Source organism: Haliotis asinina, chromosome 1, assembly GCF_037392515.1.
Source record: "Haliotis asinina isolate JCU_RB_2024 chromosome 1, JCU_Hal_asi_v2, whole genome shotgun sequence".
NCBI classification, from domain to species: Eukaryota; Metazoa; Mollusca; class Gastropoda; order Lepetellida; family Haliotidae; genus Haliotis; species Haliotis asinina.
This window is the reverse complement of record NC_090280.1, coordinates 61,114,330-61,186,418: the sequence shown is the minus strand read 5'-3', so window position 1 is coordinate 61,186,418 and position 72,089 is coordinate 61,114,330. Positions and strand designations below refer to the sequence as shown.

General features: G+C 40.5%; 2 protein-coding genes across 4 annotated transcripts; both read left to right on the top strand.

The window, feature by feature from the left end:
• The first annotated feature begins 24,341 nt into the window (after positions 1-24,341).
• LOC137281648 (uncharacterized) lies at positions 24,342-38,173 on the top strand. Its single transcript, XM_067813031.1, has 8 exons — positions 24,342-24,958; positions 30,283-30,356; positions 32,422-32,664; positions 33,180-33,413; positions 34,422-34,661; positions 35,848-36,057; positions 37,291-37,401; positions 37,823-38,173. Exons 2-8 carry the CDS (start codon positions 30,311-30,313, stop codon positions 38,038-38,040), a joined length of 1,302 nt encoding a protein of 433 aa, XP_067669132.1. The 5' UTR covers positions 24,342-24,958; positions 30,283-30,310; the 3' UTR covers positions 38,041-38,173.
• Positions 38,174-44,438: 6,265 nt separating this feature from the next.
• Positions 44,439-59,131, top strand: LOC137295554 (uncharacterized). Of its 3 annotated transcripts, none has more exons than XM_067826957.1 (6): positions 44,439-44,636; positions 50,359-52,996; positions 53,837-54,021; positions 55,811-55,932; positions 57,128-57,206; positions 58,642-59,131. In XM_067826957.1, exon 2 carries the CDS (start codon positions 50,441-50,443, stop codon positions 51,731-51,733), a length of 1,293 nt encoding a protein of 430 aa, XP_067683058.1. In that variant the 5' UTR covers positions 44,439-44,636; positions 50,359-50,440; the 3' UTR covers positions 51,734-52,996; positions 53,837-54,021; positions 55,811-55,932; positions 57,128-57,206; positions 58,642-59,131. The 3 variants fall into 3 exon arrangements, with proteins under 3 accessions (XP_067683058.1, XP_067683049.1, XP_067683067.1); XM_067826948.1 differs by having other exon boundaries at positions 58,617-59,131; XM_067826966.1 differs by lacking the exon at positions 55,811-55,932 and having other exon boundaries at positions 58,617-59,131.
• Positions 59,132-72,089: the final 12,958 nt, after the last annotated feature.

The following is a 72,089-nucleotide window of genomic DNA, read 5'->3' as shown; positions in this document are numbered from 1 at the left end:
AATCATGGCTTATGAAATACCCCCCAAAAAAACCAAACGTCCACTTGAAATTGATCCCGTTGATACTTCTCATAGACCGTCTCTATCGATTGAGTATTGGCCACGTTTCCTCGTTATTGAGACTCCGGACAAGACACCATTGAAGTTGAACCCTTTCGCAGTATCTAAGGGCATTCAAGGTATTGCTGGGGATGTCAAGAACATTAGACGCTTGCGTTCGGGTGCATTACTAATAGAGTGTGGCAAGAAACAGCAGACAACCAATCTGATGAACATTGAATCTTTTGTGGGCATTCCGGTCACGGTCTCTGCTCACAAGACCTTGAACACAAGTAAAGGTATCGTCAGAGATCGTGATCGGTTGTTTGCTGACATGTCCGAGCTTGATATAGCATGCGAAATGAAGGATCAAGGTGTGCTGTATGTGAAGCGCTTTTCCACCCGAAAAAACAATGAAACAATCCAAACAAATACCTATCTGTTTTCTTTTTCATTGCCAAATGCTCCCAAATCAGTAAAGGCGGGTTACTGCAATATCCAAGTTGAAACCTACATCCCCAACCCGCTCAGGTGTTTTAAATGTCAGAAATATGGACACGGTGTATCTACCTGCACATTGTCTGTTGTGTGTGCTCACTGTGGTGAGAAGACACACACAACAGAAGATTGTGACAGTGACTTTAAAAAATGCACTAACTGCTCTGGCGACCATTCATCTTCGTCAAAACAGTGTCCAATATGGAAAGAGCAAATGGCGATTAACAAAATAAAGTTCACCCAAAATATCTCTTTTTCTGAGGCAAAGAAACTGGTGAAGAGATCTGACCTTCTAGAAAGTTATGCTACAGTAGCAAAATCATCATCTGAATCCAACTCTAAAATAACAAAATCATCCACAGGATGCCAAACTACCTTGACTTGGGTCAGTTCCGACTCCCCACAGGTTTTATACCCTGCTATATCATCCCAGACTGAGGACTCACTTCCTACTACATCAAAGTCCTCTGATCATAAGTCATCTTCACAGTCACGCTCTGAGTCTCATTCAACAGCTGATAGACAACAAATTGTTAAAACTAAACCCAAACCTAAGTCTGATGCTTCAAAACAACAAAGTGGCAGAGCTCCTAAGGGGTCACAAAATAAAATTCAATTGTTTAATAAATATGGGTCTCTTGAAGATATGGACGTTTCTGAAAACGTCCATTCTAGGGCACATAGCTTGTCGCCCTCCAAAAGAGGGAGGGGTAGATCCCCAAAAAATCCCCCCAAAAGATAGTTTATTCCAACAATATTGTACAATGGAACTGCAGAGGTTTGAGGACTAATTTACATGAATTACAGCTATTAGTCCAAGATTTCACACCTTCAGCGTTATGTCTCCAAGAGACATATTTAAAACAAACAGATGCATTTGACCTTCGCCATTTTAATGCATATCACTCTTTTTCACCTCCGGGTGATAGAGCCACTGGCGGGTCATCCGTTCTAGTCAGACAAAACGTTATTCAAAGCCCTGTATCACTTAATACTAATATGCAGGCTGTTGCTGTGAGAATTACTTTACATGTAGCGTTTACGCTATGCTCGCTGTATATTTCGCCGTCTTCGACGTTTGCCAAAACTGATCTGCAAGCTCTCTATGACCAACTCCCGAAGCCCTGTATTATAATGGGAGATTTAAATGGGCACAACCCTCTCTGGGGTAGTGTAAATATAAACGCTAAAGGTAAGTTGTTGGAGGACTTCTGTTCTGACAACGATTTATGTATTTATAATGATGGTTCCAATACGTATTTACACCCTGGGACAGGGACCTATTCTGCTCTTGACCTGTCACTCACAAATTCAGAACTACTTAATGAATTCGAATGGTCAGTCCATGATGACCTCTGTGGAAGTGACCATTTTCCTACTACATTAAAAGCTGTAACTCCATCCGATGTTCCTCCATCATCAAGACGGAATTTTAAAGAGGCTAACTGGACTTTATATGAAACACTGTGTGCTGAAAAGCTTAAACCTGAACGTTTTACTGACGTTCCTGATGCTATTAAATGTTTTTCTGATGAATTGAACTCCATAGCTGATGAGTGTATACCAAAGTCCTCTGCAGTTCCACACATAAGAAAACCATGGTTCAACGATGAATGCAAACAAGCTAGGAAGGCAAGGAAAAAAGCAGAACATTATTTCCGTCGCCATCCTATGGTGCATAATTTGAATAAATTTAAAATTTTAAATGCTAAAGCACGGCGTACTTTTAAACAGAACAAACGCCAATCTTGGCAAAATTATGTATCTAAAATAAATTCTCGGACACCCATGTCCAAGGTATGGAATATGGTCCAGAAAATTAAAGGTAAAGGTACTAAATCTACTGTCAATCATCTTAAACATGGAGATCAAGTACTTACCGATAAATCAGATATCGCAAATAAACTGGGTGAAACCCTTGCTAAACACTCTTCCTCTTCTAATTATTTACCTAAATTCCAGCAGTATCAAAAACAACAAGAAAAGAAAACTATTAATTTCAACTCAGATAATGGGGAAGATTATAATGAAACGTTTTCTATTCATGAGCTCCATACTGCTCTTGATCAAGCTCATGATACTGCTACAGGAGCTGATAACATACATTATCAACTCCTGAAGCACTTACCAGAATCCTGCCTAGAAACTCTCCTAAATATTTTTGATGATATTTGGACATCGGGTAACTTTCCTTCATCATGGCGTGACGCCATAGTAGTACCCATACCTAAACCTGGACGTGATCATACCGATCCATCCAATTATCGTCCAATTTCGTTAACTAGCTGTGTTTGCAAGACCATGGAACGCATGATAAATAATCGACTTGTTTGGTACTTGGAAACAAATAACCTTATAACTGATATACAGTGTGGTTTCCGTAAAAACAAAAGTACTGTCGATCACTTAGTGCGACTGGAATCATTTGTTAAAAATGCACTGATTAATAATCAACATGCTGTGTCTATCTTTTTTGATCTTGAGAAGGCATATGACACAACCTGGAAATATGGTATTTTAAGAGATTTACATGACTTCGGCTTGCGAGGTCGTTTGCCTCAATTTATTGCCAACTTTTTAAATAACAGACAGTTTCAAGTTCGAGTGGGTTCTACCCTGTCTGATCATTACAAACAGGATCAGGGTTTTCCACAAGGCAGTATTCTGTCTGTCACACTTTTTAGCATCAAGATAAATAGTTTATCAAAAGTTTTAAACGATTCAATTGATGGATCGTTATTTGTGGATGATTTTAATATTTCTTGTGGGAAAAATATGCATACCATTGAACGGCAACTGCAGCTTTGTTTAAACAAAATAAATAAATGCTGTCTTGAAAACGGCTTCAAATTTTCTAAATCGAAAACTAACTGCATACATTTTTGTCGTAGATATAAACCCCATAAAGATCCTGAACTGTCTCTACATGGGACGCCCATTAAAGTTGTGAAGGAAGCCAAGTTCTTGGGTCTAATCTTTGATTCACATTTAACTTTTTTACCACATATTAAATCACTTAAAACTAAATGCCTGAAAGCACTTGACTTGTTGAAAGTTGTTTCAAATTCAAAATGGGGAGGGGATCAAGCTACCCTTCTCCATCTCTATCGATGACTAGTTCGTTCTAAACTTGATTATGGCTCAATCGTTTACGGGGGAGCCTGCAAAAGCAATCTTAAACTTCTTGATCCTGTCCATCATCAAGGTCTGAGACTTTGTCTTGGATCTTTTAGAACTTCACCTATTGACAGTCTCTATGTTGAAGCTGATGAACCTTCTCTTGAGCAGCGCCGTATAAAGTTAGCTTTACAATACATTACTAAATTATACTCTAATCATTCTAACCCTGCATATAACTGTGTTTTCAATCCCCTTTATGAGGATTTATACAACAAAAAGTCTTCTCTTGTCCCGCCTCTGGGACATAGAATTTCACCTTTTCTTTCTGCTGCTGGGATTCAGCTGGAAAACATAGCTCCCTCCCGTCTTCTTTCTTCTACTCCCTGGCAGTTGGTCAGGCCTCAAGTAGACCTAACATTGACCACATTTAAAAAATCAGAGACTAATGAATTACAATATAAGCAAAAATATAATCAATTAAAACATAAATATAGCAATTATAAATCCTTATTTACAGATGGGTCCAAGGATGGTGGCTCTGTGGCTTGTGCCACTGTCATTGGATCCAGAACAATATCTTCTAGATTACCAGTTAGTAGTTCTATTTTTACAGCTGAAGCTAACGCCATATTAACAGCTCTCAAATATATTCAAAGACACCCTAAACGTAAACAATATATAATCTATTCAGACTCTCTTTCTTGTCTCCAGGCGATTAAAAATTTATCATGTAAACATCCACTTTTAATTGACATTATTGAATTGTATCATAATCTTGCTACTGGCCAATACGACATCGTCTTCTGTTGGTTACCCAGCCATGTAGGCATTTCAGGGAACACAATGGCCGATCTTGCTGCCAAGGCAGCACTCAACAAATCTGTGACACCGCTTCTTATTCCCTACAGTGATTACAAAGCCACCATTAGATCTTACATCCGTGATCTGATGCAAAAGAAGTGGGACACCCAAGTGGGTATAAATAAATTACATGAGATAAAACCTTACATTGGTTATACCCACTTGGGCTGTCAATCCAGATTTGAAGAGGTCATACTACGACGATGTCGTGTTGGCCACACTAGATATACTCATGCATACCTGTTGAAAGGTGAGGATCCTCGATTTTGCATCCCTTGTGATGAGAGAGTCACGGTCAAGCATATTCTGCTTGACTGTGTTGAATTCTCCATCACAAGGGATAAATATTTTACAGTTAAAACAATGAAGGATCTTTTTACCAACGTTAATTCTCATTTTATTATAGGTTTTTTAAAAGAAATTGATTTTTTGGGTGAATTTTGAATAGTATGTTTCTGTAAATAGATGTATTTTAATGATTGGTAGTTTGAATTAGTAACTTGAATTGTTGGTGGCTGTACCCTCAAAGGGGGTTGAAGTATTGTAAAATTATTGTCCTCCTGAGAGGGTACGTAAGTCCACAAACATTCACAGTAAATTTAAGTCTGCCAGGTTTTTAATCGTAGTATTCGTGTTGTTTTAATTTTGGCTAACCTTTCGTACAATCGCCAGCAGCTGAGGGGATGATGTAAATCCAACTAGGGTCCATGCAGGTAGCAAAGGTACTGTAAGTCCCCATGGTCCCTAGTGTGGTGATCTACCTTCAGTTGTTGGCGATCTATAGTCTGTTTTTATTATGTATTGTCTAAATAGTGCTATTAGTTTTAACTTTCCATACCAGTTTTACTTAAAACTGTGATATGCTAGTTGTTTTACTGTCCTCCGTTGACAGATTTTTCCATATGCATATATTTAATTTAAATGTTCTCGTCACGATATGGCTGAGATATTGCCGATGTGACGTTAAACATTAACTCACTCACTCACTCACTCTTGTTTCTGTTAGCTTTACGTGAAACCGGTTGTTCTTTGGTTTATTATTCCTAGTATTGGGCGATTTTTCTTTGGAAACTCTGTGAAGTTTCTCCAAGGTTCGAGCGGCTGCATAGACACAACAATGAACTTCATATAATGAACAGTCAGCAGGAAGTTTCATATAAATAATGTCATTTAATAAATCAGTATTATTATTAGCATTTATCACAGATAATTCAGGATGATTACTGTTAAACAATCCGAACAACTCTTAGTTGTTCCTCTCATGATGTTTTCAGGAAAACGGCACTTTATATAAACATTAGTTGAGGCCAATGAATTTCGTGGATGTTTGTAATTTCAAATCAGCTGAACATAAATATCATTATATGGTGAAATGATGCAAGACATTTTTATTTGTATTTAGCATGCCTCCATGTACAGATTAGACATAAATGGAAAAGAGACTGTAATTTAGCTGGGTGAGCTTTACAATTCTACATATATGTTTTACTATGTCCGTGTGTTTATGTTGTACGGTACCATGGGCCTGTGGCCGTAGTTCTGAAATAAAGAATGCGTGGATACTGTAGTACCAGCTTCATATGATTGTCTGTCAACTAAAATTCTGCATCATTGTCCATCCAAGCGTATATTTTTCCGAGCTTGGGGATCAAACCTTTTCAGACAGCGGGAAAGTTATAATTAGTACCAGAGTACTACTTTATAGAAAAAGTCATTATTTAATATTACCATTCAAAGTGATATATTAGCATTCAGGTAATAGAAACATATAAATATAGAATTTCAGTTAGCTTATTTATGATCAGCTATAACTATGAGAACGATAGACATGGATACTGTAGTACCATAATCAACATCGGGGAAAGGACCTCTACACTAGAAAGGAAGAATTGTTGTAATAAGTTATCTCTCCCTTGGTTATACTTCGCTTTATAGTTTGAAATGGCCTATATGCTTAAAATTGAAGCTGTAGAGTAGCTTCATACAAGTCTAAATGACCGGTATATTATGTTGTAAAGGTAATCTAATAACCAGAAAGAAATAGCAAGCCAAGCCTGGTATACTAGAGTAGAGGTAAAGGTATGCTTAAGTAAGGCCACACCAATTTTATTTTTTAATTTGTGGATCCCGCCGGTGGTATTTTTTCAAGAATAGACCACCATCCCCCAAATGAAACACATAAGTGAAAAGTAAATGAAAACCAAGTGAAGAAAATGTTCATTGTTGTTTTTTTTGTTGCTGTTGTTGTTTGTTTTTGCCCCATATACACTTCATAGATTGCGAAACGAATAGTACTTTTAGTATTTAGAAAGAGTATTGACCCCCCTCCCCCCCCCCCCCCCCCCCCCCCCCCGGTCATTTCATTTCATTATTGTTGGGTATTATTGGGCACCCCCAATTTTGTATCAAGAAATTATAATCTGTTAATTGTTTCTGTTTTAGATATATATTTATGAAATCGAAAATCTTAACCAGTTACCAGCTTGTGTTAACGCAACTTACAACTTGGTCTCTTTGTTGAGCTGATTCCCCACAACGACCATTTGGGAGAGACACTCAGTGTAATCATAATAATACTGCATTTGGAGCTACTCTGGAAACTACGAGTGTCTCTGAATCTGAACTTTGGACTGCTTTTGTAGAAATAGAGGCTGCCTTTGACCGACAAGTCAACATCTTGAGGATTATACATCGAAAACACCATCTGTAACTAGTATGTGATAGTCTGTCATATTCTAGTATTGATCCTTTTACCGTTGCATAGCCCAGTCATGTTCTGGTGCCCATCCCTTCACAGTTCCACAGCCCTGTCATGTTCTGCTGCCCGGTATGTACCGTCATTATACACCTCTGAATGACTTTGATTAACCAATCACAATCCAATAATTACTAAGTCATGGTATGATTCATAATTATTCATGAGGACATGCATATGATCATGATATAGAATCGCACAGTGGATGGATGAACGAACACATTCTGTTGTGGAAACTGATGTGTCGCTGCCTTTACGTCATTGTAGTCTCGGATGTGAAATCAATATGAAACCCGTATAAAGGATGCAGATGTAGGCGTACCTCCTAGTGTATGACATTGACATCAGCGGTAGTATGAAAACTATATACCAGACATGAATGCATAACAAGTTAAGAACTGATTCGATGTCATGCATAAGAAATGCTATGCCAGAATAGCTATTCTTCATGGCGTATTCGAAATCCACATGGCGATTACACAAACATACATGTCCGTCTAGGTATTTTGCTGTCAATGACAACAGTGCTGAGAGGGTTTTGTCTTTAAATGCACACGGAGTCGGGATTCAGACCTATAGGGAAGTTGACGGTCGCTTACATCATTTCAAAAGGAAAATAATCGCCCTCTAGAACAAAAGGATCGTTTATTCATTTATCATACTTATTTTACTCTCAAAGTCCACAACGTTTACTTGTACTATGGGCCCTTGGCCAGCTCTGGATAAAGTGTGGTCCATTACAGTGTACAGACACATTTTATAACTGCAATGTTGCTAAATATTTACGAACACTAGCTCATTCTAAAAGACGTCTTATGGTAATATAAACCTGAAGTAATGCTTACAGAGAAATCTTTCGTCATGTGCGGATACATAAGTGCCAAAACCTTCACAGTAAATTTAAGCTTATCATATTTAATAAGTACCCGGATTTCTGATTTTATGAAAGCCAATTTTACAGATGGAAGCGTGTTTGAAATTATGGTTCAGTGTTATTCTTCTTGCTTGTTCTATTATTTATTATGAATTTAATGCTTGTTTTGGTCACGCTATGGCTGAAACACTGCCAATGAGAGATTAAAATTTTAACTCACTCGCTCTAAGACGGTAGTATGCTTAACATGGACTCCATTTCTAACACCTTCAGCAGAACACAGTGGGTCTGTAGATGCATTATGTAGTCTTAACGTCAGTGACACTGAGGGGGTCGATGCTGACGTTGCATGGGTCATAGAAAGTCGGAGACGAATGAATGAGCGAGTATAGGTTAACGCCGCACTCAGCAGTATTCCGTCTTCGGCGACTCTGTAAATAATCAAGTTTGAACCAGAGCATCCGGTGATCAACAGCAAAAACATCGATTTACGCAATTAGCGACAATCGTGAGTTACTGAAGATAAAAATGTACCCGGATCTTTTCAGGTTCGGAGACGAATCACATTTTTGCCAATGCTAGATATTGACAGAACCCTGTCTATCCTAGGAACCCTGATTGGCAGGAACGTTGTTTCTATTTTAGAATAAAGATATATGTACATACGCTAATGCGTATACCTTAATAGGTCTATATGGTCTCCACTCCATACACTTATGTCTTTACATGTGTGGCAGAAGACTGGAACATTGAAACGTCAAAGTCAAGTAAGATTCGTTTCTGGAGCCCAGCTTGAAAATCATTCAGTATCGTTTCATCAAAACAGCAGATAGATCAAAACATCTTGAAGCGGTTGCCTGTTGCTATTTGCAGATTGTTGATTTTCATGATTTTCATTGGATCATTGGATGAAGAGTTATTTACAAAAAAATGGGTCCGCATGCACTTCATGCCAAAATGTTCTGTAATCTGATGATCAAACACGATCAAATGGTATACGATTCCCGGATACTGCAAGACTACTCGATGCGTATAGACACATAGAAGCATCACAAACAATCGCTTTGTTGTGTCATCAGCAGTGGTGACGTCATTCAAATCATATTGTGACATAAAGTCAGAATGACGTAAATATTTCTCTACAACTGCGACATTTAGGTTTATGCCAATACGTTTTTACATTTCAAACCGGCTGCATCATTTGCTCTCCATACGGCTTCGATAACAGCACGTGGAGCCGTACAGCCCATAACATATATCATTACCATAAGGTGTCGCCAACATTTCTCGATGTTGGGATTCCCAAACAGAATTGTCCACATTTATCTATGCTATGCCTAAGACACAGCCAAATGCACCATTTGCTGATTTTCTTTGACTTGAATTGGTTGATAGCGTGTCATTGTAACCTGTCGATCTGAAGCAGTGCTGATGGATTGTCCATTTCTCAAAGAAAGCTTCACCAGCTATAATATTCTTGAGGGCATTGCCATAAAAGGTGACTATGCTTGTCGTAAGAGGCGACTAACGGGATCGGGTGGTCAGACTAGCTGACTTGGTTGACACATGTCATCGGTTCCCAATTGCGCAGATCGATGCTCATGTTGTTGATCACTGGATTGTCTGGTCCAGACTCGATTATTTACAGACCGTCGCCATATAGCTGGAATATTGCTAAGTGCGACGTAAAACTAAACTCACTCACTCACTCACTCACTCACTTGAGGGCATTAAACAAGTATCGGCTACTTTATTACACATTCTTAGCGTGAAACAATTCTTTTAGTCACTTTACCCCCAACTATTAACGTAAGGAGTGTAATATTTGAGCAAATGCGTTATCCGAACATTCTGAAAATTCATGGTATACTAGGCACATAAAGAAACTGTGCATAAAAAATATTAAAATCTGAATTTATCAAACCTGTGTAGATCGAACATGCATGGACATGCCACGTTCCGTGACGTCATTAGTTTCGTCCTATCATGAAGCCACTTGGATGGTCCGTGGGAGAATGTCTCAACGACAACTGGCTGCACATTTCCGCTACCACCGGAACACCATTTCTGCACTGGTGAGACGCTACCAGAACACAAATGACGTCATTGATTGGCCACGTTCTGGACGTCCACGTGTAACAACGCCAAGACAGGACAGATGGATAGGGGTGACCAATCTTCGCCACAGGTTTCAGACTGCTGTGATGACTGCCCGAGACCATCCCAGGACTTCGCCGTGTTCACCCAACCACAGTTCGACAACGTTTACGTCATCACCGTTTTGGTGGAGAAATGTCGTTTTTACAGATGAGTCCAGGTTTAACATTTCCCATAGTGATGGACGTCAACGTGCCAACAGACGCGTGGGAGAAAGTTATGCACAGGCATGTGTCTTGGAGAGGAATCGCTTTGCTGGTGATTCCGTGATGATTTGGGGTGGAATAACAGCACACCAAAGAAATCCTTTATTGATTGTGCAGGGCAATTTAACGGGTTTGGTCTTCAGGGATCAGATTCTTCGACCTGTGGCAGTTCCTTTTCTGCAACGTCATGCTCCTGGGATAACATTCCAACATGCCCGTTCTCAGAAGGCATCGTTCCTATGGATTTCCACAGCGTTGATTTACTGTCTTAGCCTGCAGATTCACAGGATCTCTCCCCGACATAGCATGTTTGGACGAGATGGATCGACGTCTACGCCGTCTTCCTCATCTTCCCCAGATAACGCCCTTGTTCTTCGATGGTGTAGCTTGTGACATGGCCGTTTGACTTGTGGACTCGTGACGTCATTATGATTGAATTTCCCCGCATGATCCGTCAATTAAAGTTTATATGTACGTTTCACATTGTTTTCATACATTGTTTTGACAATGCACAGTTTCTTTGTGTGGCTACTATATTTGAGTTTGGAATATATCAGTGGGAACAGAACAGTGAAATTTGGGGAATTCTGAACAAAATGATACACCCAAGGTGTGTGTGTGTGTGTGTGTGTGTGTGCGTGTGCGTGTGTGCGCACACATAACCTATAGTGAGTCTAAACTTTTGAAAGGAAGCTTATATAAAGTATCAACCTTGTCCTATGTAGTATTCGCCTCGACAATGGCATCGATTCTCATTTGATATTTCATTGGTGCGTAACCTGCCACATAAATAAAAGAATGTTTTCCTATTTTTCTTTTTGCGAAGCTACATAAGCAACTTACTGCTTCTGGTCATTTTGCACGGCTGGGCTTTCACTAGTTGTATGGTTTTATCGTCTGCAGGTACAAATTCCTTTGAATATATGTCTGTATGTGACCAACAGGAATAATCATAAGTGTTCCAGTCCACTTTCCCCACTGTTGTGGTGTTCAGGCTATTCTTCATACACTCGCCAATGCTTCTGAGTGAACCCGTGAAGGTCACGGGGTAGAATAGGCCTTCAGCAACCCATGCTTGCCATAGAAGGCGACTCAGCTTGTAAGAGGCGACTAACGGGATCGGGTGGTCAGGCTTGCTGACTTAGTTGACACATGTCATCAGTTCCCAATTGTGCAGATCGATGCTTATGTTGTTGATCACTGGATTGTCTGGTCCAGACTCGATTATTTACAGACCGCCGCCATATAGCTGGAATATGGCTGAGTGCGGCGTAAAACTCAACTCACTCATGCTTCTGAGTGGTTCCTCCCTATGACCAGTACAGGAAAGGACACTAGCCCGCAACGTCACGTGTCGACCTATAATACCAATGTTATACAAGGAGTGTGTGTCTCTGTGCGCATGACTGTAGATGGTTGTGTGTGTTTTTTGTGCATTTGTTTTGGTCTTTTTTGGACCCCATCCCGCCTGTGATATCGGAAAGAATATAAAAAACCTGCACTATTACTTTTTGAATCAACTATGGTGAATTTTGGGTGAAGAGTCCTACGAATCCAAATCCCGTCAGTGATATGCTTCAGGTAAAATTCAATATGAAGATTGGTTCTCTGAAAAACAACTGGTGGTATGAACGTGGTAAGTTTTGAGGAAGAGGAACAAAATCTTTCCCATTACCACACGACAGCCAAAAGACAAGTGTACGAATTCCATTTCATCATGAGTGATGTTTGTGTTGCCGAATGGTCCGTGTTCAAATCCCATCAAGGATAAAATACGTGAAGACCATTTCGGATGTCCCCCGCCATGATACTGCTGCATGACTGCTAAAAGTTGCGTAAAACCACACTCACTCATCAGAGGTGTGTGTTTTTAAACAACTATCAAACAGTGATGACAACAGGTGATCGTGAAAAAGTGAGCGTGTCTTTCATCAACAAGTTAGTGTCGCAAACACATGCAAGGCAAGTCAATTGTTCAAACATACTCTCTCCGGGTATAAGGAACTCACGACGCTTCACACTAGTTACCAGTATATGTACATTCGTGTAATGTGCGCTTGTATGTGGCTTATTCTCGCCAAGAAAAAGTTTTCCTATTTCAATGTTGACTTTTACTTTTCTTTATTAGGAGTCAGCAGTTAGTCTGCCACCATCGAATAAAATTCTGAAAGAGTCAGAGACTTCGAAGAGAGGACATGTCTGCAAGAGGTCGACTGCAATCCAGACATCGGTGAAATCTGAGTGCAAAGGTACCTGTATGTATAACATTTTGTAATCGACAGACACCATAACAAGTCATGTGTACATGTAACACACCTGCCTGTCCATGTAATTACATAATGTGACAGAGGCAGACAACAGTTGCACAAGCCATAAATCAATGTGTTTTGTTTATGGTGTGTAACCTGAAAGGTGTAAAGTTCAAAATAGACAACATGTGCACATTTTGTAATCAACAGACACCATGACATGTCATGTAGCACACCTGACTGTCCATAAAATTACATAATGCGACAGAGGCAGACAACAGTTGCACAAGCCATAAATCAATGTGCTTTGTTTATGGTGTGTTGTCTGAAAGGTGTTAAGTTCAAATTTCCTACGGTCAGTGATTGAAAATGTGTATTGTATATTGTCAGACAGGCAGGCAGACTCATAGGTGTCAATATAACAGACATTGAGTTTGTCTGTGACAATCAACATTTAAAACATTTCAGTTTTCTAACTGAGCATTTTCTAACAATGAAATTAGTATATCTAATGCTACACATCCTTGAAAACATGGTTTGCAATTCTGCCAACCCCTCAAAAGCAACATGTGAAAAATAATAATTATTGGGAAAGGTATGGAGACAGTGTATTTTGTTGGTGCAAACCCATGAATAATGTGTTGTTTTGTTTTGGGTGCAGGGTGACAATCAGTGATTTTTTAAAACTGGATCAGGTACGGCTGGAGATTTTGTTAAACACGATATAAAATTGGCCTTACCTAAGCACAGAATGATGCAATAACTGGCTATGGACAGTAGACGCCAGGCACTCAACAGGTGCAAAACAATTTCCATCATTCTATGCGTTTACACAAGGACAATATCTATAGAGTTATAAAAAAATAACATCCTAATAATGAATAATGCAATAATGAACACGAGAATTCTTTCATTGTTTATTGTGTGATTAATTCATTCCTGACAATTTGAAACACACTTCCAGTCTCAAGTCGTCCTCACAAGAAAAAGAGATGTTCCTTGTCTTTGAGAGTTGCATATTGGAACTGTTCACCTCATGTCCTGCATGTAATGTGAAAACATCAGTAAAAAAGACGTGTTGGAAGTTTTTTTATCCATTCATCAGTTCTGTCAGTATTGCTCTTTCTCTCGTTGTTGGGATAGTCAACCGTACATAAAGAACATTCCAGCTCCGAACATTCTTCTCTGTTTTCTGGATCCCTGCCAAGACAAACACTCCTAATGCTGCAGTACCTTGGAATGTGTTTTAGGACTTTCTTCAACCATCAGAGGACCCTGCTACACCCAGTAAATGAAAGTGTATGGAAAGAAGAACAAAGGATGCTTCTAGACGAAATTCGATTCACAGAGGAACCTCTCGTCCTGGGTGGAAATGGAAGGGCAGAAACTCCAGGCCACAATACTAAGGTTTGCTCTTACACCCTAATGAAATTGGATACCAGTAAAATTGTACATGTAGAACTAGTGCAGGCATATCTTATGTCGTTTTTGTTGTTATTGTTCTTGCACAAAAGAAAAGTAATTACAAATATGTATACTCATGGAAAAGTATAACGGAACGCACGTTTCTTAGGGCAATTCAAAATTTCTGTTTACAAACTTCAGCGCCGTGTATTATCGTTTTCGTGAAGAGCAGTTCACTCAAACTCACCATACTGCTTTCCATGCACGTTACATGCACTTAGATTTACACGTGACATGTATGTGTACTGTCAAACACAACTGTTAAAAACATTGTCAACATGGCGAGACAGTACTTAACTTTGGCACAGAAATGGGAGGCAATTGGCATGGTTAATGGTGGAAGCTCATTGCGACAGGTTGCAACAACTTTTCCAAAGTCTGTTACCGTGATATCCAGACTTTGTAATCTCTATAAAGCGACTGGTGACGTCAAAATGAGGCGTGGTCGGGGTCGGAAAAAGAAAAAACCCATGGGATGACTGGACCCTACGCCTTATTGCTCTGCGAGACAGGTTCAAATCTTCGTCCAAAGTCAATGCGAAATTCAGGCGAAGAACAAACGTCAGAATTTGTTCACGTACAGCACGTAATCGTCTAAAATCGGCTGGTCTAAAGAGCCACCGTCCATTGGTTGGAATCAAAATGACTGAGCAACACAAGCGCTTGAGACTGCAGTGGGAACGGAACCATGGAGGAAGAACCGTACGTCACCGTGTTTAGTGATGAGAGCAGGTACACACTAGACCATAATGACGGTCGAATTCGAGTTTGGAGACGCGTTGGGGAACGTCACAGTGCCTGCCCCATCAAACAGCATGATCGTTATGGAGGGGGCTCTGTTATGATGTGGGACGGGTTTACCTTTAACCACAAAACAGATCGGTTGGTACACTTAGCTATTACTAGTATAAAATTGTTGGAATTTAAAGTGTACCAACCCAGTATTGTAAGGCAGTTTGAAGTCAGTTACCTGCACTTTACGCTTGATATGTTTTCTTATGTCTATTTTTATGTGCATCAGCGTAAAGAGGATGGTGTCAACTTTATGCCCATATATACTTTATATATACTTTGTTACCCTATGGCACCCTATTCCGTAATTATCGTAATTTCAAAAGCACACTTCTTGCTTGTAAAGGGTCAATACCAAAAGACCGAAGTCTCGCTAATGCAGTTCCCCACCGAGGTCCGCCAGCGGGCTGTAAATAGGGTTAGCCGTGTCCGTCCCCCATGGTGAAGGGAAGGAAGTGGCCGTGTCCACTCCCTATGGTGACAAGGAGGGAGCGGCCGTGTCCACTTCCAGTGGTGAGGGAGAGGGGGTGGCCGTGACCACCACAAATGCGAGGCGGAAAGGGACGGCTGTGTCCGTACCCCATAGTGAGAGAACGTGGCCACCCCCAGTGGAAAGGGAATGGCCGTGACTATTCCCCAAGGCGAGGAAACGGGAGTGGGCGTGTCCACTCCCTGCAAGGAGAAGAAGGGGGTGGCGTGTCCACCCCAAACATGAAGGGAGTGGCCGTGACCACCCCAAAACGCAGGGGAGTGGCCGTGTCCGCTCCCCAAAGAGAGAGAGAAGAAGGGAGAGGAAGCGAGGAGGAGCTCGCTGTTACAAAAAGGGAATAGCCGTGACTATTCCCAACAAAGCAGGGGAAGCAGCCGTGTCTGCTCCCGGAGAGGCAACTGGACGTAATGGGGAAATGCCGCCCCCTAGCCAGGATTCGATCCCCAGCTCTCGGGGCCAACATACACGCATAGGGGTAGCCGTGACTACCCCACCAAATGTAGAAATGGACTCTGAGTCCGAAAACGAGGGAATGCCCATCCCTCAGAGGGGAATGCCCAACCCCATCAGAGATACCTCTGATCTAAAAAACGGAGAACTTGCCCAGCTCCGTCCCGGGAAGACAAAGCTACATTTCAGCCCAGAAACTGAGAGCCCCAAAAAGAGAAAGTTTGCCACGGCAAACTTCTCATACGCGCAAGCCGCGATGAAATTGCCTCAAGGGAAATCAGCTTTAGCGGGCTTAGCTTGTCGGAAAGGGAGCAGATCAACGAGCTTTGGATCAGGAACGCTAAGGGATCCAAGGAAACCGCTAAACAAACCAAAGCTCCGGCTAAGGTTAATCCTCCGAAACAGCTGGCGTGGGAGAGGCTAGTCTACTGTAAAGACTACAACCTCACCCTCACCAGCAGGGTCTCTGCCCAAGCCCTTAAGGAGGAGCTTAGTAAGTCCATCTCCATCCACAAAATAAACAAAGCAAACAGGGGATACGTTGTTAGCGGCAACAACGTAAATGTATCTTTACGCCTCCCCAACAAAATCCTTGGTGAAACTATAATATGGAAAGTGCCAGGGTGGGTCTCTCAAACCAGATGCGCGGTGCATCTAGATAAAAAGATTAGCGACCAGCAGCACAAAAAAATAATCGACCCAACCAAGCGCGATCCTATTATCATGTATAGGATTAAAAGCCAAGGGAAAAACACAAGTAGTAATACTCACCGTAATAGGCACACAGGTGCCAGAGACGATTACAGTGGCAGGTAAGGTAGTGGCAACACTACCCTACCTTAAGCGACCCAAGCGGTGCGTGAAGTGTCTCTGCTATGGAAATGTGAAGGCAAATTGCCGCAATGAGGCAAAATGCAGGACATGCTCCAAGCCAGAGAGTGTCTGCAAGGGCAATTGCTCACCCTATTGCAGGAACTGCAACGTTCAAGGGCACTCAGCCCTCTCGAACTCCTGCAGGAGCAGGCAGACAAAAAGAAAAAGTCTAAACACGGAGACTTTACAAAAACAAAAGCACACGCAAGCTGTTAAGGGAAGCGGTAAGGCGGGAAATGTGGATAAGTCAACCGCCAAAACCACGGAATCGTAACGACACTACGGCAACCAGTGTCAAGGGTGAGGGTAAAACCAAACCCAAGCGGAGAAGGCCAAGAGGCAAAAGGGGCAAAAGAGGCCAAACAAAAGTGGCTCCCAACACTGTAGAGACCCCTCAAAACGGCGAGAGGCATGCTGTTCCAGGTACAGACAGCACCCAAGCAGCCCACAACCAGACTATCCCAGACGCACTGGTTGAGTTCGTTTGTGCCGCCTTACTCAAACTAGGCACACGACAGGGCAGCAATGCGGGGTCAAACCTCGTTATTCTATGGGAACTGGCCACCAAATTGCTGTCCTACGGGCAATCTGCAACCTATCTCAAACAGCAGATTAACAAGCTCAATTAAATAGCTTGGGAACAATACTGTCACCATGTACTTGAAAATCCTGCAATGGAATGCCAACGGCCTGAGGTCAAACGGCCACGAACTCAAAGCCCTAGTTAAGCAAAAGTCACTGACACCCCACGTTATACTAATTCAAGAAGCGAAACTGGGGAAGAGATCAAACTTTAACATGCCTGGCTTCATACAATACCGCAAAGATAGAACAGGGCGGACAGGTGGTGGACTGGTTACTTTTGTCGCCGACAATTGTACATCCAGTGTGGTCGTATCAGAGGTGGGAAGCCTTGAAACCCAAGTCATCTCGATCACGTTGGCAAATAGCAAAGAGATGTCTATCACAGGACTGCCGAACCCACCAACATCTATGTGCTTAACAAACTCATCGACCTGGTCGGGCATTCAGGCCTAATCCTCGGCGACTTCAACGCCCACAGCCCGCTGTGGGACGAGGGTGCCAAACACTCAGACTGCTTCGGCAGGACGGTGGAGGACTGGGTAGAGCCACGAGGACTCAATTCTGAATGACGGCTCTCCAACTAGGCATTGTCCTATCAGGGGCGGATGGACAGGCCTAGATCTTGCTATTGCCACAAACGACCTAGCCCACGATTGCCAATGGCAGGTCCATGATGACAGTATGGGAAGTGATCACTATCCTTGCATCACACACCTTGGCACACCTCCTCTATGCAACCACCACGTAAATCCTAGAGAGCGGTGGAACTTCTCCAAAGCAGATTGGTCCCTATTCAGTACGGAATGAAATAAAGTCGACCCTCTGAAATCATCTCTGATGATATTGAAACCTTCTGCCTCAACCTAACGTCAGCTATATACAAAGCAGCCCCGGCTTCAATACCTCTCACCAAGCCAAATTACGGCTCCCGTGCCGTTCCATGGTGGAATGAGGAAATAGCCAAAGCTAGACGCATTAGGAAAAAGGCTCTAAACAGGTTACAAAGGGACAAATCTGCCGTAGGACAAGTCCGAGAAGCCAGGAAAAAAGTTAAAGATCTCATTGATCAGGCCAGAGCTGACTCATGGCAAAAGTTCTGTGGATCGCTCAACCACAAAACAAACAGTAAACAAGTCTGGCAAAGATACATGCTATCAGAGGGAAACGCAAGTCCGCTTGCAATCCCAAGATAACAGGGGCTACATCCATACCTTATAAAGCCAGTATCTTAGCCACCCACTTTGCCTCTGTCAGTAGCAGCAACAACGTTTCTGAAGAGTTTACAAAGTCAGAGAAGCCACCGCCACGGCCCAAACAACCCCCAGGCGAACAGCACGCCTATAGTCACTGCTTCAGTGTGGAGGAGTTCAGAACTGCCATGCACCACAAAAAAGGTACTAGTCCCGGAGAGGACATGGTCAGCTATGAGATGCTAAAAAGGTTGCCGGACAGCGGAGCCAAAGTCGTCGTACAATTGTACAATTTGATATGGGATAAAAGGGAGGTACCTGCAGCATGGAAATATGCGGCAGTCATACCTCTGCTCAAAGCAGGAAAGGAGAAGGAGTCCGCCAACTCATATCGCCCAGTATCCCTAACATCAAATCTGTGGAAGAGTATGAAGGTAATGGTGAACATACGCCTAAAGCATCACCTTGAAACAAACGGACACTCATCTCATGACCAAAGCGGGTATAGATCAAACCGCTCATGTCTTGACCACATTTTCCGGCTGGAAAATGATATAAGATTAGCCCAGGTCAAGAAAGAGTACCTAGCTGCTGTCTTCCTAGACTTCAGCAAAGCGTTTGACATGGTATGGCACGATGGACTCCTCCTTAAACCAGAGAATGTTGGTGTACGAGGGTAAATGGCAAATTATGTTCAAAGTTTTCTGCAAGAAAGGTCGATATCAGTCCTCCTCGAGGACCACCTGTCCGAGCGACACAGGTTAGATAATGGCACGCTGCAAGGAAGCATTATCAGTCCCACGCTATTCAACATCATGATTGATGACCTATTTGAACATGTCCCACGGGACAGCTACACCAACACCTCTAAGTTCGCCGATGACGGGGCTGTATGGGTCAGACATCGAGAGCTATCCAAGATCCAGGCTCAACTCCGGGAAGCTCTCGATGGGGTGGAACAATAGTGCGACAAATGGGGTTTCACTATCTCACCTGAGAAAACAGTAGGAGTGGTTTTCAAGCGTAAGGGTTGCCGTGTAAGCCACACACCCTGTCTAAAACTCAAGGGCAAAGAGGTCAAATTTGAGAAATCACCCAAGTTTCTCGGGGTAACCTTCGATCAACATCTCACCTGGGCCAAACACATAGACAATATCACCCAGAGTTGTCAGAAGGACCTCAACGCAGCTCATGGGGAGTGAATAGCGAAACACCCTTGACCCTCTATAAGTCCCTAATCAGGAGTAAAATAGACTATGGGTGCGAAGCCCTGAGCCGGTTTGAAAGCATTCAATACCAAGCTCTTAAACTGGTGACAGGTGCGGAGACCTGCACCTCCCACCAAGCCCTATGAGTGGAAACTGGGGAGCTGCCACTCCATCTCAGGAGAGAGAAACTGACATTGAACTATTGGAGTCGCTAATCCAATCCACTCGTCACTAGGTTGTGGGAGGAGAAACTCTACTCTGGTAAAACCAAAGCGTGGCTTAAAAAGAGACCCAACTCAACGCCAGGTGGGCCCAAGGTCATCCAGCTACGGCGAGAGCATGGGTGCGACCAGGTAGAACCTCCAACCCAACCAATGACAGTGCAATGTCCCCCATGGAGACTCCGGTCCCCAAATGTCGACACCACTCTCACAAGTGAACCGCCTAAATGTGCGAATCCAACGCTACTACGTGTCAGAGTGCTCAGTAGGATTGACACGGTTTACGAGGACTCGGCGCACATATATACTGACGGATCAAAAGATCCCGTGAGAAATAGAACCGCCTACGGTATCCTCATACACACAGCCACCTCCACCCACACAATCTCCGCACGCCTGCCGGATGGTTAATCGGTCTACACTGCAGAGCTGGAAGCCATACACCATGCACTTAGGTATTGTCGCAACCTACATGAGAAAAGAGTGGTTATCCTCTCAGACTCTCTCTATGCAATCCAGTCACTGGCAACTAAGCACTCCAGTAGTAGACTCGACACCATCCATGAGATACTGGTTCTCATTCAGAAACTAAGACAGGAAAATGAGATGGAGGTCACGCTGTGCTGGATACCATTTCACGTTGGTATACCCGGCAATGAGAGAACAGACAAACTAGCCAGACAGGCGCTAGAATTGAATGTGTCACTGGAACATCCCTATTCAAAGAGCGAAATCCGAAGTATGATCCAGAATTCAATCACGAGCAAGTGGCAGAGGCTATGGGACACCTCAGACACAGGCAGATGGTTACATCAACTGCGCCCCAGTGTGAAAGGGAAGATACTAGGCCCCTCACAAAACAGGTGAGTTGATATGATGATCACACGCCTCAGGCTAGGTACCACCAAAACCTCATATAAACCTCAAAACCTGGTTCACACGGAGCACCACTCAATGTATAAGCCACTAGCAAACTTTCATCTGGACAGTGAACTATGTCAGTATATATAAAGAAATTATATCAATCAGCCAGTCCTCCGGTTTGTTACATACACAGGGAGATTATTACACCCAAGCTCCCCTCCCCAAAGGTCTCAAACCCAGCCGCACAATGGTTGGCATCTCCCCACCCACACTCTGGGACCATTGCACGTGTGCAACACAACCGTCGGCAGTTAACCCCCCACATGAGTCCCAAGTAGGGACAGCTCAAGGTAAGCATAAGTAACTACATTGGAGAGGCCATGTCCACTCCAGAAGCAGGTATGGGAGGGAGTGGCCGCGTCTACACCCCGGCAGAGAGCGAAGGGAGTTGCCGTGCCCACTCCCATGGTGAAGTTGGGGAGTAGCCGTGTCTACTACCCTGCGGAAAAAAAATACACATGCCACTGTGTACCCGACTCCCCAATGAATCCCAAGGTGGGACACGTCCATTAACAGCGGCCCATGCTTCCCAAGGCGGGACACCCCCAGCCACTGGCAGCCACAACCACGCCCACAACCATGCGTCCCAAAGAGGGATAGGTCTGCCGACATGCCAGCCGGCGAAGGCGACCTCAAAAGCACCAAACTGAACGAACGAACGGTCAGTAAGAGGGGGACCGACCGGAACCGGCATTGGACGACTGAGATGGCTAGCGAAGGATGGACTCTCCAGGGGATATCTGCTAAGTCGGAGTTGGGGTTAGGATTTAGGATAATCCTTTGGTTGAGGTTAAGATAGCTTTTTGTGAGTACTGTTTGGTTGAAAACTCGCGCCCAAATCTCCGCAGCATTTATATTTTTGTTACCCTGGTATTCCTTTATACTTTAAGGTATATCCTATAGTCCAGTCCTTCCTTGAGTTACTGCCGGTCCTCATACTTTAGCCTATTAGAAAATAGGGTGCCATCTATGCTTGTTATCCATTGTAAGTAAAACTGTTTATCTATATTAAGTATAATACAATTCTAAAACTTTTCTTGGTGTGATTCTTATTTTATCCTTCACTATTTCGGTTAACTGGAGGCAGGTTTATCCCCTAGACTTTAATTTGTTTGGAGCCGAGTCACAGTAGTCAGTGTAGTTGTCACCGTAACACTATCACCAGTGCACCATTTTGCACCAGTGATGATTGACTTCTCTTATCTAGGCATGCAGTCCAGGTATTATATGACAAAATAGCATTCACTGGTCAGTTTACCACCAAATCCTGTTGTGGACCTAACACGACACAGTTTTATTTGATATCTTGAAACAAAACACAAAAACTGTTAATTGCTTACATTCTGTTGATAAATATGTTTCACTGGGAAACATAAATACAATTGACATGTATGTGGGTGTGACAGATATGAATACAATTCAGTTTTTATCCCAGATTGTATTTTGCCTCCATGGACTTCAATGAGACTGGGTCCAGACAACAAGCTCTTAGCAAATCAGGAAAACCACAAGTCTCGGTGTCCTATCCTACATACAAGAAGAGACAGTCAGTGAACACCATGTCAAGACGGCAAGGACCTATGGTATGTGTCTGATTTTGTACATTACTCAAGCTTCAGTGGCACTTTAAAGACTTTCACAGGCTAATGATCAAATTACTGGATAATTTTGCATGTGCCATTGCCTATTCGTAAAAACTTGGAAAGTATGCAATGCCACAGTTTGATCTAGCTCCCTGTGTATACAGATATTTGGCAATTACATTTTTTCGTGTCATTTTTCATTGCGATATTCTAAAATACACAAATTATCATATTGTACTTTGAATTGTAGGTTATGTGGATCGCCTTTTATGAAGAATATGCCAGGAGGTTAACAACGACAACCAGAACTGCCCCATGCACAGCCACATTCCACCACCACTCACACACACATTCAAACGGTTAAGTAAAGAAGATGCCATTGCTAGACATAAGACACGTTTCAGTAAATAGACTCTCGTGCTACAAATGAAACAAAGTTTACCAACATTCACTGGGCGCAGCGCAGCACAGCACAGCACAGCAGTTGAAACCAGTTTGCCATAGTTTTTGTTGTCGGAGTGTATAGCCTATAGTGCAGCAACTCCATATGTCTAAATGGAAGTTCGAGCAACATTGGTGCCGGGGTCGAAATATGGGTTTGGTGGTTACTGAAAAAAATGAGTTGCCAAAGCGAAAATGAGATTCTAATGAGAAGGATTATGTATTCTCAGGACCATCCATCCCTGGTAGCGCGATCGGTTGCGTGGTGCGGGCCTGTGATGTATAGTTGCGCAGCCGTGCATTATGAGTTCGTATCGGTGTTGCCTCAGAGACGTGGACTTGTCGGGTACACGAAACATTTTTAGTTTGGACGTGCCATTGTACATATTGGCATTTGTCGTTGTTTTGAGACAAGCACAGTTCCAGGCACCCGAGTACAGTCTCATTACTTCGAAGGTGATCACTCGCTGTCACACACTCCTTTTTGTTGAAGATACTTCGATGCACTGGTAAGCTGTAACAAACAATTTTTGTCATACAAACAGTCTGAAAATTCGTATCGGGAAACAAAACAGTCTATCTCAATGTGTACAAATTAAAAAAAATATTGAATATTGCCCCAATAATGGGACAGTGGGTATGAGAGGTCTGAGGTTATCCTGTGGGATATGTGTGACAGTTTGAGCCTTATCAAGATGTTAGATAGCGGCAGGCGGAATGCCTAGGCCTTGGCATAGGTGAATCTGTTGTGGTTGATCCGATAACAGAACTTTGAAAGGAATATGACCGTTCATATCAGCACATGTTTGACAAACCTGTTCACTACTTTGAATGTGATGGATGATCTGAACGGCAAGAACATAGCTTGCAGGCAAACGATTCATGCAAACCATCTTCTGAAAACGTTCTTTGAGATATATCAACTATATGAAATGACAGCCAGAGAATAACACGAACAAACCATAGAGACGATCGAATTAGGCCTCATAGTTGTCAGATGGAATGACAACAATATAATCAATGCCACATCAAAACAACCAACATTTTGGAATCAGATACTACAATCAAACAATGGAAGGAATTAGTCGTAGAGATCAAAACGTTGCAAAGTATCCCACAGCCATTCTCTTCAAGAAGTGGTGGTTACCTATATTCGCTTATTGTTTTGTTTTCACACCTTTACAGAAGTATTCAAGTAAACAGGTACAAGACGTGGATCAGTCTGCCATCTGCTGCGGTTATATCTTGCACGAGCTCATGCTCATTTTTACGCGGCGCTAGTCCTGGTCGTTAGCATTAGCATAACTTGTCAATTGAGTTCCCTCCTTTATTTCCATTCCCCCGCCCCTATGATTACGTCAGACCCGTGAAGGTCCCGGGGTAGAATAGGCCTTCAGCAACCCATGCTTGCCATAAAAGGTGACTATGCTTGTCGTAAGAGGCGACTAACGGGATCGGGTGGTCAGACTAGCTGACTTGGTTGACACATGTCATCGGTTCCCAATTGCGCAGATCGATGCTCATGTTGTTGATCACTGGATTGTCTGGTCCAGACTCGATTATTTACAGACCGTCGCCATATAGCTGGAATATTGCTAAGTGCGACGTAAAACTAAACTCACTCACTCACTCACTATGATTACGTCATCATCAGAACAGATTTGTTACTCCAACTTCCAGAAGTAGGGAGACGTTGGGTGGAGGGACAACTGCACGAACTGGTAGAACTCACTTGCATGCCCCTGGACGTCACGCCAGAAGACCCCGGGATGACCGATGTTTGACTCCTGTCCATCACCGCAAGCGACTGGTAGCAAAGAATTCAAGACATATTCCCGTAAAGAGAACAGACAGTGGCAACATCGGACAGGTCTTAAAGAATCCAACACGTCTTGACCATGGCCAAAAGTAGATCATGGGACGGTCCTCAACAAACCCGACAGCATCCCACCTTTGTAGAACATGACGAGGTTACAAGGTAACAAACATTTCGCCAGAGCACAATGTCGCATGCCTAACCCGCTCAGCTGCTTCCATAAAACATAACTGGTTGTCTTGCCCACAGACCTTGTGTACCCCTCTGATATGTGTAAATTGGCACTGCTCCTACGACCGAAAGCTATGAATACGCAATGCCGTTTAGAAATGCCATATACAGAGAAACTGTAATCCTAAACACAGCATTTCTTGAACATTTCTTGAGACTCGCATTGCTGGTGTTCAGGCCAACGTCTGGCCATGAATTGTGCATGTATAAAGTGCTGAATGTTTCCCATCAAGATAAAATATCCACGTATCAAACCTGGGCTGCTCAACACATGGGGCGTTTTCAGATGAAAGGAAACGTTAAATACTTATTAAAATCATATTGACCTTTGCATTATATGGAGAGACCTCTCCAGGTGATGTTCTTTTCCTGCGTGGGCAATTTCAGGAGCCGGGAGACAGTAGGCCTGAATAGTACATGATAACCAACATGGACACACATATACACTTTAGCATGTTTTGTATTTGTGACTAGTCACGCCAAAAATGCATACATGGTTCATCCCAATATATTTTGGAGGCAGAAGTAAACCATGTTTAGATCACACAAATACAAATGTCAAAAAGGCAGTTTGAATTGAACTAAACACGCATGCATGTACTACGTTTTGGTGACGTGGTAATGGCATACTCATGTTTTGTACGTGTCATCGTGTGCATATCAGGACACCATATGATAACATGAATGTTAGAAATGCATTCGAGTTGAGAAGCTTGTTTGCCGTTTCATCGTTCAAACAATTAAGCGACTAATGACACCCTCAGTACTGCCACAACTCACAGCCGTAAAACGTCACGAGGCTATTGGGAGGGTTCGCTTGGGGAACATCTCAAACTAAGATGGCTGCATGTGCATTTCCATTTCCAACAATAATGAAGTTGCCAATTAACCACGACCCTAACATCCAAGAGTCAAAAAGTCAAGACGAGAGTTCCTTTTCCGGCTATGATTTCAAACGCAGTGACCGCTGCTCACTCCATTCCAGAATGTCGCGAAGTCAACAAACGCATATGTCATTACGGGACACGACCAGTCATACGACTTATCAGTGGTACCGAAATCGTGTCCGTCAACCTCAGTAGTGATGGGGGACCATTTTTTTTTATAAACAAGCGCAAACTGAAATCCTATAGTCAGCGTGCGTGCGCAGACCTGGGATAAGTGTGTACAAGGGAACCCCTTCAGTTGTGCAAGGTCATTTGACATGTGTCCACAATCATTTAATGCCCATTTATTAACCTTGTGGCATTTGTACTTGCTGCTCTGGATAGGCCCTGTCCTACACTTGGACTGGAAACTTAAGTCTGTGTATTCCACGTTTCTAAACCACTCTTTGACATTTTGTCGTTTACCTTAGACGATTATCAATATATGGCTTTCTTTTCTCTGGGAATATAGCTATGGATCATTCGCTGCACATAGTATCATAGTCGAGTCCAGGTCTGATAAGTATGCATAATGTTGCTGGGCAGAAGTCCCACTGTGGTTTCGGTCTTGAATCCGCCTTCATACATTTTTGAGAGATGTATTATTTCGTCTGAGAACGTGTAATGATATCATACTACATCATGGATACTGTCACTGTGTCATCTGAACTGGTGAAGGTATTCCATAGGGAGTGAAAAGAGATACTTCGGTTGGTATTTTAGTAAGTCTCTAAATGCAGCGTCATCTTCAGATGCAACTACTTTAAATCGCACAATCAGAAAAAAACACAGAAATCTACAGACGCGGATATACATAATGTATGGAATACGTTCATTGGGAGTAATTTATACCAGCCACAAAAAGATACTGTGCGTAGTTAAAATTCTTTCTCAAATGCATATTAAAATGTTCAAGATACTGACTATATTTCCAAAGGCGCGTGACGGTCAACCAGCTATGGTCCAAACTCAATAACGGGTATGTATTCTGTGACAGCAGGTAAACGTTTAGTGATGTCATTATGGCGAATAGGTCTTGAAATGGTGTGAGCAGTGGCCATTGCAGTCTGGAATCTGTGCAGGAAACGGCTGACCAGTATCAACATGTCATGCCCTGGCATTGTGTCCCATGGACCTGCTTCAAGTGGGCGACTGAACCAACTACCTGATACGTTTTGCACAGCTACCTGACAATGGTTTTGCTCTGCCATAGACTATCCTAACAGCCTCAGGGATTTATGCATTCTATAGCCGTGGTGATGCTGTGACATTGTGTTTTTGACATTCATATGCTCGTTGCGGTCTAACTGGAAGGACTTGCAAAAATGTGGAACCAATGTGATTTAACATATATATTTATCTCAATTCAGTAATTACACTGTGTATGTCTGTGTCATACACCGAAGTAAACATGGTTGTGGTATAATATAATAGTGTTATTTGCCCATCATTTCTCATTTCCATCCAGCTACGTTTTCCAAGATCATAAATAATTACCCTTGAGAAGCAAAGTAACAGGCATGGTTCTTGTGAAAACGCTGCTGTCCGAAACTTCTATGCATTTTTCAAACGTGAAAAACGCTACGCTGGTCCAAATGCACACGCATGTTTGTGGTATAAATACAGATGTAGGACAGAGCAAGCACGCAATAACTATAGATAATACCACGAATATGCAACGAGACAGGGCGTTTGGTATATGGAGGCTTCGCGACGACAGCAGACACGAACAGTTAACTGCAGGCAAACCACCATCAGTCATATTCCTGTAGCATCTGTCCGTTACTACCTTCTAGTTTAAATATAGATCTTTTAAAGAATTTTCTGGTTTCCAGTCGAAGAAAATATTTTGTTGGTTTTTCTCCAAATCTGTTCATTTTGAGTTTGAAAGCACCTATATACCCTGAGATATTTTTATATACACTCTTGAAAAAGAAACGCAAAACCCAAATTTCAATGAAAATTTGGCGTTATTCAAGGACGTGTGGATCACAGATACGTGAGATACAAAGATACGTGAATGAAATTTTATGGAGCAATGCATTGCTATTTTGGCCATATTTCATGAGAATAGCAGTCATCATAGTCATTACTGCTGTCCACCAGGTGGTGTTGAGGTCAGTACCTCATATGACCACCTCCAGCTGCTTCTACTGCCCGACACCTCCTAGCCTAGGTACAGATCGAATCAGTCGTGGGATGTTTTTTTTTTAATCCTTCTCCATTCCTCCTGCAGCATGTGGAACAACTGTTGACGATTCTGTGGTGCATTACGACGTCGACGTACCCGTCTATCAATCTGATCCCAAAGGTTTTCGATTGGGTTTAGATCCGGGGATCTGTAGGGCCAGGGAGGGTATTGATGTTGTTATTATCCAGGTAGTCCACGGTGGCACGTGCTGTGTGGGACCTGGTGTTGTCCTGTTGAAAGATCTGCCGTTGACGGTCAACAAGTTAAAGGACGTACGGACGGGAAATGTGGTCGATGTATCGATGGCTGTCGCATTGCCTTGGGCATGCACACGTTCCAATCTGCGGGTTTATGAGATCTCCCCCTACACCATAACACTGTCGTCCGCCGAATCTGTCCTGTCTGATGCAGTTAGGAGCTAAACGTTCATGACGTCGTCTGTAGACGTCTGTCTCTACCATCACGCCGCCTGAGGAGATAACGGGATTCATCGCTAAACCATATACGCCTCCAATTTGCCAGGGTGTATGGCAGCACCGTGTTACACCATCTCTCTCGTCGACGTCGATGTAGTCGTGTCAAGGAGGGGGCAAATTTTTTGGACGTTTGGCACATATTCCTGCTTCCTGGAGACTGCTCTTGATTGTCTGATTGGACACTCCTCGGGTTCCAAACTATTCTTGTGCTGTGTCCCGGGCGGTACGATGGCGGTCACGTAGGTGGGTTACCCGGATGTACCGATCTTGGGCAGGTGTGGTGACTCTAGGTCTTCCTGATCTTGGACGGTCATTTGTCGAACATGTTTGACGAAATCGATCCAACAATCGAGTTATTGTGCTGGGATGAACGTTGAAGATCCTTGCCACCTCACTCTTTGATTCGCCATCTTCTAATCGTCCAATTGCCTGGTTTCGATCGGCAGCGTTGAGACGTCCCATTTTCGTGGACATTACTTGCAAAGATTGTGGATGAAATTGTGAGGTTCATTCATGTAGTCACATGCTGTACTCATAAAACTGTTCAAAATCATTTTTGGTAGCGTTTGGTCAAGCATGATCTTCTACAACATTCCAGAAACGATGTGCAACCCTAAAACATGTTTGAGTTTACATATGTGTATAAAACTGTAAGTATCACTTTTGAATTTCATTTTGCGTTTCTGTTTTGGGAAGAGTGTATTTTCTCTAATTGATGGGCTACCACGTCAGTTTCTCCAAGAGCATTGGTTTCAACTAGGCAGTTTTCTTCCGTGTCGAATTGTATACTCAGGTTGTCAAGATCCGTTTGCATTAAATTTTATTTCTCTCTTTTTTCATGTTTCTTTTCTTTACTGCTCAAAATTGTATTGTCCTACCTCTAATAGTCATTAAAATAGTTTCTAAAAGTAGGTGGTCATCGATGGTATGTTCATCAGTGTTATCCCCCTTTCGGACGTTAACGTCAACGTTTTGCCAGATATGAGCCCCACTGAACGTCTCTAGGATCACTGATTCGCCATATGGTGACCCTCTACTGTGACATTGCTGAAATATTGCTACAAGCAGTGTAAATCTATACTCACTTATTCACTCTCTGGGGTCATGTTGATCGTCAGTCGAGGCAGCGTTTACTACCTCCAGAGACCCGACACGAATTTGAAAAGACTTATCTTACTAAAAGCCTCAAGGGACAGAATTCCTAGTGACGTCATCCGCTGACTACAACGTCAGTGTTAGTATGTATGGCTGCCCAGAGCCGCTACACTTGCTGTGGATGACGTCACCCCCGACTCATTGTGTGACTCTTTATGCAGTTTTGGAATGAACTCTGATTTGTGTTAGTTTATTTTGATGGCAAATGCAAAACCACCTTTTTCAGTCTTTACAGGAAAATGATTTATGTTTGTAAAATATTGATCATTAATCACACGTGCGTCTTTATATCTACTTTTTGCTCAAGGGATGTTGGTAATTATATTTTTCCTGATAGTTATAAATTATTTTGACAAAATGCGAACTCCTAAAAGATATCATGTTTATCCTGTTATTCATCTAATGCCCCACGTGTATAGAAGATATATTTTAACACGTCAAGATATTACTTTGATGAGGAATATTAATTTCTTCATACAAATAATTGAAAGCACACATTATGTTCAGAAGGTAGACAGAGCAGCAGCAAAGAACAATGCGTGTTCCTATTGCCATCGTCTTGCTCTACCTGCCTTTTTCAGGTAAGATGTGTTGTATTCTTTGATGCATCTCAAATGTTGTCAACGTCATGCTTTGTTCTCCGTCACAGGTAAGATGTGTTGTATTCTTTGATGCTTCTCAAATCTCAACGTCATGTTGTTGGTCAACGTCTCAGGTAAAATGTGTTTCATGAATCAAAGTCAAGTCACAAGAAAGCTTATTTAAGGGATCGTTGAATATTACAAGATGTTGAATTCAAACCTGCCTCGGGTTGTTTTGACCAAATTATTAGGCATAACATGAAAAGTGGGAATGTTTTTGTACATGACGTTCAAATATGAATAGATTTAACATTGTTTTATCCATATTTATTCTTCATGAAAAATATGCGTATTGGCATAACACTGAATACTATTTGTTTCCTCACAATCCCAGTACAATCTAGGTAACAATAATGTGATCAGCACAAAATGAACCATTTTCTGCAGCCATTTTGTTTTCAGTGTTTGACGCTTACTTTCAGTTTTCTTTAACTTGTTTTCTTATGTTTTCGTGATCATCAACCCTTAAAGATGTAAAATTGCCTGGAAACGAAACGCTACCGAAATGCCGATTGCATTACTTTTATTCACAATCGGTCCTGCTCTACCACGAGTTCAGCAGCCGACTACCGGTACGTCAGGGCATGACGAACTCAACCTCAAACACCTGATGTCATCACTGATTTCCGGTCATACTTTCATATAATTTTCACAACTATTTATCTTGTTCTTTTTCCCGAGAAAGGCATGTTACATTCTTTGATACCCCCATTTTGCCACGAAAATAGGGATAGTGAGAATGTCGTTACTCCAATCATGCGTGTCACAAGTTATATGACCTGGCATTTGGTTGCCTTAAAAGATACGATATGTTGGATTACAACATGCCGCCATCATCATCTTTAAGGAACTATTGATGATTTCATCAATGGCGCAATAGATTTCAAATGGAAAAGGAGTGACATGCATCTGGCACATATTTATGTGGCTCCTCCAAAGGTCTAGGAGGTTATTACCCTAGATAACCCAGGCTGCCTGTGAGGTGTCACAAGGTCATTAGTTAGATGACTTATCTCACCGTGTTTCCATTTTCTGCTGAGGCAATTTTGAACCAACTCTCTTGCCAAAGGTGAGATCACATGCATCACAGGTGCTTCGTTGTGGGTCAGGTTTCTCAGGAGAAACTCCCAGGAGTCAAAAAAGAAATGTTTCAGGAGTCAAGTTCCCAAGCATGGTCACCCATCCAAATGCGCATAACGATACTTACCTTCAACTGATTTGTGTCATGCGCTGTATTCACAGGAGCACACGCCACCATTATTTGTGCCGTCATTTTGACATTGAGATTTTATTGCTTTCTGTCTGTTAGTAACATGTAGTGCTGAATGCTGCACAATGAAATGTTGCTGATTAGAAAACGTGTATGTATTGTGAAACATTAACATAAACTTCCCTTTTCTCATTTAGTGAAATTAAATGATCAACATTGGTTGGTGGTAACTGAAACATAACATGCCAGGCTATTCTTGGCCTGTGTTAAGTTTGTGAAGGCGTGTGTTTATGTGAAACAGGAAACCAATAAAATATTTTTTCTTTTTGTTTATTTTATTCACCTTTCCAAAGCGAAAAATGAATACTTGGTATCATTTCTGTTCAGTCAGACTGTCTATGTCTAGTTCATTTATATAAACAATATATCCAATATATATATTTTTTCTCCTTTGGGATTCCTTATGTTCAGTTTGATGATATCAAAGCGTTCGCAGAAACTAATCAATACGTTTTGAACCACATATATTCTTTCAACAGTTCCGCTTCCCCATTGGTAAGTAAATGTATAGATCGGGGTGGCTCGATGCATCTAGGATATCATTAAAAAATGTCCTAGAGCTAATAATTGTTATTGCCCTGCCTGACGATTGGACTGGCATCCAGTAAACGATCGAAATATTACTGAAACTTACTTCTTCTCAAATCACCTCTAATTTTCCACATTGAGATGACTGACATCTATTCTACTTTTACTTCATTTACAAAGTGACTGCATGATTGTACATTGTAACAGCTTGCCAGTGCATTGATGTACTCCACAACGAAAAGCAGTGCATGAGAGGGAGGGGCCCCTTTAATACTACCAAGACAGTTCTAGGATGCATGGAACAGTGCCTCTCTCTTAACAGCGACAGATGCTCATATTTACAGTGGAATGTCAAAACTAGAGACTGCCTCTTATTCCCGAGAAAGCATCATTTGTCCAAAATCGGAGACTGTGTCACCATCAAGAAGATTGTGTGCGACCTCATCTACGGTAACATATTAAGGATTTGTTTACAGCGAGATAAAAATCTATCGCCCTATCTTTCCTTGATCTTTGTTTCTTTGTTTCCTTTGTTTAGAGGTGATAAAGCTTAACGTCCAGCCCACAGTAATGAACGCTTAAATATTTCCCATAAAACTGGTCCCTCTCACACACGCCATTTCTGAAACATCATGTAGGTGCCTGCACAAGATTAGGGCTTGGGATATGGATGAAGCAGGTTTTCACATTATTGAATCGAATTAAATGTTGGGCCAAATGTGAAGCCAAATAAGTAAAAATCAAAAGAAAGGAAATGGCCGTGGGAAACGATATTGAATACTTGACTGAATACTGACATGCCTTTGCAAGTGTTTGTGACGGGGAGCCACAGTGGACTAGTTTCAATATCATTTGGCAGTTATTCAAAAATATATGCTTATGATATGGTCGGAACCGAATACTGTAGAAAGCAAATAGGACTTCATTATTTGTTTTGAAAATGCCATTTTACTTTTCATTTACAGACTCGGTGTGCTTTGAATCTACCAGTAATTACGTGTATGCAGGCAAAGACGAGCTGACTGGTCTGACTCAGGAAGAAGAATGCAGAACATTGTGCATGTTTATGGAATCATGCCAGGCGTATACCTGGTTTGCCATGACGTCAAGATGTCGGGTTCACCAGACAACAATGCAGTCAGGAGAGAAGCTTCGAACCGGAGACACCCAAGCAACGAAACTGAATACATGCTCTACAGGTATGTTTAGTTCAGATTCAGTACGCACTGCAAAATGATATTTGACTGTGAAAAGTATTTATGTTATATTTTCATGTCACAAGCTGGAACTTTAAACATGTCAATACAATGAAATTGCAAGAAAATGTGTTTCCTGTCAGCAGCAAAGTCTAGGCGAAAAATGTTAAGGGTATCATTTGAAGCTAGTACATACAATTTTAACTGACTTAAATGCAATAGGAAATATCAAACCAAGGGAGCTGCTTGACCTCTGAAGATGCAGCCTTAATCTTGTGTGAATTGTTTTGTTTGTAAAGAAAGTAGTACTGAAATTCCTCAGCAGCCTTAATATATACCTTATGCTGGAAGTCATTTTAGCCGTCTTGAATTGAATCTCTATCACAACAGGGTACACTAGATATATGCATGAAACATTTTACCAATGTGGGGAATCAAACCCCGGTCTTCGACGCATGGAGTGAAGACTTTAACCTCTTGACTAACCCAAAGCCGGTGTTGCAAGAGCTGGATTTGTGAACAAGTATCATTATTGATATACCCATGTTCTGTTCTGTTTTATATGAACAGTTTCTTAGTTCGAGCCATGTTTACCGTTTGTTCAACTAATGTTTTCGTTTTCGTCTGGTGTTTCGTTATTTTTTATCCTCAATGCGAACTTTCTTAATCAGATGTGGTGCATTTAAGTTAACTGAATTCATCTTCTTCACATTGCGGGCATGTTGTTCAGATTACGAAACAATCAGGTTACAAATACTGATTCTTCATGTGTCCTTTCTTGACCAGGTGTTATGAAACAGTTTACTGAATGCAAATTCTTCACATTGTGGGCATGAATGGGGCTGGTAAAACGTCCGTCAGACACGCCAAACGTCATCTGCACTGTGACGTATCCGTGACAGGCCATGGTCCGGAAATTGATAGTATCTCCCTTTCCTACCTACATTGGCATGTGTGAGACATTTCTGTGCCATTGTAAACGTCTAAACATGTGCAGCATTGATATTACAGGTCGTTGCGTAACGCTGAGGGCCAGCACCTTTTCCTATGAGGGACACAAGGAGGGCCTCACAAGCCTTGGCGAGTGTATGACGAGCAGCCTAAACACCACAACAGTCGGAAAGGTGGACTGGAACTTTGACGACGATTCCTGCTGGTCCCATACAAACAGAAATTCCGAAGCCATTGCATTTGATGTCGTACAAATCATACAACTAGTAAAAGCCTACCACTGCCAGATGATACAACGGGGTAAGTTGTTTATGTAGCTGGCCAGCAAAAGGAAAAAAATATTTTCTGTCATTTGGGGTTATGACACAACAAATCACAAGTCTTTGGACGGGCAAATATCGATTAACAGAAGGGAGTGATATTTTCCTTATGCAAATACACTTGTGACAAAATCTGTTATCATTTGCACACTAGGGTTTCCTGTCAAGAAATAAATGCATCAAAATCGTTTCAGATGTTGATTGGTAATTCATGTTTACATTAGAGATGTATGTTTACATGTTTCAGCTGCCGTGGTAACCAAAATAAATACTTATTAACTAACCTTTGGGCACATTCCCTCATAAAACAAGTTCTTCGGATTATCTTGAAAACAGGCTTGAATTAATTAAAGATTATAATTATGAATGATTCGATGCTTCTCTTTGAGTCTTGATTCTCCACGGTATTATCTTTCCTGAAGAGTTTACACGTAACTCGAAAATAGTCTACCCGGTAAAGGAATACAGACTGTGTTTGACTGTGGCCAGCAATAAACCAAACAAGAAATGGTTGTTCGATAGTGAGGTATTTGATATGGATATCACAGTCTGGGTCCCGTTCTGATAACCGATCTTAGTCCTACGTCAATCCTACGAATACGCCCAAAATCCCAATCTTAGCGTGACGTAACGATCGGCACACTGTTCCACTAACCGATCTGACCAAAGGCAATCCTAAAGTTAACATCCAAAGTCTAAGCTGCTCATAACCAACCAAAACATCTGCTTCATTAATCTGTGGCGAAACAGCGCTAACACTACCATGGGGACTTACAGTGTATATCAAATGGGACTGGTATATTCTCAGGAGAAAAACTGCTCTCTCTCACTCCCGGTTTCTTCTCCACGTTAACGGTTCCAAAACTACTTCCATTGTCTGGCCGACTGTGTAAAGGGGGATAACTCGTGCCTCGCATTTTACTATCTCGCATCAGGATCGGATCGTAAGATCGAAACTGGCTACGATCAGCCTAACATCAGATAACGGAACGGGCGTCACTTTTAGCTAAGTCGATCATGGCGTAACTTGCTAAGATTGATCTTATGATAATGTCAGTGGAATGGCACCCTTGATCTCATGTGTGTAGGCTGCTGCCAGTAAATCAGTCTGATAATGAGTCGGAGCATTCGTTTGATTTGATTTACCAATGAAACATTTTGTTCAGGTATGTGTATGAAGAAACGAAAGCATGTTGGAATGTCTGGTGGCTACAAAATTTCAAACGTATACGAAGAGGACTGCGTAAGCCTCTGCTATGTTGTTGCCAACTGTGCAGCAGTGGAACCGGATTGGAATGGCTGCATGTTTCACTTCGTCAAGGAGGACATACAACAGAAGCAAGGCCATACTCTGTATGTGGCTCATGATTGTTCCAGTGAGTACAGAGTATCGTAAATGATATAGATATATTGTGTAGGTCCTTTTTATCCCTTGAAAATGAGAGTCATATATTGGTCGGTTGCACCATATTTACAGAAATAAAAAAGTCTCATCCCATAGAAAAACGATGGACATGACATATCTATTTATTCACTATTCAATTCTCGAAACTCCAAACTCATTTGTTATTTAGCTGAATATAATTTCCATGAGTTTAAACAACAAGGAGTACTGTAAACTGTCTAATATGAACTGTAAACTTAAATTGCTTGGAATTCCTAATGAATATGTACAATGGGACATACTGCGTATAAACCGAAGAAACATTACAGAATGTATATGGGGAACTCAGAAAGTCCCATTTTCATTTACACCATCAACACTCATAGAAAATGCTTAACTTATGATTTTGTTTTATATGTGAACTCTAAAAGATATCACACCTTATGTAAGCATGGTGTACCCGGGATTTGTTAAGGAGATGGTTATGTCATGTGTGTGCTCAAGAAATTGTTTCCCAATGAGAACATGTGATATGTGATAATTTGTCTCCGTGTTTTATGCCCTGGCAATAGTTGAGATCGTAAAGTCTGTGTTTAAGAAAAGAAGTGTGGGCCTGTCAAACAATTGATTAACATCGTGAGTTCCGCTTTAGGCTAACAGTATGATGACATGCTATCAGACAAGTCACTATTTGGTCACCCTTCAGGTATTCCGTATGGCCAGGTATCCCAACATTTGAAACCCGTGAAGGTTCCGGGGTAGAATAGGCCTTCAGCAACCCATGCTTGCCATAAAAGGTGACTATGCTTGTCGTAAGAGGCGACTAACGGGATCGGGTGGTCAGACTAGCTGGCTTGGTTGACACGTCATCGGTTCCCAATTGCGCAGATCGAAGTTCACGTTGTTGATCACTGGATTGTCTGGTCCAGACTCGATTATTTACAGACCGTCGCCATATAGCTGGAATATTGCTAAGTGCGACGTAAAACTAAACTCGCTCGCTCGCTCGCCAACATTTGAAATATAGTGTGGATATTTATAGTACAAATACAATGTCAAACCCTAAAACTATTCACAAGTACGAATTTGAAAAAAATTCAAGGCAATATCTGCACGTCTCATATAGGATAGCTGCATCATAGACATACTGATATGCACTTTTTCATACCAATTGTCGATTCTAGCGCGTAATCTTTGACTGAAAGAATTCCTTTCGTTGAAATAGTTGATCAAGCAGAGTCAACCTCAATACCAACGACGTCATTGACTACATCATCGACTACATCATCGACAACCACACAGACAACCAAGTCCACTGATGGCAGACAGAACGCAGGTAAGTTACAACTAGTGGTGGTAACGTGTTGATGTATGCCTGTGGGTCACTGCTGGTCGTCCGATGATACTGTCGTGGATGACTCATAAAACGATTGTCTCAGAAATGGTTGTATTCTGTCTTGGACTAGACATAGGTATATAGGTTAAATGTGTATACGGTCTGTGTATGATACAATGTATGAAACTCTTTTCTGGCTTCCCCTGTTGTACAATCCCTGGAATATTGCGAAAAACGACATAAAAAAATCTTCATTCACATTTATGCACACTAAATCAAAATGTAGCAGCAACATTGCTCATTCTGGTTACAGTTAATTTTGACAACTTCTCTCGACGTGGTGAATCAGAAAGGATAGAATGTATAGCTTCAATGAATCTCTTTTGTACATGACATGATTTTTGTTTTTAATTTTTCAAAGAGGGAACCTTCCGCTGGTCGTACTACACCAGACACACTGGACACACAGTGAGGACGATGCGGAGGTCGTGTCTTGAATGTGCGGTACTATGTCACCGGATCAACTGTACTGGATTCACCTGTGAAGAACACATCAATGGTGAATGTTGCAAGGTGAATGTAAAAGGCGAACCAATGTTTTCGCGGGCACTGTTGGATCATGAACTAGTTGGATTCTAAGGAGACGAATTTGCTTAATAATAACCTTTAGGATTGCACGGGTTGCACCCTGATGTCGGCCACAGTTTTGCACTTGGAAAACAAATTGCAGAACACTCACTGGTCCCATTAAATAAAGCATAATAAAATGGAACGGTGTCGTGACTTTTATTTCATTATTCGATACATGCACTTTACCTGGATACACTGAGTATTGGTAAAAGGGGTTTACGCCTTGTCCTGAATATTACTGGTGTCAGAAAGTGCGGTGTGAGAAGGTGAGATACGTTTACCTTTCGCTCCCGAGCCCGGGTATACTGACCAGCAAGAACCAAGTCAGACTGAAGAACCTCACCTCAGCCACATGCACTGTCACAACCAAAGGTCGACCGTATAGCTGGTGTTAGCGCGTAAGACAGCTGCACCATTATGTACTCTACAGAACCAAAAGGAACTATTTTTTAATATTGGCAATAACAGGAGCAACATGTTTGGACTGTGTGGCAAAGATGCTAACATCCCAATTCAGAAGACCGATGTTCATGATATCAATTCCTGCATTTTCAGATCCAGCTGGTTGTTCATGCCCTTGTGTGCAAATGCGACGTTGCAAGTCATCAATGTTTATTAACTGACGAAATGAAATGCTTCATTTGAGCTATGACAACGTAATTAACAAGCGGGTATGAATGAACCCAACGATGGACACCTCCATAAAGTGAATACAGACAACCAATTCAATGACTAAAGTTTTTACCTAGACTCTTTCACTATCTGTTAATATTATGAAGATCCAGTGGGCCAAAAGGAGACCTGCAATACGTTTTCCTTTACTGTGAAACTCGACACGTTTATCCAGCATTGAACTGTAGTAACTTAAGTACTGCATGATTTAAACATTGAGACTCAAATAGGAAGTGATAATGACGACCAAATATGATGGGATCTTGAGAAACTAGAGACGGTATTCGGAAAAGACACAACGTTTATATAGCAAAGACTATATACAGTTTGTAAAGCTCATGGTGACCAATAACAATGATGGCTTGTGCCTAACTAAAAAATACATATGGACCAAATTCAACAATTAGCTTCTTTGTGTATTAAAATAAATATAATCCTACTTCCATAGAATTTCGTCATCTACACGTTGGTTGGTTTATTTGTTTTATAACGACGCACTCAGCAGTGTTCCAACTTCATGGCGGTATCGCCGACACAAATATGTTTACAAAACTGTGTACTTATTACAAAACGATATTTTAGTCAGCGGAGTTGGTCAGTCTTCCAGATGTAGTTTGCAAATGTTGACGAGGCTGGCTCAATAACCAATGACCACAGTGGAGTATGGAATTTGACCCAATACTAACGCTTGAATTCACAGTGAAGTCAGGTGACATGAGGTTTCGTCACACTTAAGAATGTGTAACTCGCATGACGACGTCTGTTAGTGCGTATGTGAGACTGCTTGTACTAGCCCAGACTTAAGCTGGTTTTATGGTGCTAGCTCACTGAGATACCATGCTGCAGTGAAACGTGAAGACTCTGAACCGACAACTCCTTCAAGTACTCTTACGGGATCAGCAAGTACCATATTTTAAAGTGTTTTGGTATGACACAGACGGGGGTCGAACCCACGACCTGCCGCTCTCCGAGTGAACACTCTAACCACTACACCACTGAGGTGGCCGCATGGGTTTACGGATTGTTACTGCCAACATTTAAAGACGTCTAAGTAGACTGAAGAGAATGAAGTACGGTTTGGTCCTGTCGTAGATTTGATGGTATACCAGTGCGAGGAGCTCAAAGCAGCTCTAAGGGTGAAACAAAACGATTGATCGACGGCTCGAATCCCTCTCCAGTCAGATTCGCTTCCATTTTTGTAGCATATTCGAATGGGTTTCACAGAATGGTAAGCATAGCTCACCTGTCTCACTTTGAGATATTCTCCCGCATCAAACTAACACATGTGATAGTCATGAAAAGGATAACACCTCAGTATTCCCAATTCCTTAGATAAAGTGTTTATTTCAAATAATGACGTGAAATTCCTTAGATAAAGTGTTTATTTCAAATAATGACGTGAAATTCCTTAGATAAAGTGTTTATTTCAAATAATGACGTGAAATTCCTTAGATAAAGTGTTTATTTCAAATAATGACGTGAAATTCCTTAGATAAAGTGTGTACATCAAATGATGACGTAAAAGACAACGTTCCCTTTCTGTGTGCTTTATTCAGTCACACTAGTGACTTCTCAGAAATCCTTATTTTTATTTTCACGCATCATATACCGAAATAAGAAGTCATGACGGTGCCTTGTTGTACTTCATTCAGCCATGCCCTATAGTAAGTACATATATGCTCTGCAAAGACTGGTTCAAACGGGAGAATCCACTGCAACTGGTCCGCTTTCATAGCAGCCTAAATCCGAGATAGTCTTGTGCATCGACTTTGATATTCGTCTGGGCAGGGGACCGGTGTAGTTTAGCCAGCGGAATATACCCTCTTAAAATGAACAAAACGATGTCATTTACTAAAGATAGTTATTGAACCTTATGTTATCCTGTCCCACTCTGGAAGTCGAGTGAGGGAATTAGAATTAAGCACACCCAGAATCAGCTACAGCTGCATAACCGCGAGTGAGTGAGTGAGTGAAGAAGACTAGGTTTTAGCAATATTCCAGGAATATCATGATGAAGAAATGGACTCACATACTGTATCCGTGTGGTGAATCGAAGCCTGGATTTAGAGCAGTCTTCGATTGTCTGGTCGACGATCGGCTACTTACAAATCGGTGCAACATTCCCGTCTTTGGTATCGACCCAGGAAAAAAAACCCGATCATTATACACTTCTAAATACCATTGGGATGACCCAGTCTTTGTGGAGACATCCCAATACCTGAATTGTCATGATAACATCGGGCTGACGTGGATATAAGTAATACACTTTTCAAAGCAACCTCATTCCAATCCGCTCACTCTACCAACTATTACGGTACGAAGAACGTGAGTGATCACATAAACTGCAATACGTTAGCATCACTAGCTGTAACTTACCCGCGTTCTGTTCATCATTAGTCTACATCAGAGTCGTTAACTGTCTCTGTACTTGTCGGTGAAGTGGACTCCGTTTAATAATTTTTTCAAAAGAAAAGAAAAAAATCATGTCATTAACAAGTGGACTTTCAAATACTCACTGGAACAATCTTGAGCCACATAGAGAGTATGGCCTTGCATGTGTTGTACTTCCTTCTTGTGTTGTATTTTCTCCACTGCTGCACAATCGGCTACAACATAGGCTTACGCAGTCCTCTTCGTTTACTCTTGTAATCAATTAGACATTCCTGCATGCTTTTGTTTCTTCGTACTCACACCTGAACAAAAACTGTAGATGGCGGTCTAAAATAGGTGAACTGGTTATACACGAATGAGCACATACATTAAATGTTACCATCCATGTTGCCTTTCACTGGAATTACTAAAGCATAGACGTTCGACACAGCAGTCAAACACCACCATGCCAAAGAAACTATAAATGAGGACTGGATGAAAGCAGTTGCTGAAACAGGTGTCCAAAACACTGCCATGGCAGCAGGATCAAATACGTCTCCATTGAACAACTATTTCTTGTTTGTTATGTTTAGCCAAGATCAAACAGGAATGTACGAGGGGAAGTCAATATGTTCATAGAACTCGATATAAAACAGAACACAATGGTTGTGATATTGGTTTTATTTTTCAATATAGTCTCCCTGAACCTCGATGCATTTTGCCCATTTGTCTTTGAGACTGTCTATGCCCTTGAAATAGAAGTCTTCAGATTGGTCCCTCAGCCACGCCTCTGTTGTTGCCTTGAGGTCATCATCATTGGCAAATCTTGTTCCACGCAAGTGAGATTTCAAATTGCGAAACAGATAGTAGTCGCTGGAGGCCAGATCTGGACTGTATGGGGGATGGTTTAGTTGTTCGAAGCCACATTGTTGAAGAGAAGCTTGTGCAACACGGCTCTTGTGGACTGGTGCATTGTCGTGGAGAAGCATGACTCCAGCTGTCAACTTCCCACGCCTCTTCTCTTTGATGGCCGCTCTCAATCTTTTCAACAAGTCAGCATAGTAAGCCCCTGTGATCGTAGTTTTAGGTGGTTTATAGTCTATGAGAATCACACCCTTTGAATCCCAGAAAACGGTTGCCATGATCTTGCCAGCAGAAGGTTGTGTTTTGAACTTCTTGGGTGCAGGAGAATGCTTGTGCTTCCACTGCATGGATTCTTGTTTGGTTTCGGGATCCCAGTGATGAATCCAGGTTTCATCCCCAGTAACCAGACGAGCATGAAAGTTATCAGGATCAGCGTTGTAGATGTCCAACAGCTCACGACTGGATTCAACTCTCTGGTGACGATCATGTGCATTTAGGTTACGAGGGACCCATCTTGCGGATACCTTGGACATGTGCAGGTGTTCATGGATCACTGTGCAAACACTTCCATGTGAAATGCCACACTCTGAAGCTATCTCGTCCACCTTTATTCTCCGATCGGACATAATTAAGCGTTGGATCCGGGCAATTGTATCTTCTGTAATGGCTTCAGAAGGTCTTCCTGACCGTGGGTCATCTTCCAAGGAGCTGCGACCTCGCTTAAACTCAACTGACCATTTTGCCACAGTGGAATATTGAGGGGCTTCCTCGCCATACACATTGATCATGCGTTTGTGGATTTCGGTTGCATTCACACCTTCTTTAGTGAGAAACTTGATAACTGCACGAAACTCAGTTTTGGAGGTTTCCATGATTTGTGCAGGGTAATCGTCTTTTAAAGGCTCTAACTCTCAAGTAAATGCTCGAGGAAGGTTGGGTATCAGTATACAGAGTCACAGATGAATCAACTCAATAATGACACCAATGACAACATCACCAAGGATATATCAGCACCCACTTCTATGAACTTATTGACTTCCCCTCGTATATTCCTGTGCGGGGAATTTAATTTACATATTTAAATGCCCATATTCTCATGAATAATGCCACCATGGACAGTGGAGACTCACGATGAAATGGCATATGCAATATATTGAAATAACTATGTTAATAACAAACGTTATCATTTAACTAAACTATTTATTCGTAACATAAGCATGTGCCATTAAATTATGTATGTCATACGAATGACAAGGGTATGCCAGATTTAACAGCAATGGGAATGTTTTTGCCGATGAGCGCGGTTTGATTTGACAGTTAGAAATTAAAGGAGCTATGTGAAAAGACTGTGAAGTGTTGAACCTGTGTAATCAGAGATGGTAGGGAGTCCTGATGGTTAAAGCTTTACCTCGTCATGCTGAACGCGGTTCGATTCCCCACATGCGTATACATTGTGCGAAGTCCATCTCTGGTGTTCCCCGCAGTAATATTGCTCAAATACTGCTAAGAGTAACGAAAAACCCATCTTACTTTCTCAAAGGTACATCAGTAGCTCAAAGCGGACTAAATGAGATAAATTACCAACACACTGATATGTGACGGTCACAAATCTATCGCACAGGTAGGCTGCTCCGATGACATATCATTGTGACGTCATTAAGTTTATATCGTCACAACATTCTGACCTCATCAGGCTTTGGACGTAATAGCAGTGTGAGTCATGACAGGCCATTGTAGAAAATCTGCATTCGTAACTACTCGTCTCGGCTTGCCGGAATGACACGAGTAGTTACGAATGCAAAATCTGCTGTCAAACGATATCTCCTAAGAGACAGAGAATAGTACACGATGACCCAGGTAATACAATATTTATGAAACGAATGAATGGTTTGGTATCTAATGAGCGAAAGCGATAGGTTAGTATTTTATTTATTACCCACCCAACATTAGCAAAATAATATCGAGCAAAATACGTCTTTCGTAAGAATTCAACGATTGTGATAACACTCAGCTTTCTGCAGGTCAAGCAAGGCCTACTACTATCGTAACAGAAGTAATAGCATTGTGACGTCATGGCTCAAAACCACTCTGACGTCATAGTACGGCATCACGCGATGTTATTACACAATGTGTGATATCTTAATAGCAATATATATTAATAATAAATCGGTTACTCTCACATTAGCAGTATCTCCAGTAAAACAGTTTTGTATGATAAATGTGGTTATCAAAAAGAAACGGTTGGTGTAATGTCAGGATAAGAGATGAGAAATATGGATTACTCCATTACAAAAAGACGGTGCATGAAACCTGACTACAGTTAAAAACATTTTATTTACTCACCAGCTGCGATGACTGCTAATTTTGACATGAAAAAATGTATCCGTTTTGATCTACATCCCACAATCCGTTTTTACCTAAATCCGTATTTTCATCGAAATCCTCAGGTCCGTTTTGACCTAAAACCTCAGCAGTTACGTTCAGGCTGTTTCGATTGCAAGAAGAAGAGTGGTATGCGTTGATAGTGGTCATCGGGAGCTTTCTTATGACAGATGCAATGGGGGTTTATTGAGTAATGCCGACTGCAAGTTTTAAAGAATTTGTGGCTGGACAGAGATCAAGAGCTATTTGTAACTGTGGAGGATTTTATAAGGACAGAAAACGTCTCGTTTTCGGAATATTCACCGAAGGCGACTGGCGTGAGTATACATTATGCTATTTTTAATGCTTCATACGTCACGTTCGGATTTGGGGCAGGGGAGGGGGTGAGGTGTGGAGTCAACGGCAATATTGAACACATTTCGCAGTAGCTAGACGTTACCGGCATTCCTAAAAAAATCAGTTGGTGCCGTCCGTTTTGTTGACGGATGGGCATTGTAGCCCATATGTGCCCTAATGCTATACTCTACCAAGCTAACATCACGTAGCAATGATAGCCATAGTGGTAGAGCAATCAGAAAATCATGCCCATATTTAGGCATTCCGGAACGGTCCTGTACTATTCTGAAAGAGATTTCCACCCGTAACCCCGTAGTTGTTTTAATCATTCTATGCCGAAAAATGTAAGCAGGCCTGTGTTTTTTAATTAAAGCCTGAACTTAAAGGGGCACTGATGCGGACCGAATAATGCTTCTCGCCAACGGTCTAATTACGAAAGCAGACCGCAAATTGGTCAGCGCCCACTCCTTCGACCGTGACGGACAAAGGAACTGGGCTCCTGTCCATATTAGCAAAATTTCTTCACTTAAACAGTCAGGAGGCCGGATGCCCATCACATGCCATTTGTTTAAAAATATCCATGGTATTCCTTGTCTGATCGTAACCATATATCCCAGCAGTGTAGTTCTTTTCGGATGCTTGGATGGTATACTTACTGATCCAATTTGATCCTATTTCTGTGTTTTTAACCTCTATATTTAATCATGTTACATGAAAATATGATGTCTACAGGCACGTAGCAACCCATTTGTTTCAGTACGGAAGATTGCAAAGCTTTATATTTAGGTAGTTTTGAGTGTTGGTTGAGCTGTGATAGCAAATAGCATACGTAAATTTTGGTAGCAATGGTAGCTACAATGGTTTATTATTTATGATAATAAAACACACAGTTGATTTATTTGAATTCGTAAACAAAAAACGATGACCTTGGCTTTGGTAGAGAAATCTGAAAATTGTCTTACGTAAAAAAAACTTATTTCACTTATTTACCAAAGTACACAGCAAATGCCTGTGTGTATTCCTTATGTAACGAAATTCCGTTGGTATCCTCAAAACAGTTTCGGCCCATAAGTGTTTTCAGGCTGCATGCGACACAGAGATTACATCTTCCTTGCTGTAACTCGCGTTTGATGGTGTAAACCTACACGTGTTATTTGTCATCATTCTCTTGATGGTCAATTCATGAATTTATAACAGGTATAATTAGTAGCAACACCACTTCGGTTACTCAACAAAGGTTCCCATTTGGCATTTCTCCTGTCTGGAGTAAATACTCATCATTATAAATTAAGGTCTGTAATGGCAAATGTATTGTATGTTATGTAATATGTGCATGTAAGTGATGCAAGAGGGTTTATCACCTGAGTTACAAAAACAAACATCGATCAAAGGATTAACCGATAACACACTGATTGATTAATTACTTTTGTTCTTCTAGCGGATTTGTCAAAAGGCAGTGTGTGTAGATGACTACACCCTGTCGTAAAGTGTGAGTGCAAAAACAACATCCTCCCTTCAAAGAATTAACCACCCTTGCGTTGATTGATTGATTGCTCAATATTGGTCAACTAAATTACTTAGAATAGTGGACATCATACAATTAGTTGCCAGGTGTGCTATCTTGGGAGACCAATGAGAGGTTTATCACCAACGAAAGACGTGAAACGATGTGTTACTTTTTTCGCAAATGAGACAGTTGTAAGACACGCGACACAGAGCAGGATTATTTACCAGCTGCAGATGAATGGAATACGATTTCTTTTACGAGGATATTGATGGATACATACCTGAACAAGGTAGTAGCCTGACACTGTTGCTATAAAATTAGTCTGTTTTACATTCATTGTTTGCATTTTGTTTTAATTTATTTGTTGTAGCATTCAGCAGAATCTGTATGACAGAAAACACACACTAGATCGCGTATGTATGTGAAATAGGATCCACATTGGCAATCTATACAATGTATAAATGTTGCTGTTATGTTAGAAATTTACTATGAGTATAAGCAAATCGTGTGTTCTTTTATTAATTTTCAGAATCATACAAATATGACAATAAACTAATTAGGGTTATGAGACAAAATATAGAGACGTACATTGGCTTCGTTATTTTACCGTCCTAATAGTTTTTTACCATTTTTACCACTGGCAGATGATTAACCTTCAAAGTGTTTCATTTGTTTTCATAATACATTTGTAATGAAGTACAATTGACTTCACCTCAGTTGACCTGTCTATAATTAAACTATCAATTGCGTTTACGGACTGCGCAGCAGAGGTCACGAACCAGTCACGAATTCTGGGATATCATCCGGGTACTCACGGGAGAAAAACAATAACAAAAGTTTACACCAGTCCACGGAAAATGCTCCACATCAGTGCCCCTTTAAACCCTTAGGATAAACCCTAAACCTACCCCTAAAACCAAACCCCAAATCCCCGACACAGTCCTACATTTAGTAGAATACATTTCAGGCGGGAGGTATGTGTCATTATTCTCATAGAAAGTTTATTTTTACAAGATAGGTTTGAATGATGTCCACAATATTTAATGCATTGAAAATGCATATATATAGATTTTTCATAACATGAATTCATTAATGACATGGATGTAGATTGTAAACAATAATACTGTAATTATTTATACACTATCCACAATCACAAAGTATTTATTACACATTCTACTGGTGCTTCATTATGTAGCTAGGATCCTGCATCTGCATATACCACGGTGCTTATAGTTCCCGTTTCCATGTTGTGACGTGAAGTTGGAATGAACTTGTACTCAAACTGCTCATTTGCCATTTCGAAAGAGATGCATTGGCTTGCAGATAAACAATATATACTGGCTAGTGACCAGTTATCACTGCGCACCAGATATCATCAACACATGGCTGTAGCGCTTGAGAAGACAACTTGATTTGCAGAACCATAATATTTCACACATTGACACATCACTAAAATGGTAGGCTACGAAATCAAACTGTCTTCACAAGCGCTACAGCCAGGTGTTGTTGATAATTGGTACACTGATACAGTCTCTTTTATTTTCAAATTTTCATTTACTTTTGATTCAGTCTTTCATTGTTTTGTCTGGTATGACATGATTATAAAACAGTCCTATGATCTTGGATATACATTGAATTTATGGTTTTGAACGAGGCATGTCAACAAGTTAAATGTGATCTAACAACATGGCATACAATTACTGAATGTTTCAAAATCTTGTCTCAGCAAAATTCTTTATGTATTTTATTTTCAAAACTTTAGCTGAAAAATTAACCCTAGTTGAAAAGTATTCTCTCTAAGTGATTCCCAGCAAATACTGCTATTTTTAATATCACATTAAGTCATTTTACGTTCAGAAATGTGGATGAGCAGACAACATGGTTCTGAGATGATTTCCCACAACTCACCAGACAGGAAGTGAACTGCCTTATTGGGCCAGTACAGTGCTGGCACAGTATTGCAGTGCAGTACTTACAGTATCCACCCTATGTGACCCAGTAAAATTTGCCTGTAGCGGCCCACTAATGGAAAACAAGCATTGGTCCAGTGCTGGCTCTGTACTGTTGTACAAATACTACAATGTTCCAGTACCAACAGTACAGGCAAGAACAATGCCAGTACTGGCCCATTTGTGTGATATTAGGTACGTTATAGCTGGATCATTTTTTCTTGTCAATGATAAGGTCAGTGTGACATTCAAGTCCATTTTCAACAAAATGAGGACCCTTTGTCCATGACCTGCCTGCCATTTTACATGAAACAGAACTATATGGAGTGGTGGGATTGCTCCCATGTGCTTAACCTTGCACCAAGGTTGTACAGAAGGCTGAGCCCAAGGATGTGTAGTACTTCAATCCTTCATGATGCAGATCTAGAAAAGCAGACATTACTCAGGATGACAGACTGTTAGAGCTTATATTCTTTTAGAATTTATCATTTAAACTATCAATCGTTACCTGTCTGGGCACTACATTTGTGACTGTGAGAGAAGCAGTGTGATATGCAAGTGAAGTTTCAAAGTGGCAATTCAAGCACTTAAGAAGCGGCAACTGCTTTGTTAGGTGTCATTAACTTCCATTCTTACATACAGTTAAATGAAACACCATGTAGGTTTGGGCTATTAACACCTATTTGTAGAGGAACATTATCCTTGAGTATGTGAACTCAGTCCTGTTCAGTCACTACTCTTGTATGTATACACTATGTATACTCTCCTTGTAACCTCATGTCCTGGAATAAATAAAATTAACCAGAAAAGGTGGGGTTGGTCTAAATTAACGCTCGTCACATACCGAATGTGCTTTTGTTTCCCTCTCCCAGCTACTGCACTTGCCCCCCTTGTAATGCAAACAATAATATCTATTTGAAACTGTTCATTTGTGAAATAACTTTAATCCAAAGTTGAATAAAATTCTGAGACTTAAAATGTTCAATATTTTCATTTAAATGGCAAGAAGAAAAATTATGTGATTATGCTATCTCAGTTTTAGTTTATATGAGTTATTTTTGTGTTTATATTTAAATTCATAGGTACATTTTCACTGCAGAAAGACTGTAATCCAGACAACACAGTATCTCGGCATAACTCTGTAATTTTCTCGTGTAATATACAAAGACGCTTCCAACAATCATGGTAATAGGACAGGACTTGTTCAACCTTTTTAATTTATCATGCCTATTTTGCTTGTTTCCTAATGCATCCATGTCATTTGTCATGGTATGGCTGCAATGAAACATGAAGATGTAGGTGTCATTGATCTTCAGCAACCCATGCTTCTAATAAGAGGTCACTAACAGGATCAAGTGGTCAGACTCACTGACTTGGTTAGCACATGCCAGCGTTGACCAATTGCATTGATCGATGCTCATGCTGTTGATCACAGGATTGTCTGGTCCAGATTCTGTTATGTACAGACCGTTGACAAATAGGAAGAATATTATCGAGAGTGGCGTTCAACAACAACCAAACATGTCCTTTTGAAATGTTGCATTTGAACCGTTGCTGGTGTTTACTTTTAAACCATTCAAATGCTTCTTCCACCTGAGGCATGGATAGGGTTTTGCTACATGCAGGCATAGCAGAAAAATGAAGAGCTGGGAAAATTGAATATTAATTGTGAGTGAGTGTATTGTGAGTCACCACTGACTGTGTGAGTATGGTTGTACAACGCTTTTAGCAATGTATCAGCAATATCACAGTAGGGTTGGCCACATTTAGGCTTAACATTGAACCCAGGTGGGATATCGAACCTAGGTCTTCAGCATGATGAGTGAACACTGTAACTACCAGACTACCCAACTGCACCCCTTTATGCTGTGAGAAACAGTTGCAGTTTGAACTAAAATGCTGAAAAGTTAGCATAAAAGATCAGAAAATATCTAAAGGATATCTTTCTACACATCATAATCTTTTTTTCAAATACCGAATCTGTACAGAAAGGGTGTGGTGTAAGATAAAGTGTGTGTGTGCGTGCATGCATGCATGCGTGCGTGTGTTTTGTTTGTTTTTTTTAAGCAGGGATGCACCCACCTTTTTTTTTGTCCAGACATTTTGTTAAGTAACCATTGAATCTCAGGTAAAATAAAAATAAAGTGTGCGCATGCACGCACGCACACGCACACACACCTCCACACACACCTCCTTCTCAATAAGCTGTATCACCCCATGTACAGGTGTTGCCTTGGTGTTTTTCAGATTTGCTAGATAGACAGTGAGAAGCATCATAACACATCAAGGTAGGATACTGTCACAGACCAGTTCGGGTATTGCACAGGATATGCAAGCAGATATGTACCAGGATACCCCACCAGGTATGCCAGCCAATATGCAACAGGCAATGCACCATGATAACCCACCAGGTATGCCATCTAGCATGCAGCAAGATCATCTACCAGGTATGCCAGGCAATATGCAACAGAATATGCACCAAGATAACCCTCCAGGTACACCAGGGGGTATGCAGCAGGATATACCGCAGGATAATTCTCCAGGTATACCAGCTGGCAAGCAGCAAGATCATCCACCAGGTATGCCAGGCACTATGGAACAAGATATGCACCAGGTTAACCCTCCAGGTACGCCAGGGGATATGCAGCAAGATATACCGCACGATAATTCTCCAGGTATACCAGCTGGCAAGCAGCAAGATCGTCCACCAGGTATGCCAGGCAATATGCAACAGAATATGCACCAGGATAACCCTCCGGGTATGCCAGGGGGTATGCAGGAGGATATGCTACAGGATAATTCTCCAGATACATCAGGGGGTATGCAGCAAGAGTTGCCACAGGATAATCCACCAGGTGTGCAACAGGATATGCCTCTGGATGTGCTACAGGATAATCCACCAGGAATGCAACAGGATATGCCTTTGGATCTACCACAGGATAATCCACCAGGTATGCAACAGGATATGCCTCTGGATGTGCCACAGGATAATCCACCAGATATACCTCTGGATGTGCCACAGGATAATCCACCAGATATGCCTTTGGATATGCTACAGGATAATCCACCAGATATGCCTTTGGATATGCCACAGGATAATCCACCAGATATGTCAGGCAGAATGCAGCAGCATATGCCTCATATTCAGGTGCTGAGTGTTCCTGTACAGGAGAGGGCAGAAAGGGGAATAGGGCTTAGAGGGGAGCAGGTTGTTTATCTGCGTGATGAACAAAATGGGACTCAGCCACAGGCTATGAGGCAGACAGTGCTAGAAGGAGTTAGTGGGGACGAGGTTGTTCATGTGCGCAAGGAACAAAATTGGACTCAACCACAAGCTATGAGGCAGACAGGGTTAGACGGATTTAAAGGTGAGGAGGTTGTTTATGTGCGTAAGGAACAAAACTGGACTCAACCACAAGCTATGAGACAGACAGGGTTAGAAGGATTTAAAGGTGAAAAGGTTGTTTATGTGCGTAAGGAACATAATTGGCCTCCACGACAAACTATGAGGCAGACGGGGTTAGAAGGATTTAAACATGTTAAAGGTGAGGAGGTTGTTTATGTGCGTAGGGAACAAAATTGGCCTCCACGACAAGCTATGAGGCAGACACAGCAAAACTAGCAAATTTTGACGATTTCCAGAAACCTACATGAAACTGGGTAATGTCAGAATCATATACGTTTCCATTCACGGAAACTATTATTGTTGGTTTCCAGCACTTTCCTGTTGATGAAAATATTAAGATTAGTTTCATTGTCTGGAAACTGCCGGAAACCAGCAAGGTTAGTTTCCATTCCTGGAAACTGACAGGAAAGTATCATTGTTGGTTTCCATTGCAAAAAAACCACTGGACACCATCACTGAAGGTTTGCATTAGTGAGATCTTGAAAGAAACGATTGTAGAAAAATAAATGTGACTTCTTCTGCATATATCCAGAAATCTATATTAACCTACATTAAACTGCCTATTTGCTATGTTCAACTTAGTGATCTCAGTGTTTCTGTACTCCAGAATTCAAATAGAGGATATTTTCACATTAAATAATATTAATTTCAGGACAACGGAAACCTAATTGAAAGAATGTGGAAACTTAAGATTCTTTTTTAGGTTTTGTTTGGGAAACTTATGGAAATCTTAACTTTATGAATCACTGAGCAAGGTTCCACTGGGTTTCATATATTTCTCAACGTGGTACATACTGGTTTAAGTAACTGGGAGTGATTAGGCATATTACATATAACCGTACCCAAAAGAGCAATATGTTAGTGAATGTTCTGGGGCAGAATTGTATTTGTCACACTAACATAATACATGTACTAGACAGCGTTAGAAAATGAGACAGTGGTACCACTTAGGGATGAAATGCAGGTGGGGAGGCAGTCTGGAGGAGGAACTAGGGAAGAGGCACAATTCGTTAGTCCAGTTCGGGTCGGGACACAATCTGGACGTGGAACTCCAGCCGGGGCTCATTCTGGAGGCAGAACTCAGGCAGGGGCGCATTCTGTAGGTAGAACTCATGCTGGGGCACGATCTGGAGGTGGATTTCTGGTCAGGGCACAATCTGGAGGTGGAACAAATTGATGCTGGATCAGTGGCTTGGCCAAATACTCAAGAAGGTGCTACATTTTGAGCACAAGCTCAGTATCCAACACTTGCAGAGGCAACACCACAAAGTAGAGTCCAAGACTGAGCACTGCCTCTAGAAGGAGCTCAAGCAGGAGCACAAATACAAGGCGGAGCTAATGGAACTACTTCTTGTGTGAGCCAGGATGAATATCCCTGAAGCTCCTCTTCAACCCCAGGAAAATGCCTCAGCCCAACCACTAGGGCTGGACATGCTGGTGAACCTCTGACGAGATATGGTTACCGCATTGAAAGGAGGGGTAAGTTTGTCTTTGTCTTGTTTTTAACAAGCATACAAGTGTGAAATCCTAATGTGTTCATTTTGTAGCATAAATTCTTTCTCGACAGAAATTTCTCTTTATACAGATTTGCTTTCAAAAGTAACTTTTAATGTCATTAATACGATAGTTGAAGAAGCAAAAACAGAATTTTTTGTTTTTAAGCGACTTGGAATAACAAACAAAAATAATCAAAATTACTAAACTGTAACCAAAGTAACAAGAAAAATCCCCAAATGTCAGATAATGCAGTCAAAAAGGTTAGTTTTCTGCATCATTATGATTAGGAATGACTATCTAGGGGAAACAATAGCAATAGTCTGTCACAACATACTGTTGCATTCACAATAGTCTATTGCAACAATCTACTGCAATATTTTTGCAATAGTTTTTTTCTCTTTGAATTGCTTCATTTGAAGTCATTCCCCAAATACATGTATAGTGTACATGAAATAAGTATGAGCTGAAATAGTTGCGGTCTCATTTAACAAGAGATCTCAGTTCACAAATCAATTATGTTCAGCAACGTTTAGAGTGGAGAGTCATTATATGGGTTATGACTCACTCACACCTGAAATTTTCTAGGACGTCAGCCCTGCCCCACAACAAACCATTTTTGATACATATGGTATCACATTAGGCAAGTGAGTTGGTTGAAAATAGCCTCTGATCATCCGTAAGAAAATGGGTGAGATAGTAATAGCTATCATGTTGTATGACCTATGAGCATACCTGTGTGGAGGTATTGATTATTATTATTTTGTGTATATGTGTGAAAGCACTGTATGGTGCAGTTAATATGAATTTTTTATCAATCTTCAGGGATCTGCCTAAGTCAAGTTAATCGTTGTGAGAAGATAAAACTGATGACCAACTACTTCAGTGAGAACTTCTTACGCAACACACCTCTATACCAGTACCATGTTGATTTCAACTATTCATCAAAAGCTTATTGGTGATGTGCATGCTTTTGTTGGTTGTTCCTACCACATCGTTTATCTAATCAGGTACGAGACCCAGTCTAGTCTGTTAAATGTATCGCTGGTTAGCTCATAGCATGCAGATTTATAGTTGGAGATCCAAAATCAATGAATAATCAACTGTAATCTTCAACCCCACCACAAAACTTTTGGGAAAATATGGGACACAATCATACCATTGTGCAAATAAAAGAGGAGAGAGTTTAGTTTTATGCTGCACTTGACAATATTCCAGCTGTATGATAGTGTGTAAATAATTGAAATGGGACCAGACAATCCAGTGATCAGCAGTATGTGCAGTTGGGATGCAGTGGTGTGTGTCAGCCGAGTCAGCGAGTCTTACAACCTGATCGTGTTGGTAGCCTCTTATGACAAGCAGAGGTTAATGAAGATCAATTCTAACCAGGATCTTCATGACTGACAAATGGAAGAGGCACTCATTAATACTATGATGAAGAAGATTGAGGACACTTCCTTTTTGAGACACACCCATGCATCAGTTGTTAATGTCTTTATTTAACAAACATAGTAAAAAGGAAATACTCTCAAAAGTGTAATTAGATCTATCATTTCTCATGAATATCAATTAATCTCCTGAGATTGATTCATTCATTGATTGACTGATTATTTGATCAATCCCCATAACACAAATTAAATCGGAAATACATTTTGCTCCCAAATTTTTAGAGACCTTAATGCAGATAGGTAGCTATGGTTTTGGTAGCTTTTTATGGACTGGTCCATTGTCGTGATGGGAGGATGAGTGATGGTGACATTGATATTTGGACTGTATTATATTTTGCTCATTAACATCCCAGTAATAAACAAACAGTCCATAATTAGGCCAAATATGCAATGTGCTTTATTTAAAAAAATCAAGATTGTGGTATCAAGAATATTTGCCATTGCTTATTACTGTGAGTCACATTGACCCACCCCAACCCTGTGTTCACACACACCATGCACACAAACACATGCATCATTTCATGAGCCACACATGTGCGCACACACACACACATCACTACATGATCCACACAAACATCACTACATGACCCAAATACTCATCACTACAAGACCCCCCCACACATCACTACATGACCCACACATGCATCCCTACATGATACACACACACACACACACACACACACACATCACTACATGATCCACACACAAACACGCACACATCACTACATGATCCACACACAAATCACTACATGATCCACACATATCACTACATGAACCACACACAAATCACTACATGATCCACACACAAATCACTACATGATCCACACACAAATACACACACATCACTACATGATCCACACACAAACATGCACACATCACTACATGATCCACACACAAATCACTACATGATCCACACACATCACTACATGATCTACACACAAATCACTACATGATCCACACACAAACACACACACACATCACTACATGATCCGCACACACATCACTACATGATCCACACATATCACTACATGAACCACACACACACATCACCATGTGATCCACACACTCACCACTACATGATCCACACACACACATCACTACATGATCCACACACACACACATCACTACATGATCCCCCCCACATCTCTACATGAACCACACATACATCACTAAATGACCCACACACACATCACTACATGCATCACACACAGATCACTACATGTATCACACACACATCATTACATGAACCATACACATGTTAGTTACACATATTTGACACATGAACACATGCACATCACTGTATGAGTAAAACCGTTCTCACTTTCCAGTAAAAATATTTTGGTTGGTGTAGATGGCCGGTGGTATAACATGACAGAATGACAGTGTCCTGATCAGACTGTCCATTAGGTTGAGGTCAGGGCTGCCTCCTGGTGCTCCACCAGCCATCCAAGTATACAGCATCAACCTCAGAAGGTGGGTCACAGCTGATTCATCTCTTCAATACATTTATGAACCTACTGCCTCTTGCCTTGTATTCTAGGTATCTCACAGTCACAATCCTAGAGTAGCACTGTGAGAGGTACTGCTCACAAGTGAGACCTGCTCAGAGTTTTTTTCTTCAGAATTGTAAAAACGTGAGGTTTTATGTCGGAATTGTATGACCAAGTTTTTGCAATTGAAGTTGGTACATGTAATTTTGATTTTTGCCTGGTTAAAAGTTCAAATTTATTGCTCTTTTATATTTACCATAGTAAACTCATATTGCTCTTAGTAAGCCATCTGCGGCAAGTGATTAAACATTGTTTGTTGTTTAACACCGCACTCAGCAATATTCCAGCTATTTGGTGGTGGTCTGTAAATAATTGAGTCTGGACCAGAAAATCCAGTGATCAACATCCCGTATGAGTAGCAGTGTGCTGTATTTGTTGTTCAATGCCATACTCAGTGATATGCGGTCTGCAAATAATCTGGTCCAATCAAGTCTAGTTCTAACAATCCAGTGTTCAACATTATGATCATCGATCTGACCCATGAAGGTCCCTGGATAGAATAGGTCTTCAGCAATCCTTATGCTTCCCATAAAAGGCAACTATTCTTGTTGTAAGTGGATGGTCAGGCTTGCTGACTTGGTTGACACATGTCATCAGTTCCCAATTGTGCAAATCATTGCTCATGTTGTTGGTCAATGGATTGTCTGTTCCAGACTCAATTATTTATAGACCGCCGCCATATGGCTGGAATATTGCTGAGTGCGGTGTGAAGCTAAACTAAACTCACTCACGAGCACTGGTCTCTGCAGTTTGTATATACAATGACGTGTCAACCAAGACAGTGAGTCTGATTCCATTAATCACCTCTTACGACAAGCTTCTAACAAGTATTCTAATCTGGGTCTTTCAGGTCAAAGATTGTTCAATCTTACATGTAATGATTCAGTTGTCTGCATGCTATGTGTCATACTTCTCTCATCTGCTGCCATTAATTTCAGTTTGTAATGCAACTTTTTTGTTTCACTAATTTAATGTCTTTCTGTATATTTGTATTTTGATTAAAAAGTTAAAACTATCTTTAACTATATCACATTGATCTTTTTAATCACAGAAATAAATCACAGACATAAATCCACAACTCACTCACGTACTTACATAATCGGCTGTCTTTATTGCAGGTTGTTGAAGCAGCTGAGCATGGAACAGGTTCAGAAGCACCACTATGACTTCAGCAGCAGTGTTGACCGAACATACAATGTAAGTATTGTGCATGCTTAAAGGAAACCATTGTAGTCTGTCAGCTTGTTGTTTAAAGCATGATCAGCTTTATGGTTTGTTTGTTTATTAATTTGTGATGCACTCAGCAAAATTCCAGCTTTATATTGTGTCTGGACCAGACAATCCAGCGATCCAGCAATCAAACTATGCAAATGAGATATGATGACATGTGTCTACCATGTTAGTGAGTCTGACCACCCATTCCCGCTAGTCGCCTCTTACAACAGGCATGGGTAGCTGAAGATCAGTTTTATCCCAGATCTTCACAGCACAGACTGAGGTTTGACTCAAATCTGTGGCCAGTATTTCATAATTCATAATAAGTTCAGGAAATTCAGAATTTTAGAAAATTTGTAGCTTACTTCTAAATTAATAGAGTAAGTCATCACTTCTGAATGAAAACTTCAACTATCAATTTCCAAATAACACCACAATAACCCACATACGTTTGATAACTATCAGTGTCATGTAACTGCCAACTTGTGTTTCTTATGTAGGCTATAAGGTCAGATTGTAGACTGTTTCTAAACAGCAGCGATCTCTGAAGATTTGGTTTAGAATTGGTCTTCAGCAACCTGTGCTTGTTGTAAGAGTTGACTAAGCTGATGGGACGATCATACTCACTGACCAGGATGACAAGTCATCATGTTCCAGTTTGGTAGATGATGCTCATGATGATAATCGCTGGATTGTCTTTTGCAGACTCAATTATTTACACACAGCAACATATAGCACCTAATATTGATGAAAGCAGCAGTTTATACAAACCAACCAAAACATCAAACTCTGATCAGGTGTAGTTATGTCCCTTGTTGTTATTGTATGAAAACAAATGCTCTATAATACATAGTTGTGTGATGATTTATCGATACACATTGATGCATCGATCAATGGACCTCTGAAACATTGAATTGATACAAAATTTAAGCTTGTTGTATATCCTGATACAGTACTACAAATGGGCCATGATACATTGATGTTTAACTTTGTATATGGCAAAATCGCAATATCTGTCAAGAAAGACTTAGACATTTGAGATGTAGGAAGTGTAGTTAATATAGTGGAACAGCACTTGCACACACTTAAGGTTCAATTCAGCACAGCTCCCTACATGTCAGGAAACAGCTCTCACTGTTACATCAACCATTTGTCACCCCTTTGTGTGAAGGGCGTAAAGAGAACTATGTTTCATGATAGTTCCTTGAACAACACTTTCTATGATTGATAATAGAGCATGAGATTTCAGATCCTTTGGGGATTTCAGGACCATGTGTATCATGTATGTTTTGTGCACTTATCCCTGTTATCAGTCATTCATTGTTCTCATTTGAACAGAAGCCTTGCAACGCACTATTAAACCCCATTTCACTTCACCTTGTTCTATGACAGTTTCATCTTCTTTCTGTGATTCAAGGGGCACAGTGATGCCCACCCACTACATCGTCCTCTGGGATGACACACGTCTTCGTGGAGAGTACCTACAGAGACTCAACTACAAGTTGACCCACCCCTACTACAACATGCCACTCAGTGTCATCTAAGAGTACCACTAATTGTACAGGGGCAGGTGGAGTAGTGTTAGATTTAAGGTTTTAGTATCATGATATGTATTGTATTGCCATCCTTATATAGAGATTTGTATTGTATTGTAGCTGAAGTGCACAATACATTGACAGTATTTGATCTTGATGAAACTTTTAGTATCATGATGTAACATATCGCTTGTTGTCTGCCAGTACCAGCACTAATAGAAACAGTAGTCATTTGGTACAACTTTCTTATCATGATGGAATTATTTTGTTGTGCTCTTTTCCAAATTATTGGATAAACAATAACCGTATGTCTTCTATGTATTGTAGCCCATATATCTTGTAATTCTTAGACTAATAAATGAGATAACTGAACCCTAATTGTTGGAAACTCCTTTTCCCATTTTACCCCTTGAAGATCCGGGTTAGAACTGACCTTCAGCAGCTCATTCTTGTCAAGAGAGAGGACTAATGTTGCAGCCTTCAAGTTGTGTTGAAGTTGAACTTGTGGTGTTGCTCGTATGAGTGTGATAGCTTTTATTCTGTTGTGGCAGAAGACACAAAATAACAACAGTAATATGCTATAGTTTTACTGGAACTAAGTTCTTTAAATCAATATTTTTTTTTATTTCTTTCAAAAAATTATTTTCAGTTCTGTAAAGATGTTTTATTGATAATAGCAGCAACTTGGACATTTGAACAGCAACTTAGGATCTGTTCTGTTCAGTGTCTGATCCATATTGTGATCTAATGGGATGATGATGACATACATATAGTAGGAAAAACAACATAGTGTTTTAGAAAGGTTTTTGTCGATGCTTTACTCAAACACTTGGACAAGAAGATAAGGCATATCGATCTCCTTTTCATTGAAGGAGTTCACGAACCATTCAGTTGTCATGTATTACATGCCCATGCACAGAAGGTTCAAAAGCATGTCATGGCAAAAAGTCACTTTTTACGGAACAGAATATATTAGAGATTAACCCACCTGTTACACTTTCACAATATATTGCACTACATAATACTCCAACTCATATCAGAAAATAATTCAATACGAAAATTTTGACGATACCCAACCCTAGAAGATGTCGCACTCACAACTGGTAACCTGTGGTTATTATCGGAGAGTAACACCACTACTTCGTGGCTGTAAGACTAACGGGATCGTATGGTCAGGCTCGCTCACAGGGTTTACCCACATGCCTTCGTGTCCCAACTCCTTACACCGAAGCTCATGATTTTGATCACTGGATTATTTGATCCAAACTCTCATTTACTGATCGCCGCCATATAGGTAGAAAATTGATGAGTGACAGGTTAAACAACCAATAAACAATGGTTTCTCATTTGAATGAATGTTATAATGCCAAACTGGGTATAATGTCATTTGTCCCTGCTTATAATGCCAGTTGCACTGGCTGCATTTGTATACATACCTTAACTGGTTAACTGACGTGACTCCAGTTAATTAACCAAAGACACTGATGCTTTAAATCGTCCTGTAATCCAAGATAGGATAACACATGTGACAATGCACTTCAGCCATAAACAACAAGTCATCTGCAGCAGATAGATTATGCAGTCATTCAAGGCTGATTACAGGAGACATCAGCTCAGTCACTTTGCTGATTGCACAGATTCCCCCAAGCCATATCTGGTTAAAATGGCACCATGGATATAATGTCATATTTTGTCCAGCACACACGGTGGTATTATAACTAGGGTGTTATGAAATATCAGCGTGAACATTGCCAGCCGTTTTAGTGGTTTTATGTAGTTTAAATATTTTTTTAACCTATACCTTGTTCTGGCAATACTTCAATACTACGGCATTGACTTCAGTTCAGGCGTCTTGTAATGAGAAGTCTGTGTCGTTATAACTGTTTGAATACTCTTTGTGTTATCGCTCGACCTTTCCTTAAAACCGTTCTCCTTTCATTGATGATTTTAAAAAAGTCATCAATCAGTTTGCCACATGTATTGACAGCATCAACATCAACTCAATAGATATTAAGAATATTACGATTTTTATAGGACTATGGTTGATCCGGTATGTCACTCACAATGTTAAATGACATTTTTTTTAAATAGTAAGTTATTTTGTAAGGCAGGAAGTGAAGCAAAACTGTTTAAATTATGTCATAAGGTTCCATATAACCATGGTTGTTCATAGGCAGATCCAGGAGAGGATGCAGGGGTGTTCCTCCCACTTTTATCCTGAAATTTTGTTATATCACCATTGCAACTCGGGTAAAAATGAAACGTGAAACGTGCACACCAACACACAACGTCAAAGATCATACCCATTCCCAAGAAAGCAAGCCACAAGAACCAAATAGGTATCGTCATTAACCTCCATTGCTATGAAGTGTCTCGAGCGCATCATTTTGAAGTTTCTGAAGACAGAAGTAAACCATCTACTTAACTTTATACAGTTCGCATACAGATCCAAACCTGGGGTTGTTGACTCCAAACTCTCTCTTCTCTATAACGTACATAAGCATCTGGAGACCCCGAAGTCCTACATTAGAATACTATTCGTTGGCTTCACTTCAGCCTTCAACACGATACAACAGCACACCATGGTAAGGAAGCTGCAAACTATGGGAGTAGTTGATTAGATGGATCGGATATTTTCTCCATGGAAGATTTCAGTGTGTGAAAGTTAACGGCAGTGTATCTGCCACGAAGGTTATCAATCCAGGAGTGCCGCATGGTTGTGTTATGTCGCCAGTACTGTTCACTCTGCACACCAATGACTGCACTAGCGTAGACAATAACTGTATAAATGTGAAGTTTCCTGATAATGCAGCCATTTGTGGTCAGATGTATGATTGCATCTCAGAGCGACAATACAGAGATAATGTAAATTATTTCATGTCATGGTGTACAGAGAATCATTTGATTTTAAACGTGAAAAAGACAAAAGAACTGTGTATTAACTTCAGAATTAACTCCCCAATCGTATCACATTTGTTTATTAATGGCGAACCATTTTAGATAGTCACTGAATACAAGTACCTTGGACTATTTATTGATAACAGGTTAACGTGGAATACCAACACTGATGCCATATATAGTAAATGTCAGCAACGCCTCCATCTAATGCACAAACTGCGATCTTTTAATGTTTCCCAATCTCTTATGATGTTGTTTTATGCCACTTTTATTTCAAAATATACTCCTTTTTACTTCTCAGTGCTGGTTTGAATCTCTCTCGATCAAAAACAAAGTAAAACTTAACAAAATTGTAAATACAGCTAGTAAAATAGTCGGGGTCACTTTCAATAATCTTTTACTTATATTTGAGCGGCAAGTGTTTTCAACGTCTGAAAAAAATCATTAATGACTCAACACATATTTGAAATCAAGAGCAGAAGCTTCTGCCATCTGGTCACCGCTACACAGTACCAATCACCAAGACTGAAAGAGCTGGAACATCTTTTGTACCTCAGAATTTGCGCTTTTATACAAACGTTGATTGTCCAGTCATCATGTTATTATGTATAATATTAAGCACATATTATTTCTTTTATGTTTTCAGTAGTTCCGTATTTTATGCTGTTAGGTCATTTGTTTGTTTGTTTTTCTTCTCAAGCTCTTTGATAAAAGCTCTGCGATACGATTTCCTTTTAAGGCAATAAAGTATTGTCTATGTCTATGTTTCCCTAATTTATCATCATCATCTGTTTCCTCCTTTGCTTCATCATTTGCATTTTATCAATGTTGTAAATCCTATATCCTCTACCTTTTTGTCCCGAAATTAGGAAGTACTCCTCAAGTCACACAATGATCAAATGATACGTTCTGGCAAAATTGATGCCCCTCTTTATTTTTATCAAACTGTATACACCATTTTATTATAGTTAAACATTAGGACGTTGGGGTAAAAAAAATCCGAAAATGATCCGTTAGAATGTTAGGCATGAACATGTGCACGCAAAACAAGATATTTGATCTTCTTCATGGAAGATTAAACAGTGCAAAACCTTTGAACCAATATAGAAACTTAAATTTTAGACATGAGAACTGTCCAGTGTTATTCCCTATGTCACAACAAAGCCAGTTATTATACCAGGACGTAAAAGCCAGTTATTGTATCAGGATGTAAAGTTTTCATAAAATTATATACTTCTTGTTGACATTTGTTCTCGACCATTTGAACTCAGTGTTCCTGTTGCTAAAGTATAGATAGTAGTCAGTGCAAGGAAAATATTCGAAAACGATTCATGAATCGGTGGCATTGCCATGCAATGGGCAGAGGGCCCAAGAAAATCAGTGTTAACGTGATATATGACGGGGATTGCAGCCATGGGATATCGCTGGCGTTAAAAGTGAAGGCAAGGCTGTCAAAGTCTGGAATCAAATGCTTGGATTACTTTGTACAAGGTGAAGACGGAGGTTGGGAATTCGAACAAAGAGACGGCTTTATGTTACAGTCAACGTGGTCATTGATAATATGGACAAACTCTGAAAGTAAAACATGTATATACGGTCACAACGTCGCTGTTTCCAATGCCGTGTATAGAGGGGTTATGAATGTGATTTACTTACAGACAGAACATTTTCATCATCCTCTACACAGGGGTTTCCCTACCATCGTGGTCAAAGGAGGGAAATGGCTTGATGACTTGAGGGAAAGACTGCTTCGATTACCTATGGTAATGAAAGAGAACAACTATCTTAACATTACAAAGGAAATACATTCAGCAAATGAGTCTAGATGCATGTCTGATCCAGTTGTCAACTCCAGACATAAACACGTTATGCCACGATCAGCGGTGAAGCAACTGTATGCTCGAAATTTGTACAGAAACATCATGAGAAATAACTTTGTGTCACCCGAAACAAGAATGGGTCAAACTAAGTTATATCGGAAGGGGTTCCAAAGTGTAAAATCTATGTCGCTGTCACAAAACAGTTCCAATACTGGAGTAACATCGGCAACATCGGGAAATTCTCGCACACAGACGTCCAGACGGAATTCAGATCATCACCTCATTCGTTCTTCTTCAGGAACAGATGGCGAGACACCAACTGATACAACGATGAAAAGGTGCCCAGTTAAATGTATAGTGTGTGTGGTGCTTTTTGTAATTGCATCCCTTGTGCTCGGTTTTATTTGTTACGCTATCCCCTACATTGTACAACATCAGAATTGTGGGCAACAACCTGCAACTGATTCCAGGAGGTTAGCTGTATTCCCAAATGGGACCGTGACATGAACTGTGTGTCTGAATACTTGAGAGGATGAACAACACATTGAGATAAGTGGCATAACTGTTATCAAATGCATATACGTACGTAAATATACGTACCTCTGAAAGTCAGTGTAGATAGATAGTGTCAGGAATTTGAATGTTTACCATTGTCAGCTAGAATTAGTAAAAGCATCAAAAGACTGCAGGATTTTTTAAAAATGATAAACGTATTTGCAATAATACATATCCAAACAGTTGTCATAAATGGCAGCTTTTATTTCTTGATATCGACTTTGATTGGAAAAATTGCAAAAGGAATCACAAGATACAAAACTTATAAACTTTCAGTGTAGAATTCTACAAGGTATTATTGATTAAAAACGGAATGGGTCAAAGGTAAAAAGGTTGATAGCAGTTTGTGCTCTTTCTGCAAATATGTGGAAATACGAGGAGACAAAAACCTTTTGGATAAACCTACAAATCTGGCTTAACAATATTTATTGCCATCCACTGATATTATCAAAGTCATGATTTGGTTTGGTACTCGAAATCACATCATCACTCTACAAAGATACACATTCACAGATACAAAAATATGCTTATATGTTAAAAATATGCTTACAAATCCAACTTTACATACAAAATGTCTAAAAGAAATATTCTGTGTGGAAAATCATAATTATGTAAAAATATATAATTTAATAAATAGTTTTAATGATAACTGGAGTCTTCTCTCGCCAGTATTTAGACGGCTCTCAACTCTGTATTGATTTGTACCTGGTATTATCGATACATCATCTACTTAATGATTTATGCATGTTTTTTAATATATTAATATACTGATCTCTTACCTGTACATCATTTAGCTTTATTGCTTAAGCCGCATGTATCTCGGCTTTGTGTGTGTGTGATATTTTCATGGTGGGAGCCATTGGGAAAAAAAATAAAGTGTTCACCCAAAGAATTTAACATAAATTTAGGTGATAATAATTAGTTATACATTTTCGATGACATAATGTGTTTGTGAATCACTATCAATTAATTATTATACCAGCATTTGAGAGAATGTCAACATATCTTTCCAATCGGTGCACCTGTCATAAGCAAATGCAAGTGTTATTTCAGCTGAGAAAGAGTTCTAAACTGTGGTTTGATTGTACCGATCTCTCAGTCCTTTCTCAGAGAAACTGCAGTTGTAAAAACATGGAACACTCGACAAATAGTACATTTACGTACTGAAATAAGTTTCGAATTCAATTTTCATTTCATGTGACGTGCAGACTTATAGTGTATGATAAATCTAGGCAGCATTCGGTTCCATTAGAATCGTTTCAAAGAAATTTAAGTATTAACATTGTTATTACATATTGTTCTGCATAAATATATATTTCTGAGGGGGTGTAGGATGGGGTGTTTGGGTGGATGCATACTACTTTTAAAGAATTAGTTTCACAACTGCTCTCTATTTATTTGCACTCGACTGATGACTGATTTTAGGTATTAATCAATAGTAAGAAAGTAAGACTAATCTTATCCCAGTCTCGTTCTGCTGACTATGGCTTAAGGTGTTATCCTGTTGTGTGCTATACTGTAGATGTCCTGGAAAACTGATGCAGTTATCTGCTAATTTGTAATCATCATAGTAGCATTAGAAACAAAGATATTCACAGTTATTTTGGGACACAATCTTCAAACCTCTAGCTGCCAATTATTGCTTACGGCATATTAGGGTAAAATATTCTTTGTTCATTCATCATGCTGTTATGGAGAGAAATCCACTATGTTGTTAAACATTGTGTGCACTTGTACTGTAACTTTCATATGTGAATAAAGATTGATTGAAGATGTTTACCTTGAAGTTCTTGAAAGGCATTTTGAAGTATAGCCAGGAATGGGAGAAAAGCTCTGCACAGGTAAATGAATAAATAATATACCTGGCTGTTTCTCTCTCTGCACTTCTCCCTCGTAACAAATATATAGTTTGACAATTGTTAACTATCTTATTATTAAATCATAATTCATGACATTAAAATTCCACAATAGTAAAACAATGATACAACATTGTCCCAAATTACAAGAAGCAAGACAACATATTGTGCATGTAGTATTTCAGTAAAGAGACCAAAAATCGTCACGAAACGTTTACTGCTGTCTATGGACAGAAAGGTTTGCAGCCTATTGGGCTGAAACAAAGAATGGCTTGCTACGTGCCTGACCTCGCGACTGTTTACAAAAGTAAATTATGTCAAACATTTATCGCTAGAGGAAGAGGGCTTTTTCAGCCACCAGGCTACGCCCCCTTTCAAAGCATGTCATATCTTAAAAGACATGAACTAATAGGGAATACAGAATGACAATTATACTGAGAACTTAACAATTGCCGACACGAACGCTAACCATCATGATAGTCCCGAAGTAAGAAATCAGACTCTCTTATGACTAACTGGTTCAGTGGGAGATTCCTACAGCCAAAGGCAGTGATTACGCTTGAAGGGTTTTCCAGTAACCTTTAGGTGTCATTTTTGACGAATGCATGAAGTCTCCGAATATATGTAATTTTGATAAAAGCAACTAATTCCTTAAAAACTGAAAAGTGCCTGGGTGTGACGGGAGAATCAGAAGCTGGGGAAATCTATGTTTGGTTCATTTAGGGTTTAGGCGCTGCCGCGTGGCCATGCAGAAAGGAAAATAACGCTGTTTAAGGACTGTGGGACTTGTGCTATTGACGACTGCTTGACATCGTTTCTCAACGACGTAGTTGCTCCTTATCTGGCTTGTTTTCAGTTGACTGAAATAGAAGCCACTTAGTCTTTTGTCCAGACCCCGAAACAAGTATATCAAAGGAAGCCCATGCAAGTCTAGAATATGTGACAAGTCTAAGACTTCCACAGTTTCTGAACATTTAGAAAGCCTCAAGGATCTTTTTCATTATATTTCATTGTTTATTATGAACTGTTTTTTTTTCTGTGAAATATACTGAACAGCAAAAGAAACACAAATCTGTTTTTTTAAGTTATTTTAAAAAGACATAAACATGAGCGTATATATTTATGATATTTCATTTTTTCGACAGTTGCCTTACTTTTTCTGTTCAGCATATGCTGATTTCAGGGACCAGTTATTAGTCTACAAGTCACTGTGATTTTTTGCCGCACTGCAGAGTGCTGCGATAAAGGACTAACAAACCGTGAAGGCTGGCATGAATGAGGAATTGTGATCTTTTCGTCTACCATCTGGCCAGGTATTATGACTTATATCTACCATATCTACCATAGCATGCAAGAGATTGGAAACTGTGATACATATTTACTCTTTGATCTGATCTAAGGAGTCAACATGATCGTGCATAATGTGCCTCCTACTTCCTAGTTGAAATGGGTGGTGTAGTAGACTAATGGTTACAGCGTTCGCTGGTCATGGAACGGGCGTATGGTCGAAACATCGAGAGAAACACCTGTAGGTCAAAACAGGATGAATGGAAAAGGTTTGCAAAGTGTATCATATGCCAGTGTACACACTTGAGCGTTGTTTTGCTATCTTATGAAAGCTTCTCTCCATGCACGATAGCCATAAAAAACGTGCAAAACGGTTCGTAGTCTACATTTTACTTTCTCTAAGTTTCGTTCAGTTACTCTGATTTAAGGTGTTGAAAGAGAAAATTTCGTAACAAACCTACTATGTGCAAATACTGCAAATTAGATGTCGTCGAGGATGAATTCAGTGTTCTGATAAAAAGTGATCATCACAGTAGGCAATTATGTACCCATTTTCTCACGAAAAAAAACATCAAATCTCATATTTACCCAGCTATTGCTGACCACATAAATCGGGTAATTGTTGCCGTGGTACCACAAATTATACATATTCCAAATTCATTTAGTGACTAACAAGTGAATGATGACAAATGAACAGGTCTAGATCTATACCACCAAACATGGCTTACTAAAGGATAGTCCAGATAATCGCTGTACTGCATACTTGTTTTCGTTGCCTAAGAGAAAATAGGAGTACGAACGTAACTTCCTTATTGCATAGAGACACATAAAGTGAACAGCTGTATATAGAGAGGTTATTAACCGCGTATGTTTCTATATCATTAATATGACATATTAGGAATAAAAATTATATTATATTAGTGACACGGAAACACTCTAGGATAATAATCTGTTTATCATATAGTGCTATTCTTAAAATTACTCTAAAAAGGCAAACCGTACTTTAGTTTATACGGTGAGACTCGAGCATTTGCGTAGGAACACTTAGCGGTACGCCAAGGTGAAGGGGCATTCATAGCGGCGGCATATGGTTGTGACTAGTCTTTAATATAGTGCGAGCATAATTCTTGCCAAAAATGAGATCTTTCTGTCCAAAAAAGAAAAACATAATTGAGCAGTAGTTAGCTTAATGACCTGATTTTGCATATTTACACAATCTGGATGCAAAGTGTATCAGATTGCTCTAATGCACCGGTAACGACCTCAATATATGATAAACCTATTTACCTAAGTTAATTTTCATTTTTTTTCCCCAGCAATGACAAAGTGGAGTTGATTTCGTTGGTGGATTTAAATAAATCAAACATGTGTTTTTAATTTTATAAGTAAACTGACACAACATCGTTACCTGGCATGATTAAATATAGAAGTAATAGTCACTATACCATCCATCCATCAGAAAATCCGTAAAGGGTCATACTTCTGGGATACTTTAATGCAAGAAGTACCGAAGATATTGTCAAATAACGGCATCTGATTGGCATGCACCGCTTTTAGTATCCCATCGTTTAGGTTGAAGAAATTCTGTCAGAGCAGACAACTGCCCGTCCCTCTGCCTGTCATGTTCAAGGGAGGCGAAACATTACTCGCCCTGTGTCCCTTTAAAGTTAAACACTATACAACCTTCCTGAGGAATACACGTGTAGATTCAGAAAATAGCTTTCAAAAGTTTGGGTGCAAGTTTTGAAACGTTAGATATGAACACACACATACATGAAAGAGAGTTCAGAACAATTCAGACTTTTTGCGTAAGAGGAATCAGTGTAGAACCTGTCCAACAATGTAGAAACATTCCGACCGGGATATCACCAGAACAAAGCCGGATACTCTATCAGGGTGTATTTTTGTCATGAATCACTTGTCCCCGACCAATTGTAAAACGAGTTTAGTGGGAGGAGAGGAGCTGTTGTTGAGGCACTGATAGTATTTGCTGCACTAAAAGTGTTTGGACACGATTTATGAATCAGTGATGCTGCCTTGCAATCATGGCAGGAGGACGCAGGAAAATCAGTGTTAATATGGTATATGACGAGGAATGCAGCCATGGGATATCTTTGGCGTCAAAAGTGAAGGCAAGGCTGTCAAAATCTGGAATCAAATGCTTGGATTACACTGAACAAGGTGAAGACGGAGGTTGGGAATTCGACCAAAGAGATGATTTCATATTGCAGTCAACGTGGTCATTGATAATATGGACAAACCCTGAAAGTAAAACATGTATACATGGTCACAACGTCGCTGTTGCCAATGCCCTGCACAGAAAACGAATAAATGTGATTTACTTACAAACTGAACACTGTCACCATATTCTGCACAGGGATTTCCCTGCCATCGTGGTCAAAGGTGAGAAATGGCTTGATGACTTGAGGGAACTACTTCGACGACCACCTATGGTACTGAAAGAGAGCCACTATTTTAACATTAATAAGGATTTAGCGTATGAGCGCAGAAACGTATCTGAAACACCTTTCACCTCCAGACTTAGACACGTTGTACCACGATCAGTGGTGCAACAAGTGTATGTTAAAAATTTATACAAAAACATCGACAACAAAATGCAAATTGCAAAATCTAAGTTGCAAAAAAGTTCCGATGCTGAAGTAACGTCAGCAACATCAAAAACCTCTGGCACACAGTCCAAACGGAATTCAAATCGTCTTCCCCTTCGTTCTTCAGCAGCAGCTGATGGCGAGACAGCAACTGAGCCTGCGACTAAAAGACGTCCAGTGAGACGTATAGTGTGTGTGGTGATCTGTGTTATTGTCGCAGTCACTTGGCTCTGTTTCACATTTTACGCCATTATCTACATTGTACAACATCAGAATTGTGGTCAGCAATCTGCAGCAGATTCCAGACGGCTAGGTGTATCACCCAACAGGACCGTATAAACCACATGTGTACTTCTGTGGGTGAGAAACACGTGTGATAACTGGTGTCAGTCGCATCTGTGAGATCCAATTCCAGGTCCGGGATGGGCTATTCCATAAGGATGACTTTCCTGATTTCATACGTCGATTACGTAGCAGCGTTACATATTCACATGTATGTGTCGAAAGGTCTTCGTTTTCTGATAATTATTGTAAACTTTTATCTACTTTTGACAGATTGCATGCTTTGAAATGTTGTGGCATGTTCTGTTAGTAAATGATAATTAACGAACACATAGTTTGTTTAAAAAAGTCATTTGGACTTTGTATGTGTATACAGACTTGGTCTCCATGCTACATGGCTTGACTAATGCTTATGTGACGTAAACCTAAACTCAACTCAGCTGTATGACACACTGGAAGTATTCTGTTGTGTTACGACCCTGTTTGTGACTAGTGTGTTACAGACCTGTTTATGGCTACTGTATTACAGACCTGTTTATTACTAATGTATTACAGACCTGTTTATGGTTACTGTATTACAGACCTGTTTATGGCTACTGTATTACAGACCTGTTTATGGCTAATGTATTACAGACCTGTTTGTCACTAATGTGCTACAGACCTGTTTATGGCTAATGTATTACAGACCTGTTAATTACTAATGTGTTACAGACCTGTTTATGGCTAATGTATTACAGACCTGTCTATGACTAATTTGTGACAGACCTGTTTATGACCAATGCCTTAAAGACCTGTTTGTGACTAATATGTTACAGCCCCATTGATGACTAATGTGTTACAGACCTGTCTATGACTAGTGTGTTACAGACCTGTCTATGACTAATGTGTTACAGTCCTGTTTGCATCCTCTATTACGTGTAGATGGCCATGAGACCAGCACTACAACATGATTGTGTAACACAGTAAGTTAAAGACATGCATATGCGCCACACTGAGAATGCAAATATTATTAGAACTGATATGCTTATATGTTCACAGAGATATTCTTGTTTCGATCGAAGCACAAACATTATTTTACGAAAGATACACAGTCTTATGAGGCTATTCTTATCGCTTGTTCTCATTAAAATTCAATAAACATTTGAACACGAGGGTTCTTAGAACAATATTCAGGCCAATATCTAGCACGATACTTATTGTGAAGGGGACACTTTAATGTAAAATGGAATTCATTTTCATGTTCAATCACACAGGAACTACAAAATGCAGTTTCATAATTTTTGGAGTATCTATATGAAGTAGTATTGGAAAAATGTTCATTATAAGGACGTTTTGTCAAACATCTCCGTAAATCATTTGAACTAATAGTTACAAGATATTTTCCAAGAAACTAGTAAGTCTTAATGGTTGAATAGAACGTCAAGGATTCGGAAAAAGCTATATATAAATGCCACTGTAGGTAATAAATGTCTCTGCAACGCTGTTTTAAATAATGGAGACAGCACTTCTCTTTACTAACGCTATCCATACATAGTCGAAACCCTGTCGAAATACCAGCACTCTCACTTTTTATAGTCAGTTCTCATGCTCATTATCATCTAGTCTTCTTAACATGCTGTAACATTTCTTTGTATGTCTGTATGGCGGTTGACGTAAAGTCTGTATCCAAAACGACAGAAGGCTAACATAGGCAAACGTTTCAATAGCTTAACGACCGCATTCTGCCAGCGATGCTTTTCTTGATGCATTAGAACCAGCCTGAATGAACCTTATCTATTGGTTTACATTTTCCCCAGCCCCAAAGCTCAGCCCCATATAAAAACATAGGTTTAATCTTGCTATCAACGTACATTGGGTAAAATGTATTATCTACTTGTTAAGAAAGCGGGAGAATGCAACGCGAAGATACCTATAATATGTGGTTTCAATGGGCTGTTCAATAGTAAGCAACTTTTCATATTTCGATGAAAAGGCCTCCCTTCTTGAAAACGAGAACTTTGGATTTTATGATTAATTTCCTGGT

What these genes read in the sequence shown, in the direction of transcription:
- LOC137295554 (XM_067826966.1), top strand. Translation starts at nt 50,441, where the DNA reads ATGCAAGCAGATATGTACCAGGATACCCCACCAGGTATGCCAGCCAAT.
- LOC137281648 (XM_067813031.1), top strand. Translation starts at nt 30,311, where the DNA reads ATGCGTGTTCCTATTGCCATCGTCTTGCTCTACCTGCCTTTTTCAG. An exon ending in TGTGTGCGACCTCATCTACG is followed by an intron (nt 32,665 to 33,179) that starts GTAACATATTAA and finishes TTTCATTTACAG; the next exon opens with ACTCGGTGTGCTTTGAATCT. An exon ending in TGTGGCTCATGATTGTTCCA is followed by an intron (nt 36,058 to 37,290) that starts GTGAGTACAGAG and finishes TCGTTGAAATAG; the next exon opens with TTGATCAAGCAGAGTCAACC.